The sequence below is a fragment of the Pinus tabuliformis genome, chromosome 8 (assembly GCF_031772625.1).
Source record: "Pinus tabuliformis cultivar Carrire ecotype Pingquan chromosome 8, CPIR1, whole genome shotgun sequence".
Lineage (NCBI taxonomy): Eukaryota > Viridiplantae > Streptophyta > Pinopsida > Pinales > Pinaceae > Pinus > Pinus tabuliformis.
In genome coordinates, this window is record NC_142294.1 from 962,166,538 (window position 1) to 962,238,626 (window position 72,089).

At 37.9% G+C, this 72,089-nt stretch overlaps 1 protein-coding gene and 1 pseudogene across 1 annotated transcript; both read left to right on the top strand.

The window, feature by feature from the left end:
- Positions 1 to 8,120: 8,120 nt before the first annotated feature.
- LOC149238664 (11S globulin seed storage protein 2-like) lies at positions 8,121 to 10,805 on the top strand. Its single transcript, XM_089373138.1, has 5 exons — positions 8,121 to 8,877; positions 9,247 to 9,434; positions 9,541 to 9,867; positions 9,959 to 10,179; positions 10,314 to 10,805. Exons 1-5 carry the CDS (start codon positions 8,670 to 8,672, stop codon positions 10,468 to 10,470), a joined length of 1,101 nt encoding a protein of 366 aa, XP_089229264.1. The 5' UTR covers positions 8,121 to 8,669; the 3' UTR covers positions 10,471 to 10,805.
- A 1,524-nt stretch (positions 10,806 to 12,329) lies between these two features.
- Positions 12,330 to 58,717, top strand: LOC149238665 (protein WEAK CHLOROPLAST MOVEMENT UNDER BLUE LIGHT 1-like; annotated as a pseudogene).
- The last annotated feature ends 13,372 nt before the right edge of the window (positions 58,718 to 72,089 follow it).

Below are 72,089 nucleotides of genomic sequence, written 5' to 3' on the forward strand. Positions count from 1 at the left end.
TCTTACAACATAAGACTTAGGAACTTGAAAAGAACTTAGGTGAGGAAGACTATGTCATTCATAGTAAGATCTCTTACTTCCTCTATTTTGGACTTCTTCTTTTCAGCTTGCTCCACTTCTTTGGTGACATGAGCTTCTTCTCTTCCTCTTTTGTTATTGTCCTTCTTAATCTTAGGACAATTTCTTTTGTAGTGTCCATATTCTTGACACCCATAGCATTGGATCTTAGCCATGTTCCTTTTCTTTTTCCAAGAATCAGACTTCCCAAATTTTCCTTTTATTCATGTCATTGTAGCATAAGCTTGATTTTTCTCACCTGCTCCCACATCAGATTTGGCCTTTAGTCTAAATTCTTCAACCTTGGACAATGACATAGATCCTGGAATGGAGTAGCTTATTTCTTCCCATAAATACTTGAATTAAAGATACCCCACTCCTATGGTAGTGCATTTAATACAACTGTAGTCATTTCTCTATCAGACATGACTTCTCCCAGATATTGTAGTTGATCCTGGATCTCAGATATCCTCATAGAATATGAGGCTATTCAATCTTCCCTTGACATCTTCATCTTGTAGATTTCTTGCCTTAATGATATGACTTCTCCATCAATGCTTATGGAATACAACTCTACCAGTTTGTCATAGATTTCTTTTGGAGTTTCAAGTTTAGATACATATGGGATGAAGGGATCCTTGATGGATTTTATGAGAATCCTTATATCCCTAACTTCCCCTTTCATATACTTGGAAAGAGCTTGAGCATCTTCCTTTCTCGGTTTAGTGATAGAACCTTTGACATGTTCCATAACCACATTTTCAATGAGATTCAGATCTGTCCTTTTCTTCCTTGCAAGATAGTTTGAAAGCCCCAACTAGTTTGTTGTTATCCTTGCAAAAAGACATTTTGACAGATTCATGTGTAAACATAAATATACTTGCTTGATAGGATTCTCCTTCTTGTTTCTTCCTTGATGTTGATGATGATATAGAGGATAGAAAACTTCTCCTTGATGAAGGTAGTTTTCTTCAAGAATGATCCTTGATCCCACAGGGAGTGAGATGACACTACCTTTTGATCTAGCTTCCTTTGGATGAATAGTCTTCAAAGCACTTTAACTTGAGTAGATGTAGGTTTTTGGCCTTCTTTTATTGATGGTGATCTCAATACTTCTTTGTAGACTTCTTTGATCTAGGCTTAAGATGCTTCCTTTGACTTCAACATGATATTTTCTTTGATGCTTTCCTTGAGATTTGATCCTTGAGTGTCCCTTGATAAGATGCCATTCCTTGAATTAGTCACGTTAGCTCTAATAACATGTCGAGAAATCTAGGACATAGAAATTAAGTGATTTCTCTTCTATTAGTAACTTCTTGTGAGAGATTTTTACTTCTTTAGGTTAGGATCTTCTTTTACTTAGGTTATTAGTGTTATTCTTCATCAAACATCTACCATTGCATAAACCATAAAGAGACCAAAGACACAAAATATAGGCTATAAACTAGGGCCAAAACCTCTCACTCTTGAGAGGAAAACCCGAAAAAAATTCTTCTTATAGAGATTCCAATTGATGAATACCAAGATCAAGACCCTCGACCTATTTTCCACTCCAAGACCAAGAAACAAGTTCTCTTGATGAGATCCTTGGACAACCTTATGTTCCTTCCTTCCACTCAGCTCCCCCTCAGCTTTGGATTTCTGCTTCAGAATTTTGGCCTTATTAAATTAGGTATGAAATTGTTGACCCTAATTCATTCACAAGACCTTCCTTTTATGACTTGATTCCCTTCGCTTTAGAGGGAGTTCCTTTCCTTGGTAGTTTGGCTAGAGATACACCCTTGTCTTTTCTGGTTTGACCTTCTTATGGATCTACAATACTTCGGTCTTATCTACAACAGAAAACAATCCCTTTCTCTCTGCACATGTGAGTGAAGGTTATCCTTAAAACAGACCCAAATGGTTAACGCTTTCCCTCCTTCCTTTCATTGGCTATAAGGCTTCTTTCCAAGTGATTCTCACACTTCCTTCCACTTCAGACCTTAACCGAAAACCTCTGAAATTTTGTATTTTGAACTCTGGCTGAGCTACCTATTAATAGTGGTTTCCCCCTCAAATTAGCCGACTTGATGGAGGATGATTCGATGTGACTATTGGAGGAGATAATTAATTCCATCTTGAAGTCGACTTGCTAGGAGATGCTTATGCTTGTCTTGGAGGTCTTTTGACTCTTTTAATGACTTATATAAATGTGTAACATGCCCAATAAGGGTCCTTCATACATGACATAGACTCAAATTGACTTTTATAACTAGATGACAAAACCTAAAGGCCCACAATGGGAGCCATCACTAAAATAAAATTCCTTGCTCATGAAACCCATGAGACAAGCATTACAATAATAATTTTATTTTTCTTCTTTTCATAAATTACACATGTCATTATGAAGACTAGACTTAGTTAAACTTTTCAACACTTAGTAGCCCCAACACAATTTTGGTAGCATTTGTTTCCAAAATCTAAGCCTCTTCAACTTTGAAAATGTTTGTCCTTAAAAATTCCTCACCGCTACAAACTTCCACATAGGATGCATATAGCTTGAATAAGAGCCTTACACAATGAAAGACATACACCTAGGAACAAACTTCCATCCTTATTATTGATTTTTAAGGGTACCCATAATCAATTATCAGTTGTGTTTTCAATCTTAGTAGGATTTAAAGTATGCTTCATATATATTGTTTTTTTATGTTTTCCTTATATGTCACATTTCATCCCTATATTCTTCCATTTTTCCATAAAATTCTTTAAAATTATAGCCTTTACAACTAAACAGAGTATATACATGTGTTTTGAATCAATGATCAATATAAATTTTAATATCATGATGGTGTCTAGCACATTAGATTTGAGGGTTATGTTTACATTACAACCCTAACTAGCAAATCTCATTTGGCATATGAGATCCTCCTTGTTGATGGATACCCACTCTATCCTCTTGGGTTCAACTTCATGACATAGCTCAAACATCCAAAAAGTTATCAATTCACTTATAACAATGGAGAGATAAGGAAGGGGAGAGACACCTACCTCTCTATCTTCGTTGCCAAAATTTTATTAGGGTTTCTTCATTTGCATGGTGAGTTGTGCATGCTAGGTTCTTAGGAATGTACTTCGTTGTTGAAGCATTGAGAGTTGAGTCCAAACACCTTTGCAACATAGCTTAGAAGTGGTTCATTTTAGAATAGTGTATAGAGTGGTTCATTTTATAATAGTTTACAGTCACAAACTTTCTCATAGTTCATAATGGTTTCTAGTTTGGGGCTCCCTATGAAGATTTGATGTTGTAAGAAAGGGACCTTTTCTTGTATTATGACATTGGGGTTGTCTAGAGCTCCAATATGTTGTAGACGATATTGAGAAGCGTTTTCTTGTAGAGGTTGTCTCTATGTTGTTGATCTCATTGTTTTGTAGTTTTTAGGGTACTAAAGGGGATCGAGGGCTTCATGGTTTTAGAAGAGAAGCCATGAGATTTAAGTTGCAACCTTTCTTTAATGACATTAAGGGTTTGGTATTGCTTATTCCTTATGCTTTTGTTGCAAATGGAGTTTGTCATGCTGTTGGTGGGTTCCCGATCTTAGTTGTTGTTCCACATAGTAAGCATTGTAGTGGTGTAGGGTTTGTTGATTTGTTTTAAATGTAGCCTTGAAGGTGCATTTCTTTACGCGCCTTATCAATATTTTATGGGTTTGGTTCCTTGACATTTTTAGCCAAACATATGATACTCCCTCACATAGAATGGAAAGGGATGGTTCATGCTTAGTTGTCCAAAATTCCAATTTAGTGCATAAAGGGGTATGCCTTAGGTTAGGTTCTAGTTTTAAATTAGAGACCTATGTTCCATGTTGTATAATGACGGTTACTGCTCAAACTAGCAGGGGACCTAAAGGGGATCCCTAAAGGGAAAATGCTAGACCAAGGGCAACAAATGGAGAGTTAGCCCACTATCACATCAGCTAAGGCTCCCTACTATTTACATACTTTCATCGATGGGAGGAGACCCGGTGTATTATTGAGTCATCAATGACGAATAAATCAATGAGTGGATATGGAGTGACCCAAATGATCCCTTTCCAAAAGAGTTTGAAGGATAGATATTTCTTGCTTTCTAAGCAAGGTGCAATGTCTTCAAGGAGAGGAATGGGAGGATTTGATGGTTAGGTTTAAGGGATATGATTTGTGAAGGATTTTCCCAATCCCTAAAATCCTTCTTGAAATTGGTATCCCGGGTGGTTCTTGAATAATTGTCTTTTCAAAGGAACAGGACCACACGGAACCAAGTGGACCTAGCCTAGGTTAGGTGGTAAGAGTTTAGCAACCAATGATGTTCTTAACCTAGACAAGGTGGGGGGAAGGATCAAAGAAATAATATTCAGTCAAACGTGTTGAATTGGTCCTATGGGGAACTAGTCTTGGGGATACTAGGCAAAGTTTGATCTCGAAGCTAGGGCTTGCTTTTCTCACAACTCCACCATCGTAATGGCTTCAAAATTGGAGGAGGTATTGAGGAGACACCAACGTGGGAGGGGTTAGGAGATCGAACTTTTTGGAGGGATATCTTGTCGAGAAAATGATGCCCTAGGTGACCCGACTTGGCTAGACCTAGGAAAAAGTGAAAAAGAGTTGATTTTAGGTGATCACCTCTTGGTAGATTAGTGCCTTAGTCTTGGGAGAATGGATTCTATGATAATATGAGTGAGGACCATTGGTTCTTAGTCAAGGAGGCCTCAATACTACTTCGCTAGCCTTCTAGGTCAAAGAGAAGCAATCTTGCAACTTTTATACTTTGATGTGCAAAAGGTGATGGCTTATCAAGATAAATTCGTTGATAGAATTACCCCTAGGAGATTTCATTCACATTACATGGCCTATACATTGAGAGATACTATATAGAGACAAAATTTCACAATTCAAATAGTAATGCATGTAGTAATTAGCCCTAAAAATAGTGAAAATCCTAGTCCAATGTATATGACAAAGTAAAACAATAATAACATTAAAAGCATGTAATTACATGTAATATGACATATCCAACCATCCACAATTTGACAATAGAGAATCTCTAAGATAAAATAGACCAAATCCACACATCAAAATTTATCCATAAAGCTCCAATTCATCCTACAAGAAAAAGTGTGAAATTCTCAAAAGAGAGAAGAGATTCAATCCAATGTGACGATGAGAAAATGAACTCATCTCACTTGTATTTATACACTAATGAGGAGTTTGAATTAGCCTCCTTAGCCTACATGTGCCCCAACAATAAAATGATGTTCTAATAATCTAACTTTTGGTGACAAGCCCACCAAACTAGTTCACAAATGAAAGAATAAGCCTCTCAAGAGGTCAAATAATAATCTATGCATGTCGTAGGGCCCTCTTAGAGGCCCGATGAGGTCCATGGGTGCCATAATGAATAGGAGGACCCTCAAAAGTGATGGACAAGGGGTTGGCCCATTGTTCTCCAAACAATAAACCTATGGTGCTCCCAATGGGTGTGGAGGCACAATAATAACCTTATGGTTCTCCAAATGGGTCGAAGATGCATGCAGATCATCTGCAAGGGCTTTGACTATGGTGTAGGAGATGTCACATCATTCTATGAGTCCTGGGTCAACTGCCAAGTGCATAGTACATCTGTGGGGCCAGTTGGGAAAATGTGAACCATGTGCATCTTCCTTGTTCAATGGGAGTATCTCAAGCATATTTGACCATCCTTGAGGATCCATCTAGTGTTGTCTGCTGCTGTGGAGGCCCATGGCTCTCAACACACACCCTACATGTGCCAATGTATCCCTCTGGAGGAATAGGACCCCGTATAGGGAGGCCAAACCCAAGATGGAGACCATCTGTAATCCTGCATAAGATCCAATGCGTCCCCTAGCCTCCCAATAAAACAAGTCATTAGAGAAATCGAGTAAATGAGCTTACCAACCATGGACCATAGGTGGGGACTTCATAATGGCTTGCTCTTTCATAATGGGCTTCGGGATGTGCCAATGTCTCTTAACTCTAAATGGGGTTAACCAAGTATCCTATTAGGTGGTTGCTACTTCTAAAGGAGATAATATGTTCAAGGTACATCCTTCAAAAGGTGGTGGCATGTGACAAATAGGTGAATGAAGTAGGGGATGAGAAGGGGCAACCTTGGGTCACATGTTGGGGTACAAGGGTAGCTAATAAGAGGGAAGCCCACACTCGGGTTTATAATGTATATGAGAGAGAAATCACGGTACATGAGGTGCCCTGACCTTGATTTTTCTGCCCTTCTTTATATGTCTTTTTCCTTTTTATGATTTGCTTTGACTAATTGCTTGGGGCTCAACGGGTAAGAGCATGATGCATAAGATATAGCAGTGAATACCCCCTTTTAAAGGTAGGGTGGTTCATTGCCCACCAAGGGTTGGGACAATCATGGGTTCCTATGTGATATGGAGGCTCATAGAACCTATAGGAACTAGGGTGATGACCATGATGATGGGGTAGAGTTCATGTATTGGCTTTTTCCCACGTGCTAAATGTGTTTGTCCCAACCATCTTTTGCATTTTGTGGTACATTTTCATGTTGAATGTGGCTAGACATGCTTTTATCTTTTTTTTTTAGTTGCATCAACCTCCGGGGCATCATTCTAGACCTGACCCAAGGTGTGGGCAAGTGAAGGGGTGAGCTAACCCTATGTGGACCCAGGTGGGAGAAATGATGAATGGGGTGAGCTAACCCTATGTGGACCCAAGTGGGAGAAATGATGAATGGGGTGATAATGAGTCGAAAGGGGGTAATATATGTGGACAAGGAAGCGAGACCACACAACCAAAATCAAGGTTTCCCCTGAAATATCGTCCCAAAAGCCAAATTGTCAGTCAAAGAGATCCCACGGGACTAGAATCCAAGGTTAATACTCAAAAGAGGTCTAGGGGATAAGAGCACAGAACTAGCCCATTCTTTCCGCCGAAACCCCCCATTAATCCATGCCAAGAAGTGTCCATGATAAGCAAACTACAATATGCAATTACCAAATAACAAGGCATACCTTTAGGTTCAGGAGGCCCACCTTCAAACATATGATCATGGTAGATGGGTGAGGGACCACATGTCTGGCTCAGGTGGCAGAGAAATGGCATAATGAGCTAGCTAGTGGCTACAAGGGGTTGTTGGCTGTCGGTTGAGGACCATATTAGAGAAAAAAACTTCTCCTAGGGGTATCACTCACAAAATGTTGGGTAACAATGACAACATTAATTTTTAAGGCTCGGTTATATCTTAAATTAGGTTCTAGTTGCAATCAAAAATTTATATTTAGCCCTTGGTCGATATCCTAGATTAACAATATAGGTACTTCAAGAGATATTTTTAGACTAAAATCTCACCTCCAATTAAGGACCCATGTTTAACCCTTAACCCATGTCTATAATGATAACATTGATGCTCAATGGGCTTAACTTTTAAATTAGCATAAATAATTTATATTTAACGCTTAATCCTTGTTAAGGATGAGAAGTTAAAGAAGATAGCTAAGCATTCTATGATTTTGGATTTTTTTAATTTACCATTACTAGAATTTGGTCATAAACTCTTTAGTAAAATCATAATTTTAGATGGTCAAAACTATTACTTTTAATGTAAAAATAGATTGAATGCTCTCAAAAACCTCTATATATATATATATATAATTAAAATAATTCTAATCCGATTTTAAATTAAAAAATGTCATTTTTAAAATGGCATGATAAAAACCAACTATTTTAAGGTTCTATCCATCCCCAGTTATGTACTGCCAAAACCATGATTCCATATTCAGTGTTAGCATCATTATTATTGTCGTCAATCATCCAACCATTGGTTCCGTCTTTGAAGTCGTCAGGGGTCAACTTATGGCGTTGGATAATTACCCCTAAATCCGGAAGGATTTTGACAGCGATATCGAGCAGAGAGGTTTACTAATTTTAGAATATAGTATATTGATTTTCATGAGATTTTCCAATTTTGAAATCATTAAAATTTTGATCGACGAGAATTTTGATTTAGGATGAAATTTGAGTGTTAAATTTGATGCAGGATGAGTCTTCTAAACATCTAAATCGATTTACGATGAAACAAGGTTACCCCATCTTCTGTCACCGGATTCAATCCAATCTATTTCCGACACCATAAGCATATTCCTGTGTTTTCTGGGCCATCAAAGAACCCCGGTGCCAGCGATCACCGCTTTGGTTTGTGATGATTATCGATGGGCAGATGAAGTGGACCTGCTGGAGCTCGTCTATATGGGAACGCGGCGGTGAATGGACATTTTAGGGCGCCACATGAGACCCACGTACTCTATTGGAAAATGTGTTCAGCAGTTTAGCTGGAAACACTCACCTTCTCTGGGTGTTTACTTGTACTTTTATTTTATTTCCATCGGATTAGTGGCAAAAAAACAGCCAACTTCCATTTTTGTATGATCGATGGATAGAGGTACAAACGTCATTCCTATTCATTGGCACAAGATCAGATATCTATATATTGATGCCTTGTTTCTGTATTCTTTCACCAGTTTATGCAGTCTTGCTTTTTTGGTGTCTATTGCTTGTAAATCTGATTTTAAAGATTTACATAAAGAGAGGAGAAAATGGAGGCCCCTCCCAAGAGAGTCTTGACCCCGGCTGAACCCAAGAAGATCCTGAGTTCAGAAGGAGGGTCTTATTATGCATGGGCAAGTTCAGATCTCTGCATGTTAGCAGAAGCCAAAGTTGGAGCAGCCAAGCTGCTTCTCAATCATCGTGGCCTGGCTTTGCCAAAGTATTCAGACTCTTCAAAAGTTGGCTATGTGCTTCAAGGTAAGCAGTTTAGCTTAGTTCCTTTTTGCTCTCTGTTCATGAGGATTTTATTGGTTAAACTTTCTTTTGGCAGGGTAGAGTTTGCTTATTTGTGACTTTAGATGGGTGTGTATGAAACACTAGTTAATAATTCAGGTCGGGTAGAGAGTTTGTTCCTTTCCTCCTGACTAGAATGTGTAGATGGGTGTGTATGAAACACCAGTTGACAATTCTAGCTTGTGTTGTCTATGAATGAAGTGTAGCTTACAATGTTCAAAGCCTTTAAGAAGAACCATTTTCAAGGGATTTGAACCCTGGTTGAAATAATGTCACCGTGGCTTAACCATTGAAGCCCCCTAATAACGTTTGTTCTGCTTCAATATTTTGCAGGATCTGGAGTTGCAGGGATACTTATTCCGGAGGCAGAGTCGGAGCGAGTGGTGAAAATCCGCAAAGGGGATGCCATTGCAGTACCCATGGGAGTGATCAGCTGGTGGTTCAATGACAATCCTTCGGAGGTTTTGGAAATACTCTTCCTCGGAGATACATCTAAGGCCCACCGATCGGGACAGTTCACTGTATGTATCAATATAACCAATATCTTCTGCAAATGGCGATGATTGCAAGTAAACAGATTCGATTGTATTCAATGATTTATTCATTCATTAACTAGTGTATGTACAGGATTTCCACCTGATGGGTGGCTCGAATGGGCTGTTCCATGGGTTTAGCAAGGAATTCGTATCGAGGGCATGGGATCTGGAGGAAGATAAGGTGGAGCACCTACTAAAAAGCCAGTCCGGGACTGGAATTGTTCAGTTGAAGGAAGGAAAAAGTCTACCCACACCAGAGTCCCAAGAAGGAGACAAGCTAAGTTTGGTTTTCAACTGCGAGGAAGCCAAATTGGACGTCGATATAAAAAATGGCGGCCGTGTGGTCGTTCTCACCAGCGATTATCTCCCACTGCTGGAAGAAATTGGGTTGGGAGCAGACCTCGTGAAGCTTGATCCGGTAACCTCTTTAATCCTATAATGACATAATTTTGTGCATAGGAAGAAGCAAGGAATAATGTAATATTATTCTGTTCTGTGTAATCTGTTAGGCGGCCATGTGTTCGCCGGGATTCTCGTCGGACTCAGCCTTTCAAGTAACATACATAACGAGAGGCCATGGGAGAGCTCAGGTGGTGGGGATTGATGGGGTGAGGGTGTTGGAAGCAGAGGTTAAGGCTGGTTTCTTGTTTATCGTTCCCCGTTTCTTCGTAGTCTCCAAGATTGCTGGAGACGAGGGGCTTGAATGGTTTTCCATCATCACCACACCCAAGTATGTATATCTACATGTATTTTCACAAGCTCATGAGGTTTTGGTCAGTTAGATAGATAAACATGATTGGAATGGAATGAATATAATCTATTGGGTTTGAGATTGACTAGTAATATGGATGCATGTATATGCAGGCCCATCTTCTGTCACCTGGCAGGGAGAACCTCCGTGTGGAAGGCTCTCTCGAAGGAGATTCTGACTGCCTCTTTTGATGTGGACGAAAAAATCGAGCAACATTTCCGCTCCAAACGAATGCAGGACGCCATCTTCTTCCCACCTTCCACTAACTGAACTGAGCAGTATGATTATAGATAGGATAGAGAGTTGGTTTTAGTTTTGCCTTTGTTATAATAAATCAGGGGTTTTCTAGTGGCTTATTGGGATAGGGAAGGGAAGGTCTTTTGTAAAGATATCCGTATCTTTTTTATTTGTAAGCTGGTATGACATAAACTGGTGGATGGTGATTTGGTGTTATGCCGATTGAGACAGATATGGATCTTGGAATTTAATAAATTCAAATCCCAAATTCTTGAAGACCTTTGAAACTTAAGTAGATGGTAACACGATAAATATGTGGCAAGTAATGTCAAATTCTATGGTAATTCATAAGAGGCTTGATATGGAAATAGGCACCTGTAATGTGTTGATGGTGTTGAGGATATGCAGCATCTTTTTGGGACTCTGAATCTTGGTTTTAGCGTAATAAAAGAAAGTCCAGTTGGATAACTACCATGTTAGGATCTAAAAGGGATAATAGAATAATATTCGTTTAAGTTACACTCTGTTCTCCCATTTATCTGCATGCAATGGGAATGTAATTGGAATGGTTATTTCATTTGTTGTCTTTATACTTAATTGAAAGTGTCTTTGGCTTTCAGCTAAGACATTGCCTTACCTTTGACCTCCCGTTTGGGAGTGGCCCCTCCTTATCTTCTATCCAACAATTAGTCCTCTCTTTAGAAGTTTTATCAGACATAAATTCATTCATGATATAATGAAAAGCTGAACTCACTCCAAATGGGCTAAATAAGATTGAAATTGAGGGGATCCTTAAATACAACTTGAACAGAAAGGTAAAGATGTGCCCTCCTCCTCCTATGCATAGAAATTTAGACTTATATCTTGTGCTGGATCACTAGAAAGTTGGGAACCACTAGAGTCCATGATTTCTTTATTAGTTAAAGATAAGTTCTTGTCTTTGGGAATGATTTTGACTCTTGATAGCATGTATTGTAGGTTTCTTTCTCCGAAATATTTGGCTGCTATTGCTTCTTAATCATTCCTCATTGGTAATGTAGAGGCCATTAAACATGGATAGATACAGGGGATCCTTTATTCCTAACCTTCCTTTCCTTCAGTATATAAATCATTAAATTGTCGTCCAAGAAACATGTTTGCAGCATCGATGCTATATGTTGACTGTCAATATGCAATATTGACCAGTTTAGGGTCAATTTGGAATTTGTGTACATGCACAGTTATTATAGCCTTTTGACTTGGTTTTATGTGCTCTTTAGTTGACTAGGCACACAGGCTCATTTTGCAATGCTTGACTTGGCCTTTTCCAAATTTAGAGTTGACCTTTATAGTTCAATGTACTTTGTGAGTTGTGAGATATTGTATTTAAACGTGTTTTAGGCAACTACTTCTGTTTATAAACGGCTGCTCACTTTTCCCTGTGCAACCGACAGTTCAATTCAATGCAAAGTGAAGAACCTTGCCGGGGCTTGCTGCTTGAGTATGAAATTACTTTGAAGTTAGATGGAGCTTTTTTCACTGTATCTGTTTTCGTTGTTTGGATGCTTATTTTGTCTTTTTTATTCCTTGCATATGCAGTCTTGCAGTCTTTCCTTGTTATTATTGCTTGGATGAAATGTTGATTATTTTGGCAATACTTCAATGAAATCTTCGTTATTTTGCCAATACCTGGTTCTAATCAGTGTTGCTTATCATATGATGATAGCATGTCTACGAAACAACTTGCTAATTTCGTATAGATTCCTCAGCTTTTGGCAATATTTCTGTAAGTAGCCCCTTTAGGTGTAGATACTCGTATTAATTAAACATTGGTTCCGTTGTCAAATTGGTAAGATTCGTCCGGTTCCTTTTCTTGCTTGGTTCTTTGAGATCTATTTTGTCTGGCTATTACAATGAAAATTCCAACTTATGCAAATGCAAGGTCACTGGAAGCCAGAAGGCTGTTGGGAAAACTTGCATTGCTGCTTTTTGGTCTGGTGCTGTTGTGGGATTTTTTGCGTGCTCCAAATGGACTGTATACTATTCAGATGAATATAATGGTCTTTTTAAGTCATCGCCAGTTATGGTCTTGGAATTTCTTCCGTGAATTTGATTGACAGATTTGGTGATGGTATTTATACCGAAGCAGAAGACGTGGGTGCAGATCTTGTTGGCAGGCTGAGAGGAACATTACTAAAGATGATCCATGTAACCCACTGGTCACTGCTGATAACGTCGGTAACAATGTTGGAGATATTGCTTATATGGGATGAGATCTATACGGTCCCTACGCTAATCTTCCTGTGAAGCTCTAGTTGTTATGCTCATTTTATCTGTTGGAATCGCATGATTTTACTAGTCTCATTGCTTGTTTGTCATTACTCTTACCCTGTTCCTGCATTAGATAGGCAACCCGTGGGCCACAACATATACACTGGTTGAATGTTGTTGCAGCTATACCAATAGAAGTAAACCGTGTGTGTATTCTTACCAGTGAGGTCTCATGTTAATATCTTAGCTTTTGAAGTAAAGATTATTCATTGTTAAAAGTAGCATTTCAGACTAAAATCAGACCTGAAGGTACACAATATTTGATCTTACCACAATTCAATTAGTAGAAAGCATCGCATCATGAACATAACCACCTAAGTACTTTCACACTCTTTTGTAAATAGATCATCTATATTTCTGTGATGTGATCTATATTGCATTTAAAAAAAAACACCATCTAGAAGCAAAATCCTACGGGGTGAAAATTTCCTTGGTGTAATATTTGCTGCAATCAATGTACTAATGAACTATCCTTTTGCATATAAGATCAGCTTCAAGTACTTGGATTCAATTTTCTAAATACAGCGAGCTATAAAATGCTCCCTATTATTTTTGAGTAGAGGAAAAATGTCGAACTTGTTCAAAGCTGATAAATGATAATTGATGCTCAAGGAAGACACCAGATTGGCCTACATAACTCTTCTCATGATTTTACTGTTGTGTGTTGCCTTGCATATCAGTTTGATGTGTCTCATTGCTTGCTTTGTCATTACTCTTATTCTGTTTCTCCATTAGATAGGTAATCCGTGGGCCACAACATATACACTGGTTGAATGTTGTTGCAGCCATACCAATAGAAGTAAACCGTGCGTCTATTCTTGCCGGTGAGGTCTCATGTTAATATCTTAGTTTTTGAAGTAAAGATTATACATTGTTAAAACTAACATTTCAGACTAAAATCAGACCTGAAGGTCTACACGATTTGATCTTAGTACAACTCAATTAGCAGAAAGCATCTCATCATGAACATAAGCACATCAGTACTTTCACACTCTTGTAAATAGATCATCTATATTTCTGTGATGTGATCTATGTTGCATTTTCGTAAAAACATCATATAGAAGCAAAATCCTGAGGGGGAAAATTTCCTTAGTGTAATATTTGCTGCAGTCAATGTACTAATGGACTATCCTCTTGCATATAAGATCAGCTTCAAGTACTTGGATTCAATTTTCTAAACACATCGAACTGTAAAATACAGCATGCTCCCTGTTATTTCAGAGTAGAGGAAAAAATGTTGAACTTGTTCAAAGCTGATAATGGATGCTCAAGGATGACACCATATTGACCTACATAACTCTTCTCCTGTTGCATCACTAGAGGGGACTGAGTACCACTCTAAGGAGAGCGGTCGGATACAGGCCTTACTTCCTCATTTATGTGGTAGGTATCTATTGCATCATTAGAGGGCACTGAGTACCACTGCAAGGAGGGTGTTCTGATACAGGGTGTACTTCCTTATTCATGTGGTAGGTATCGGAGATTTTTCCAAAGATAATGAGATGTACTAATGGGATGTGCATGCACACCTATATATTTTTGTGGGAGGAAAGAGTATGCTTTTTTTGTTCTTCCAGAAAAGTGGAAACAGAAAAACATTTCATTTTAGAATGTGAGACCTTCAAAGACAACAGGGAAAGTTATGCAGATATGTTGGCAGCAAGCGCTTGGGATAATCTATTTAGCGAGGGGTTTGTCAAAAAGCTGGGAGAAATTATTTTGAAGATTCACAAAAAAAGGGCCAAATACATTAAGCAGATGAAGAAGCAATCTGTCCCATAGGTTATCTTTAGCCTCATGGACGTTAAAATAATTTCTTTCTTCTTTCTCTCTTTCTATATCCTTTGTTATCCATGCTAAGCCATTAATACATTGCTTAGTTTGCATCTTTAAGGTAATGACACTTGGGAGTCCCTTTAGGTGGGTGATTTTTAGTTGGTTTGATTTGTCTATGCTAAAATTTAATAGAATTCTCTTACTGAACTAATACCCAGTTTTCATAAGGTAATTTTTCCTGAAGATTTCAGGGATGCATTGTTAATAATTAAAAATATGTGAGAAGAAAAATATTTATAAAGCAACACACATAAACCATGTACGCATGATTTATCTTAGAAAATTTTAATCGGGGAAAAACTAGACAATAATAAATCTATTATCATATGGCTTAAAAGTAGCCAATATTCTTGGCTTTAATGTAGCCACGCTGGCCAAACACCCTGGCCTTGGCCAGGTGAGCCTTTCACTCAACTATGGCACTTCACAATGGAGAATCCCCAAGTCTTTCAAGGAATTTAACTAAATGTAATACCACATGTTTAATACCATTGGCATTATGGGCTTAATACCATAGGCCACCAATACCAAGTACTTAAAACCACAGCGATTGACCTAACAACCTTGATTATTTCACCAGCTAATACGTATAACAAGCCTTTTACAAATTTTGTTTCGTAAACAAAGATATGTTAAGGTTTCAAGGAGATTGGATGTTTTAGGAAAGAATATGAACAAATTAATTGAACTAAAATTCACCTAATTAAAAGATTTAGTGGCCATTATTGTATAAATCTCTGGAGTGCAGTATTAGAGTGGGTGTAACTCATTATCAATTTGCTTTAGTTTAATTGTATAGAATTCTCTTGATTGATTTGGCTTTTAGTGTCAATAATCATTTTGTTCCACTAGATGGTAAAAAGAAAAAGGATTATGAATTTAATATGCATTCCAACAAAAAGACTTAAGAGGTCAACACTGATGGTGCAATATAAAAACTATATTCTAGCAAGTGTTACAAAACATAAATTGATTTGTAGAGTTCGACTAAACATGTATATTGGAAGGGAAGTATCTAAAGCAGTGGCTTTTGTTCACGACATTTCCTATGGTAGCGTGGGCTTAGAAGGTAGAATTTGTGACAACGTGGATGTCTAAGGCTTTGTCTTCGGCAGTGACAATCTCTGAGGCCACCCTTGGTAGAAAATATCCTATAGCGAAACATCCATGAGCCATTAACTGAGGCAACAACCTACCCTTAAGACACCTTATGTGGCAACATGGAGCTTATAAGGCAAATTTTAGGATTGCACAAACTCCTAGGCATTACTTTGAGGTAGTGAGGGTTTGATGCAATCCCCACTATGGATGTGGGCTACCCCTGAAGAATTTGTTATAATAGCTTCCCAACCTTGAGGTCATTGTTGAGGTAAGCAAACTCACTCCTAAGGCTTAATTTGCGGCACCAAGGTCTCTTTGAGGCTTTGTTTGGTCCATTTAAAGTTATGTTTGTATTGTCCTCTTCTAATTAATTTCCCAAGGGAAGACAAATTAGCCTATCAAACCCCGTAGGCTATAGTCAATTATAACAGGGGAAACCCATTATTCAATGTTTTGAGGGTAACATTGGGTTGATTGGAGGAAAACTTGTGGCAGAAGACAAAATTTGGGCTAAGTGGAGGGAAACTTGTTAGCCCCTCAATTAAATTGAGGAACAGAGCCCCAAAGGGAAATCTATAAATAAGAAAGAGGAGAATCATTTTTCCCATTATGGTTTTTGGATATCTTTGTTTTGTGAACTAAGGCTTCAAGGGTTTTAAGACCCTTTTTTCTTTTGATTGGTTTCAGTGGTGAAAGATTCCACCCTAGCCAATCCCTTTCTCTATTCTGTTTGGCATAATCTCCTTACTTTCATCTGGTTTTTGGAAATCAAGGGGAGATTTATGTGGGATTATTTGGCTTGAGAAGAACTTTGTGGCATATTTCAACTACTTTGAGGTTTTTGTGGGTAATATCTAGGGTAGCAAGGTGGCCCGAGGCAATTTTCGGAGCAACGAGTTAATTCCAAGTCTTCTCCTGTGACAAGGGAACCCTCTAGGGCTTGTCTATATTAGCATAGGGCCTTGAAGACAGTAGAACAATTCTATGATAACATGGTTCTTGAGGCCCAATTAGTTCTATGGACCAACCTTAAGGAGCAACATTTCACCTCTTAAGTCCACCATCTATTATAATGGCCCCTTTCCAAGCATTGATATTTGATAGCACAAGGGTTTTGAAGGCAAAATTGGACAACGAGTTACCCCTCTATGGCAATGAGGGTTATGAAGAGTCCAACTGTAGTTGCAAAATATGAGGGAAGTTGCAACCTTCTTCATGAGGCCTTGTTTGGATAGTGTACCAATCCTAAGGCAGTGAAGAAGATTTGGGGTGTAGCATAGGCCCTTGAACTAGGTCTACTGGTGTAATAACACTAGGAGTAGTTGTAAATTTGAAATTTAATGTGAGTTATTGGCAAATTGTGAAATCTACTGCTTGATTACATTGTACATTCTATATAATCTCTATATGGAATTGAAAGAAATACAATGAAACTGGTACAATTTATCTTGTGTCCTTGCAACCCTTAGGGGAAAAATTCTCTAGGGATATTACATTGTTGATGACAGTGGAAGTGTCAATTGTGATAACATCATTTTTTGAGGTGACAATTGTGGTAATGAAATCTTATGAGAGATTACTAGCAACCTGGTATTGAGTCGAGGGTGACAGTAGGTTGGAATTCGCTGCGTGAGTCAACGGATTAGTACAACTAAGGCAACAAGGTAGTGATGGGACCCATTCCTTGTAGCAGCGAAGTGGGAACCCTCGTTTTGAAGTAGCAAAAGAGTATTTAGGGCCACGAAGAAACTAAAAGTCTATATAGATTTCCTATGGCAACAAAGGTCGAAGTGTTGATAATAGAAATAACAAAGGCCATGAGGAATAACATAAATAACAAGATCCTAATCCAAGGTAGCTAAGTGATCAAGGGATTAGGACCACAACTGACTGTAGGGTTAGACCAGTAGCATAGGGACAACAAATACTATTGATACAATTAGTACTAATTTGTGAAATTGAATTACAATGTGTTATTGGAAGGATCATTGAATTGTACACTACTATTGAATTGGTTTTATTTGTATGAGTTGTTGGTGGAATCAAATACTTGTTTACATTTTTTGAGCATTCAATACTATCTCTCTTTGCATAAATTGAAGGAATATTGTGCTACTAGTTAGAATACAAATCTCATTGTGTGCTCTTTCAAACACTGAGGGTAAATTTCCCCTATGGGATACTACTACAATGGTATCAAAGTTGGCTCTCCTACTAGCCTAGAGCGTTTATTTGAAAAATATCGTAGCAGGAATTAGTTTCCCCATTGAGAAAGGATTACGCCCCATTGGGAAAGGAGTACGTAGAGTTTTGGCAAAAATTCGAAGATCATAAGAAGAACTTCACAAAAAGGAAAGAACAGGCTAGAGCATGGGTGAAGGCACACCCAAATTATTTTACATTAATAGCACCTTCTAACAAAGGTTGAATGGGTGCCCACATAATCAAGCAAGGGAGGCCAAAATTGAATAGATAGGTGCCAAAACATCTGAACAACAAGCAATCACATGTGTAGGAATTTACAGGGTAAGTCCTCAGACAGAACACCAAAGGACATCGCTCACACACAGATCACAAATCAATACACCAGTATTTTTGACGTGGTTAAAACCCTCAAAGAGGGAAACAGTCCACGGCCTGAGCCAACGCGGCCACTTCAGGCAATTTATTAATAAAAGAATGAAATTTTACATAAGCTTCTCTCATGGACGGGTTAACCTACAAATGACCCTCCATGCTCTTTAAATAGAGATCATGGACCAATCGGGTGTTAAGCCATGGATCAAGTGTCGGTAATACCGAGGAGAGAATGAACCGTCGGATCACTAGATATCGTGACCGTCGGATTGTAAGTTACAAAATGTACATAGTAAAGAAACACACTTTACCTAACTCTATACTAGACCAAGTTATACTTAACTATTTCCTATGTGTCGGAATATCCTAACATCCCCCCTTAAGAACAACTTGGGATAGGATTGAAGGATTTACAAGTATGACACAATAGGAGAAGGAAGGAGGCACTAGAGCCTATCCCCCCTTAGTGACAACTTCCTGAACTCCAACCATAAATCGAAGTTTAGTGAACTTCGCCTCTGTGAGAGCCTTTGTAAATATGTTTGCAACTTGATCATCTGTTGAACAATATTGCACTTCAAGAACATGGTCGTGGATGAGCTTTCTGATGAAGTGCATGTGCAGTTCAATGTGTTTGCCACGCTGATGTTGGAATGGATCTTTGCATAGTTGAATGGAACTTTGATTATCACACCAAAGTGTAGTCGGATGTTGCTGCTGAAAGCCAAACTCTGACATGATCTGACGAAGCCACAAGGCTTCCTTACTAGCTTCTACAGCACCATGATACTCTGCTTCTGCTGAAGAAAGAGAAATGGCACCTTGTTTCTTGCAAGCCCATGTATAGGTCCTGAACCAAGAGTGAACACATAACCTGCAGTAGACTTTCGATCATTAGGGTCACCAGCCCAATCAGAATCAGTGAAACCAACCAATAGAGGAGATGCTTTGGCACTGTAATGAATCCCAAACTGAACTGTACCTCGAACATAACGAAGTATTCTTTTAGCTGCTTTCCAATGACTTTCATGTGGGTTTTGCATAAACCGAGTAACAAGGCCAACAACAAAGGAAAGGTCAGGTCGAGTATGGGTTAGATACAAAAGTTTTCCTACAAGTTGACGGTATAAGGTAGCATCAACTTCAGGAGAAGTACAAGTGACTAAAAGTTTGACTCCAGACTAAAAGGGAGAAGGGGTTGGCTTACAGTCTTCCATGTGAAAATGGCGTAGAATATCACAGGCATACTTGGACTGGGAAAGGGAAATACCTTCCTTGGATTGCAAGACTTGAAGACCAAGAAAATAATGTAAGTGTTCTAAGTCTGTCATTTCAAACTTCCTTTTAAGGCTAGACTTCACATGGTTTATAAGGTTGGGATCACTACCAGTCAGGATAAGATCATCAACATAAAGAACAAGAATGATAAGAGACTTGCCCACTTTCTTGGTGTAGACAGTATTGTCAGAATGACACCTAGAAAAGCCATTTTCTACATGAAAGTTATCCATTTTGGCATACCAAGCTCGAGGAGCTTGCTTGAGACCATAAAGGGATTTCTTAAGCCGACATACAAGGCTGGAGTCTGTTTGTATAAAGCCAATAGGTTGTTCCATATAGATTTCTTCATGCAAGTCCCCATGCAAGAAGGTAGATTTAACATCCATCTGATGGACTTCCCATTTGAAAGAGGCAGCAAGGGAAAGAACAAGGCGGATAGAGTTCATTTTGGCAACAGGGGAGAAGGTTTCAGTGTAGTCAATGCCTTCAACTTGTGAAAAACCCTTAGCAACAAGACGAGCTTTACGTTTATCAACTTTCCCATCTGGTCCATACTTGGTTCTGTAAACCCATTTGCATCTAACAAGTTTTCGTCCCTTTGGTAGAGGAACAAGATCCCATGTATCATTTGCCAATAATGAATGATATTCTTCATTCATAGCTGCTTCCCAATCTGAATGGCCTGAAGCTTCTGCAAAGGTGTCAGGATCATAATTTACTGAAGCTTGAGCCAGTAAAGAAGAGGCTCTATCAAACTGAGAACGTGTACGTCGTTGATCTGTAGGATCGCCGGCAAGATCACCTGCTGCATCCCGAGTAGCACGGACCCATTTTGGAAGCTGAGGAGCTGAAGGAGGATCCTGAGAAGGTGGGGTAGGATTTTCATCCTCGCTTTCATCATCTGAAGAAGAAATATTTTCAAAAGTAGAAGAGATAGGGAGAGGTGGCACATCCGCCGAACTAGGCTCGTAGGCCGATATATTTTCAGCAAACTTTACATCTCTTCTAATGATAACATTTTTGGACTTAAGTGGAATAAGTCTATATCTTTTGACATCTTCAGAATATCCAACAAAAATACATTTTTCACTCTTAGGTTCTAAAGCTTTATGTTTCTCATCTGGAATATGGGCCCATGCTTCACTTCCAAAAACACAAAAGTGACTTACATCTGGTTTAATTGATCTCCATGCTTCTTCTGGAGTGATATTCTTTAAAACCTTAGTAGGAGTGCGATTTATTATGTAATTTGCACAGTTAATTGCTTCTGCCCAATAATTAAGACTAAGTCCTTTAGATTGAAGCATACAATTAGCCATTTCCTTTAAGGTGCGATTCTTCCTTTCAGCTACACCATTTTGTTGTGGAGTATATAGAACAATATGTTGCATTTGAATTCCATTCTCAGTGCAAAAGTTGATGAATTTGTTGTTAACATATTCTCCGCCATTATCAGATCTTAGCTTAAGGATTTTATGTCCAGATTGTTTTTCAACAAAGGCCTTAAAGGCCAATAACATGTTAAATACTTCACTCTTGAGTTTTAAGAAGTATACCTAAGTGCGTCTGGAGAAATCATCAATGAAAGTTAAGAAATACTTGTAGCCAGAGAATGAAACAACTGGAAGTGGACCACATAAATCACTATGCACAAGCTGTAAAGGCGCTGAGGTGTGCCAAGAGGCACGTTTTTCAAAACTGTTCCGATGATGTTTTCCGAGTACACATCCGGAACAAACACCATCTCTGCAAGATACCATTGGAAGACCTGTCACCATATTTTCTTTACATAAATTCTGAAGAGAGCGATAGTTTAAGTGACCAAATCGCTCATGCCAAAGTTTGCTCACTTCATCATTATGAGCACCAAATACCGAGGGAAGATTTGATGACCCAAAGTTGTGAAACTTATACAACCTTGTAGAATCATCAGTAATGCTAGTAGCTAAAATCTGTCTAGGATCTCTTAAGTCCTTAATTACAACATCATGAGGTGAAAATTCAACGATTTTACCTTCACCTGAATGAGTTATCTGATATACAGATAGAAGGTTGCAGGAAAAGGTTGGAACACATAATACATCATTAAACTGACCATTGTCTATATGAACAGTTCCAGTCCCTACAACACTAAGAGATCTATCATCACCAACATATATATTTTTGGTGTTACAATCATTTAAAGAAGAAAACATGGCTTTGTTTTTGGCCATGTGATAAGAAGCTCCAGAATCAATGAGCCACTCATGAGAATGAGAATAAGAAGATACATTTAGTGCATAGCCAGACCGAGATGCTTGACAACCACATGCAGAAAGTGCCATTCTTGAAGATGAAGTTGAAGTTGAAGAGTGCTCCAAATGGATGTTATGCTTCTTCATTGCTGCTTCCAAGGCTTCCATCTTCTTAAAGCATTTGGATTCTAAGTGGCCATCTCGATTACAAAAGTTGCAATGTCTATCAGTCTTCTTCCCTTTGTTTTTATTTGTCTTATCATTTTGTTGAAATGATTTTTCATTTTGAGGATGAAATTGCTTAGGACCCTTGTTTGGTTTAGGACCATTCCTTTTAGGATACAACTTCTTAGGATTCTTTGGATTGGTTGCTGCTGGGCGGCTAATGCTTTCTTAGAAGAGTTTCCGAGATTAAGAAGACCAAGGTGTAAGAGTTTTTCTTGCTCTCTTATTAAAGAATCACAAAAAGAATCAAAGGAAGGGGACTTGTAGTCTTGTCCTTGAGAAATGAAGGCTTCTCTTGTAGAATGGAAGGTGGAAACAAACACAGAGTAGGCTGGTCCCAACTTAGTAAGAATGGAATAGATAAGGTTACTATCTTCTTTATTAACCTTAACACCTTCCAAGAGAAGTCTAAGGGTCTTGAACTTGGACAAAAAATCTTCAATGCAAGAAAAATTATTGGGGTCCAATGTAAGCAATTCATTTTCAAGTTGATGGGCTCTAAGTTCATTTTTTATTCCAAAAACTTTAGTAATCTGTTTCGATGCTTCATCAGGAGTATTAAGTTCTACAATATGGAATCTAAGATCTGGAGAAATAGACATCCCTATCAACCCACGTGCTTGATCTTGCCTATTTTCCCATTTAGCTGCCTTATCTTCATCTTTCGGTTTGGTTTCTTGGCCTGAGGCTATTCTGTAGAGACCTTTACTTCTATGTAAATCCACAATGTAGGACCACCATTGGAAGTAGTTGGTGCTGTTAAGAATAACTTGGCATGGACTTTCCATTTTAACAGAAACTGAAGCTATATATGCTGAAACTAAGTGTTCCAATGGAAATATCTCGAAAAATTAGGCTGTTTCAAAAAAAACGGTTCTGAAAATGGCTTCCGGATGAAGAAGTTATGGCTTTTTGAAGAAAATTTGATGAATATGCCGACGAAGTGCGGGAATGTGCGGAAATGAAAAATCCGGCCCCACAAAAAGGAGACTTGAACTCAAGACCTCTACGCTCATAAATTAGCTTTGGACCAAGTGAGCTATACAAAAAGTTTGAGAGAGAGAGAGAGGAGGGGGGGTTGAAGCTTTGGGTTGCGTGCTTGCTTTGAGAAAGCTCTTTTTCCCTACAAAACAAAAAACACAAAACCCAACACGGACAAAAAAAAAAAAAAAAAAAAAAAAAAACCTTGCGTCTCGAAGTTAACTTTAGCCGGAAACTAAATATTTTCCTCAATGTTTCTGGTTTTTCGAGATCACACTAAGGCGCAGCGGAAAAGAGCATACGCATGAGAAAAATCCTTCCTTTCTGTTTCTGATTTGCCCAGATCGCACAGAGTCGCGGGGCAAAGAGAATACACAGAAATGAAAGGTATATATCCGGTAATAAAAAAGGCTAAATAAACCGAAACCGAAATAAACAGAGAGAAAATAACCGTAAAGTGCAAATAAACACTGTATACCTCCAGATCTTAAAAATGACGCAGCTAGGGCTACCGAAAACCTTTTCGCATGAAACAAAAGGGGTTCCTCACTGGAACAGATGCTCCCAACACAATAGAGCAGTCCTCTTGGCCCGAAAGTAGTCAGAAACAACAGATCTAGGAAACGACAGTCAGATGCAGTTCTACCGGCTTCAGATTTGGATCACCAACAGACGCAGCCCTCAAATAGCTCTGATACCATGTAGGAATTTACAGGGTAAGTTCCTCAGATAGAACACCAAAGGACACCGCTCACACACAGATCATAGATCAATACACCAGTGTTTTTGACATGGTTAAAACCCTCAAAGAGGGAAACAGTCCATGGCCTGAGCCAACGCGGCCACTTCAGGAAATTTATTAATAAAAGAATGAAAATTTACATAAGCTTCTCTCATGGATGGGTTAACCTACAAATGACCCTCCATGCTCTTTAAATAGAGATCATGGACCAATTAGGTGTTAAGCCACGGATCAAGTGTCGGTAATACCGAGGAGAGAATGAACCGTCGGATCACTACATATCGTGACCGTCGGATTGTAAGTTACAAAATGTACATAGTAAAGAAACACACTTTACCTAACTCTATACTAGACTAAGTTATACTTAACTATTTCCTATGTGTCGGAATATCCTAACAACATGGTTGTCTTCTAGTTTGATCCCAACATATCCCAGTAGCAAGGAGTTGATGCCTATCATTGGCAATCAACTTGGGGGGCCTTCTGTAGAAGAATGTAACCTAATCCAATCTCAACCAAAAGAGTTGCAAACCATTCCAGAGGGTGCTTTGGTAGAATTGGCACAATGCCTATTGGTGGATATCACTGGTGGCTTTGTAATGTTTGAGTAGCAACCCCAACCTATAACATCGCCCAACAAGAAATTAGCGATGGAAGATCAAATTGGAATCAAAGTCAGTTTAATCCTGAGGACAACTAATAATTTAAATGATATTGGTGGTCCTGCTCCTTAAACTAAACACGAAATATCTTCGATAGAAATGGATATGGAAGGGGTTGAGACCACTATACCTTCTTCTTTACCTTATCAAGAAAACACCATGAATGAAGTAGATGTTGGATTGTCATTAGTGCGTGTTGTTTCTTCATAATAGGAAGGGAATACTTTGGAAGTATTAGAAACAAGCTCTATATTTCCATCTAATGCAAGCAAAGAGTTTGAAAATGTGTCTTTGAAGGAGGTAATGATTAGTGGATCTTGAAATATAGATATTGATCCAGGCTCTATCCTTAATCCATTTGATGGTGTTGAAACTATCAACCACAATATTATAGATATGGGTGCCACTAGACAACTTGAAATTGAAGAGATTGTTATTAAGGTCCAAAATTCTCAGCTGATAGTACAAAGAAGCTCATAGACGATTTAATACCAAATTTGGAGAGAGCAAAGACTACAAAACAACAAGCAACACAAGACTTTGAACTTGCAAGGTTGAGAGTTGAGGAGATGGAGAAAGGTGTGACCGATGAAGTGTTGCTTGGAAGACACAACTGGAAGTTGCAAAAGGGAGGCATGTAGCAGTTGTTGCATAATTGCAAGATGTGAAGAATGAATTAGAAAACATGAAAGAAGAATACTTGCATTTGATGAAGGTCATAGGCATTGTGATAAAAAAAGGGAGAGGCCTTATAGTGCATTTGAAGAAACAAAGAAAATGGTTGATGAGCTCACCCTAGTGTTGATTGCAACGAAGGACTCTTTGGATATTGTTGTTTTTTCAAGTGCAATAGATACAAGCACAAATTTATGAAATACCTAAAATTATTTCTAATGATATAGATCTTTTTTTAACAATCCTAGTTTATCATTATGCAATTACACTTTAGAAATTCAACCATAAAGCATAAGAATAGTAAAGATCACAATGCACAAAGAGAACATAAGATTTACCCTAGGAAAACCCACTTGGGGAAAAACCCAACAACCTTTTCCTTAAATTTTTAGTTCAACAAGAGATACATCTAATGCTGCTAGTCAACTATGAGGTCAAACAACCAACAAGCTAATGGTCAAACCTAGAGAAGCAACCCTCTATTCAAGTCAAGTCAAGTCAAACTTTTTCCCTTCAATCTTCTCTCCTATCTACTCCGCCTAGGCTGAATTTTGGCCTTCGAGAATATGCCTAGAAACTCAGCCTACCCAGAATATGCTCCGCATAAACTGCCCAAAAATTCACACGTGCAAGTTCAAGAGAGAAAGATAGATGCTAGAGATGAATTTGTCCTTCTTCGCTTGGATGCTTAGAAATTGTCTTTCTTGTGTGAGGTCGAATGGTGCCTTGTTGAGGAGGTTGAATGCTCTTTATATAGTGTTTTTCCTTCGCAAATGGGTGTGTCTCTTCACTAGGGCCGACTTGACTAGTTTGGAGCCAAAAATTTAAAATTCAAATTTCAAAAATTTCCCTTTTAAATCCAATATGAAGAACATGTCTTATAATAATTCTTTCAAGAACTAATCAATGACAATGAGAAGAAGAACATGTCTTACAAATTCATTATACATTACAAGGGCTAAAATATAAATTACGAATCCCAACCATAGCTACAAAAAATCAACACTCCCTCTTATCTAGTGGGGTATTCATAATGACTATACAAATGTTCTTCATGTTGACAAATTTCTCTAAGGAAAGGTTATAACAAATCATCATAATATCTACCTCATTCAACTAACATAATTCTGGCCAAATAACTTTGACACATGGCAGATCAACAACATCAACAGACTACCATAATTCTAGTTGGTACCTCTGACACATGGTGTGTCCTCACCATAATTCTGGTTAGTACTGACACGCTATACATCATTAGCATCAACTAGTCACCATAATTTTGGTCTATCTGACACATGGTATACAAACTAGTCTTGGTTCACCATCATTCTAGTTAATGTTTGACACATGATGAATCTCCAAAGGCCACACTCTATCTAATTAATTCTGGGCCTTATGCTAAATGATCTTGACGCTGAAAGGTGAAACTCTATTAGAGTAATTCTGGGCATCTAGGACCATTCTTCCTAATTCTGGGAAATATACTCGACACAGGAAGAATAACTATTCTCTACAGGACCATTTTGCCTAATTCTAGTCATATAAGACAAAGGGGAATGTTAATCCACTATGTTATCTCATCAACACTCCCTCTTAATGAGAGAGGCATTCTCAACAAGTCCAAGCTTGTTCGTGAAGTATATAAACTTCACTCTAAACAAAGGCTTTGTAACAATATCAACAATCTTCTAATCAGTGGAGACATACTGGAGCTTCGTTGCACCCCCTTCTGCGCCATGTCACGAATGAAGTGGTACTTGTTCTCGATGTGCTTTCGACCTGTCATGGAAATTTGGATTCTCTGTCAACTTCACATAACTTTGAGTATCACAATATATCACACTCGGTTCTAGCACATGATCAAATAGTCCCACGAGTAACTTTTGAAGCCACATTGCTTCACAACTCACTAAAATAGATATAATATATTCTACCTCGGCAATATTGAGTGCAACAGATGTTTTCTTCCTGCTCATCCACGAAATCATAGCAAAGCCCAAACTGAAGCAACCTCTGGATGTATTGTTTTTGTCTTCAACACTCCCTGGCAATTCTGCATCTATATAACCCTGCAGTTGTATATCATCATTTGAGACATCTCAAACCATAGTCAATTGTACCACACAAATATATCAATATATGCTTTGCTGCAATCCAATGATCGCGTCTCGATTCCACCTGGAACTGGCTCAAAGTGTCCACTGCAAAGAAAATGTCTAGCTTGGTATTAACCAAATGCATCAGTGAGCCAATCTGCTTCCATTACATGGATGGCTCTACTAATTTGACTCAAAGTCTCTCAACTTTTTCAGATTTTTTTCACCATGGGAGTTGCCATCAATTTACAAATCCATCATCCCAAACTTCTGCAACATCTTTATAAAAAACTTTCCTTGACCAAGAAAGATTTCACTAGGCTTCTGCCATAATTCTAACCCCAAATAGTAGTGCATCAACCCAAGATCCTTCATATCAAATTCATAAGCCAACTCCCTCTTACCTCGAATATTGAGATGTTCCACACCTGTCAAAATTAATTTATGAACATATAATAATAGAATCACAGGTTCATTCTTCTCAACCTCGATGCACAGGTTTGGATCAACACCACTTTTGGATAAGCCAATTCTTGTCAGGTAGATGTTAATTTGATAATACTAAGCTTTAGGTGCTTGCTCCATACAAGGCTTTCTTCAATCTACAAACGTGAGACTCTCTTCCATGGAACTCAAAACCTTGAGGTTGTTTTATGTACACTTCTTCCTCAATCACACCATTAAGAAAAGTAACATTTACATCCATTTGATGTAAATTCCAACCCATAGAGGAATCGATAGAAATAATATATCCAATGGTGGTGTACCTGGCAACTAGAGCAAAGGTCTCATCACAGTCTTCTCCCTCTTTCTAGGAGAACCCTCTTGCCACAAATCTTGCCTTGTACTTGTCAATACTGACATCCATTGCATGCTTGATCTCGTATACCCATTTGGAGATTACGATTGATTTTCTTGTAGGTCTCGGTGCAATCTCCCATACATCATTCTTCATAATCTTTTGGTATTCTTCCAACATCACATCCTTCCAAACTTGCTAGCTAGTTGCTTCTTCATACATGGAAGGTTCAAAATCAATAAGATTAGCCATCAATGTTGCATAACCAGAATACCTCTTTAGTCTCTTGCTTTCCCTAAGGGTTTCACATGGTGTTTCATGTCCTTCTACTTCCTACGAAGTGGATCTAAGCTATGCTGGCCTTTTCTTGATTTTAGGAACAACAACTGGGTTGACTAGATCACTAGGCCCTTCTGGCTCTTCTTGTTGATCTACAAGATGTTTTGGAAGACCTGGTCCTTCTTCCTTGGGGGCTTCATGTTGTTCGTCCTAATCAGAGTCCATGGGAACTTCTTTATATTTCCAAAAAGAAAAATTCTCATTAAGGGTCACATCCCTGCTAACTTCAACCTGTTTTTGACATGGAACATAAATTCTATAGGCCTTTGACTCACTATATCCAACAAATATTCCTTTATTTCCTAAAGGCTCTAGCTTCCTTCTCTTATCTTTAGGTACATGGATATAAATAGGACAACCAAATATTATCAAATGACCAACTTGAGGTTTTTGTCCAGTGAATGCTTCTTCAGGAGTCTTGTCTTCCAAAATTCGACGAGGACTTCTATTTTGAATGTAAATAATTGTCATAGATGTTTCACTCCATAGAAACATAGGAAGGTCTTGATCATGCATCATTGCCTTAACATATTCTTCGATGGTTCTATTCTTTCTTTCAACAACTCCATTTTGTTGTGGATTGTAAGGGACTATCAACTCCCTCTTAATCCCATCTTCTTTACAAAAGGAAATGAACTCCTTGGAGGTATATTCTCCTCCATTATCAGATCTTAGGATCTTGATTTTCTTTCCCTTCAAGTTTTCTACTTTAGCCTTAAATTCCTGAAAATTGTCAAAGACTTCATCTTTCGTAATCATGAAATAAATCCACACCTTGTGAGATAAATCATCAATATAGGTTACATAGTACAAAGAGCCTCCAAGATATTTCACTGGCATTGGACCACGTACATTAGAATGGACTAGGTCCAAAATCTCCTTGGCTCTACTTTCGCCGCTTGGAAAAGGCTTCTTGACATTCTTCGCAAGCCCACAACCTTTACATACTCATTCATGCTCTACTTGTAAATTTAGAATGCCTGCAACTATCTGTTTTAAGGTTGGCAAAGCTCTATAGTGAAGGTGAGCATATCTTCTATGCCAAATCTCACGTGGATTAATATCATTATGTACAAGTGTTTGAGCAGGTTATTTCAAAGCTCTATACAACCTTCCTTCACAAACTCCAATCACTCTAGTAGAATCTATGCTAGAGCCTTTGGGCCATATAATAACTTTTCCATCAACAAATACTACTCTATCTCCCTTATATTCCATACATGAAATGGAAGCCAAATTATTTTTCAAACCTAGTACATATAGGATGTTGCTAAGATGAACATTTTCACCTGATTCTAGCTCAATAGAAGTCTTCCCAATGCTTTTTATTGCATAATTGTTGTTGTCTCCAAGTTCTACCTTTTGAGATAATCTCCTTTCCATTAGGCTTGTGAGGTTGTCATGATCTCCCGTCATGTGCCTTGAGGCACCACTATCTACTAGCCACAAATCATTGCTATCTGCAATAGAACCTACAAGAGCAAAAAATAGAAGAAGTTGTCAGTACTTGAATATTCATTCTTAGGTTTCTTTGGAAGTTCATCCATGTTTGTCATGGTAACATGCTATTTTTTTTCCTATCATTAAATCTTTCAGGACAATTTCTTTTATAATGACCGAATTTGTGACAATGAAGCATTTAACCTTTGGAATATTATTCTTCCCTTGAGGAGCAGGTCTTCTACCTTCGTTTATTCTTTGGAACCCAAACTTCTTTCTTCCTCCAACCTTACTGAAATGTGTTGCATAAGCTTGAGAGTCACCTTCATTAGATCTTTGAATCTTTCCTTTTTATATCAGCCTTGATTCTTCTTCAGTACATGCAATCCATAGTTCTTCAAACTTTGGGACTTCCTTTCTAGCACATATACCTGATGCCATTGGGTCCCATGAATCCAGTAGACCATTAATTGTTGTAGTGACTAGTTATTTTTGTTGAATTTTGTAACTATGGTTGGTCATAATAATTATTTGTAAAGCATGTTATTCATGCTTGAGTGAAAAGAAAAATATTGTAAATCATGTTCTTCATGCTCTTTTCAAAAGAAGAAAATTTGTTTAAAAAAAAAAAAAATTGGCTCCAAAAGAAGCCAAGTCAGCCTCCTAGTCAAGTCGACCCCTTTTAGTGATTAAGTTGGCCCCAATGTAAGACGCACCCATTCAGATAGTCAATTTACTATATATATGAGGCATTCAACCTCACCCCAACACAATTCCATTTTGTGCAAGTATTTCGGACTTCTGAGGCAAGGATGAGCTAATATTCTAAGGCATAATCTTCTGTTTGGGCATGCAAAGAAGGCAAGGAAGAAGGAAAAGTTCAAGGTCAAATCTCTAGCTCAAATGCAAACCAAATTTTTGAGATGACACATTATCTATCTCTGTTGTAAAGTGAATTTTGAGGTAAGATTCAAGGGCAAAAAGGTCTAGCTTCTGTGTTTCAAGACTAAATTTTATGGATGAAGGAGGAAGAAATTTTGTCTTAGTTGAGCAAATCAGAGTGAGTTTCTTGGGCTAACTAACTTGACTAGGAGGGTTGGACCAGTTTGACCATGTTTCTTTGATGGTCAGTTTGACCTTGTATATGACTAGGATGTATCCTTGTTGAAATGAAGAATTTATCTATTGAAAAGGTCGTTGGGTTTTTCCCCATGTGGGTTTTCCCGGGGCAAACTCTTGTGTTTATGTGTTCTTGTGTGGTTGTCTCTTTATTATCCTCTAGCTTCATTGTTATTACCATTGAAGTTCTCTATGTAATTATTTTATGATGAATTACAAATGAAAGAAAAGATCTATTTAAGATGAATCATAAGAAACAATTATCAGTTTAGTTGAGCAGATTAGAGTGAGTTTCTTGGGCCAACTAACTTGACTAGGAGAGTTGGACCAGTTTGACCATGTTTCTTTGATGGTCAGTTTGACCTTGTATATGACTAGGATGTATCCTTGTTTTCAATTCAAGCTAACCTTGAGGGCTTGATCTATAAACCATAATTAAATGAATACATGTTGTAGCAGATGCAACACCCTCCAAAATTTTGGCTTGCATCCAAATTTTGGAGCCTTCCTTGGTTTTTCCTTTGATGGTTGCAAACAATCGAGCTCACCCTGTGAGCTATTGTCAAGTCTTTTCACCCTTTTGCTTGTGTGACCAACGATCGTCTTTTGACATATTGATTGCTTTGTCATGCTTGCAATCTTGTTCTAGTTTTTCTGAAAGTTTGTGTTTGTGTGTTTGGGTTGTCTTCGCTATGTCAACATACATCTTACTCACACACAAAATTGTAAGCATTGTCGCGCAAGTGTCGTCATGGACATCTGAAGGTCTATCTCAACTGTCGCACTTGTCGCTCTCAGCTCTAAGACAGTCTCACCGAGGGTCATGCTTTGATATGTTGTCCCGGTGGTTAGTGTCATCATGTGTCAGAGTATGCTAAGTGTGTGATCACAATGTCAAGTCTACACAAGTTCACTTGCCTCCCACACTTAGCCATTTTCCTGAAAATTTGTCCGACCAGACAACCCTCTTCCACCGGACCCCGACTGAGCTGCACTACATAGTCTCAACCCTCAGTGACCCTACTCCACTACCCAGAACTGCACAGTGCTTGAGGTTGTCCTCTAGGTCAGCTGCACTACGCAATCCTAGAGGTGAGCAACCTGTCTTCCTCCCAGAACTGCATAGAAAACTGCCTCCATGTCCAAACTGAACTGCGCATTTCTCAAGCATAGTCATCAAGCCTCCTTTTTTCTACCGAAAGCCTGCACTGCACTGAGACCTAGGTTTTCACTATTCTCCAAAATTACACAGACATGCCCAGCTGGCCCTCTACTTCCTTGCTCTACATTTTTCTCCAAAACTGTGTAGACATACCCAATTGACACTCTGCTACCTTGTCCTGCATTGCTTTCAAAAACTACGCAGACATGCCTAGATGGCCCTCTGTTGCTTGTCCTGCATTGCTCTCAAAAATTGTGCATAACTACCCAACAAGTCCCCTATAGCCCTGTCTTTTCTTCCCTCCAGGAATTGCGCAGAAGTGCCCCCCTCAAGGTCCCACCTTGCAACTGCCACTGGTGTCCTTCACTGCACAACTCTGCCTCCCAGTGGTCACTGCATAGTTTTTTTATGACAATGAAGGTTGTGCTTCCGGAGTTCCTTATCCCAGCCTAAGCTGCACTATCTGAGTGGATTTTCCTCCCTCCCTATCACCTGGAACTGCACATTGAGCAGTGGTTGGGTCCTCTTTCCAGTCTACTATTTTTCCCAGGATTAGAACACGAGAATAATGCATCATGCTAGACTAGGAGGTTTTGGATTTGATGTCATCTCGTCATGAGTGAAGTGTAGGAATAGGTACACTGATAGATCATGGTGAGATGACAAATAGGATCAAGAAGTAGCACACATGCTGGAAGACTTACTTACAACTGGACGGATGTACCAAGCATATTAAGCAACAAGCGAAAGGAACACATGCATTGAACCATCATGCAAGACCAAGACCATCGAAGACCCCACAACACTAAGCAATGCGGAGGAGAAGACAAAGCACACCAAAAGTACATCCATCACTTATCAATGTAACAACTTAATATAGACACCACAGTTAGCCAGTACATGTCATCAATGTCATGTCGAATTGTGTCATGAATTGTCTTGGCCACATCACCACTATGGGCCATATCCATTGTAGCTGAATGTAATATAAAGTGAAATTCCAATGGATGCACACAAGAAGTTGAAGAGTCATGTCAGTTGAAAAGACATGGGAAGTTGAACGGTCATGAAGGTAGTCCAAGGGTCAGAAGGGTCAAGCATTCCCCTTGGCAATATATACCCCTCCCATTGTATGAGCAAGGAATTTTCACCTTAGCTCCTCCCACATAACCTTGATATTCTATAGTCTATTCTTTGAGGAGTGAGGAGTGGCTTCAATGTCCCACTACTGGGACTAGTAATGTATGGTGTACAGATGTGTCTTGGGACTTTTTCTTAATTTAGAAGCCAATTAAGGCCAACATGTTTTCACGCATGTTTTGTATATGTTCGTAAGACCACTCTTAAAACATTTATAATGCATGTTTCCTTAACATGTACTAAGATAGTTGAACTGCTTTGGTTGTTTTAGTACTTACATTGTTGAATATGTGATGTATTTCTTATCACTGTTGTCTTGTCCTTGTGGAATATTCCGATGGACATTAGATAGACATGTCTTGTTTACTAGTTATAGCGATCGTCACATCCGTGTGGACTACTCTTCCGGATGGTGTATGTGTTTTCCCTTGTACCTTGGTTTTGATGACTACTGCATCTATTGTGGACTACTCCACTGGATGATAGACATATCCTTTTTGGTTCACGTGTGTCTCTCCCTAGGTGGTACTATTACCGATCATCTAGAGGCTCACTTTACTTTCTACCTTTACAGTAAGAGAATCTGGACTCAAGTTACATTATGCACTCACCAAGCATACTCACCTCGCTTTTTGAAGATACAAGAATAACACCCTCGTGTGCTGAACAACAAGAGCTAAGGAAAATCTCTAAGATAATGGCAACCGGGCCATCATACTAGATGAGTCTTCTACACCAAATAGTGTGAGGTCTAGTTGGGACTTCATACTGGGGAGATCCCCTGAATATTGGTGGGTCCAGCACCGTCAACAAGACCATTTCATAAAAGGATTTTCTCCTTTTTATTCAGGTCCTAGATCTAAATCCGAAGTTCTAACTATAAAGGAGACTAAACCCTAGTAAAAAATTCTTAGAAGAAAGTCTCACGAGTCAGTTGTAGGGATCTGAAATTCCTCAAAAAGGCTTAATCAACATCAAAGCATAAATTCCATCAAGAAGGTTGGTCTAAATCCTTAAGGAATAGGTTGAGGACTAGTGAAACTTGGTCTAAACCCTCAAGGAATAGATCGAGAACCTGTGAAGGTTAGTCTAAATCCTCAAGGAATAGATAAAGGACATGTGAAGCCTTAAGATGATAGGCCAACAGTCTAGTCAGTGTCAATTATCTGAAATTCTTAAGAGGACCGAAAATATTAGGAACCTCAAGAGGTCTAAAACTCTCATAAGGCCTTAGTCCGATCACAGATAGGTCGAAAAATCTTAAGAGCCAAGTACAGAAGATGAGATATCTCAGAGAATCAGAGATTCCTCAGAAGACCAAAGATCCTCAGAACTTGGCTACAAAAATTAAATTTGTTCTAAAAAATAATATCAGGTCAAAGATCTAACTATGCTAGAAAAGTGGTAGATACTTTGCAGAATGAGACCTTATCAACATTTTGAAGGTCATTTATAATATATAAATTTTTGCTATTGATATTATCATTATGCTACTGGAGTAATCCCTTGACCATGTTGTGCTTTAGAGATCAAAGACTAAAAGCCTCAATGATTTTTGAAAAATATCTATAAAAAAAGTTCATTTTGTCCCTCTTAAGTCCTAAAAAGAAGTGGACCATTGCAAAAGAAAGTTTATTGTTCAACAATTCAAAATCACCTATCAAAAGGATAAAGGACGAGGTATGAAAAGGTCTCTAAACTGCTATAGTAAGGCCTAGGAAAGATACCAAAACCAAAGAATCTCAGAAGAGCAGTCCAAAACTGCATTAGTCAATATCAAAGTCAGCGAAGGTATCTTTCAATGTATTGAAGGTTGCTCACATTACAAGGTTAAGAGTATTTCCTATACATAACCTCGTTTGCTTGCCTTGATCAATAGAATGAAGATCTCATACAGTATTCATTGAAGAATTAAGGACATGTGTGAAAGAAAGATCTTTTTCGAAAGATTGAACAATCTGCCTGAGATATAATATGGTACAAGATTGATAAGCCTAAAAGGAAAAACAAGAAGGATGAACCAATTTCATTTGTGTCGAGAATGTTTTTCTGGAAATATTGAGAGGGGGGCGAATCAATATTTCTTATCAATTTGTATTTTTAATATTTCAAAACATTAATTATCTTTAACCTTTCATCAACATAAATTGTAAACAACACAATTCAACAATGCACAATAATCAAGATAGTAGACAGATATTTTTAGGTGGAAAACCCTCTCCGGGTAAAAACCACCAAACGCTTCTTAATATTTGTCTTAAAAAATAATTACATCAAGTTTTCAACTCAAACTAAAAGAGGCTCTAACCCCTAGATTTACGAGCTCCAACCTGTAGGATGCTCCAACACCTTGTTTACCAACAACAACTAGGAGGAAGCTCCAATGCCCTAGATATCAAGCCCCAACTTGACAGATGCTCCAACACCCTATGTATCGGCTGCAACTAGACGGACATTCCAACGCCCTATGCAGGCTACAACCTGCCCTAGCGCCACCCTAAAGTGTTCTCAGGATCCAACATGAAGGTGAATCCAATCATCGACCTTGCACCACCCTGCCACCCTGAAGTGTTCTCAAGTTCCAACCTAAAGGTGACTCCAATCACCTGCCTTGCACCACCCTGCCACCCTAATCAGGCTGCATACCATGTTTCACAATTTTCAGACTGGATCCCCCTGTGTTATGAATCAATATAAAGAAACTGTAATGAAGGTTCTACTGTTCTAATCGGTATGTATATCACTGTCTAGTCCTGGAAACCTCACCACTCAAGTAAGTTCAAACTGACTACTGTAGATACGTACCTTGAACAATATTCATCGGCAAACATGCCTCTGCTCAATCACAATGACAAACCAAACCACTGTACAACAAACCCTAGAATCTACTTTTGCATCAGTTGTACTACAAAACCATGGTTGCCCCAACAATTGACTGCTGCACAACACTGCTACACTCACATTGTCATTGTTGCTTCTATACTAAACCCAACTCAACCAAGTATATATCCAACATCCACACTGTTATCATCAAGAAGCTATCATGTACAAGAAACATTGTCAAGTACCAAAAGACACTGTCAAATATCAAGTGCACTCTCACTGTCATATCACTATTGTAGTTGCAATTGTCATAAACCCACTATCACAAATCATAGGTTACACAAGTCACTGCCAGTCACAATTCTGTCAAGATCAGATCATCAAGTGTATTGTCATGCCATAGGGTTAAACTGTCATAATCGTTCTACCAACAAGATAACTTGCATTCTGTCAATAAGATCACTGTAGTCAATAAGGTTCCTCAAGATCACTTCATGCATAAATGTCATAGATTTCCAATTCAAATCATTGCAATGTCTAATCATATCACTGTTGTACAACAGAGTTATTATCATTTTCAAGAGTCATATTAGTGTCCTACCATAAATACACATATGGAATGAAGGTCACTACAAGATCACTCATATGAATATTAATACCCTATACATGAGCATCAAGATCTATTGTCATCAAAAACCATTGTATTATCTCACTTTGCAAATCATTAATATTTTGTCATCAAACCATGGTCATTGATCTGTACATGCCTTCAAGACACAAGTATGAGATATTCAAATTTATATTTGTCTTTCGCCACAGGTTCCTTTCCCACTTGCCTTGTGGAATCAAAAACACTTGAATGGTGCCCTACTTAATTAAATGCAAGAAATCATTGTATGATCACAATCTCAAAGTTCACAAGCCTGCAAAGTGCTGTAACTAGAACCTTATGCCCTAATCTCAGATTTAGGATTGTATAATTATCAATGCCAAGATGTTCCAATAGACTTCGATCAACACAACCATATTTGTTGTCTAGACTTCTTCGGAATTGAATCCCTAGATGGACGAGTATTTTTGAGGTCCTATAATTGGTTTCTCCACAAAAACAATTCACAGATTTTAATGTCTTTGGTCTTGAAATGATGCCCTACCTCAAGTCAAGTATACTTCTTCACATTTCAAAGATGAAAAGATCTTGCCAATTTTCATTGTCTTCAATCCGCACGCTGCAAAGAAAGGAGTCAAATCACAGGGTCGACGATAGATTTAGGTCTTCAAACTAGTCTTTAAATGTGTGCCCTACAACATTGCTATAAGTCCACATTATTTTGAGGCTGAAGGTACAATCATAGAGTTTCAACAAAAATGAGACGACTTCTTTATATGCCCTTTCACTTCAGATATTAAGACCGCAATGCTAGTTGGGATTTCCACAGACCTAGACTGGTGCCCAAAATGAGCCCTAACAATTATTATTACAGGTATGTAAGAATATGTGAATGGGCCATGGAGTGTTTTTGAGCTCGGTTTTACAAAAACAATGTAAACTATGAAACGGGAACTATAAACTCAAAACGGGAACTCTGGCCAAAAAACCTCGAAAAAACATCAAAAACAGTGCTAAAAATGAAAAGTGTTGATGCTGGAATAACACCTTTTTTTTTCATAGGTAAATTTTCAACATGTTTTAAAAATGGCGGTGAAAACAAATTTTTTGAGCAAAAAAATCCAAAAAACACCCTCAAAACGAAAAATGTTGATGCTGGGAGAACACTTTTTTTTTTTTTCAACAGTAAAATTTCAATATTTAGAAATAATGGTGTAAAATATTTTATCATGAACCCGAAAAACATTAAATTTTAAAAAATAATGAAAACATAAAAAAAAAAAAAAAAAAAAATCAAAAAACACAAAAAAAAAGTTAAAAAAAAATAACAAAACATAGATTAAAATATATACTAAAAGGAAAATATAAAATAAAAATAAAAAACGAAAAAAAAAGTCAATCATAAAAATGTAAAAAAAACAAAATTAATGATAAGAATTAAAAAACTAAAAAAAAGAAGAAAAAACTATAAACAATTAAATAGTAAAAAAATTATTTAAAAAAATGGAGAGAAAAAAGAAAAAGATTTATCTTGTAAAACATAAAAAAAAATTGCCCAAAAAAAAATGGAAAAGAAAAAAAAAACATTTAAAAAAAACAAAAAAATTAAGTAGGTGAAAATAGAAAAATAAAAAAAAAAAATAAGGAAAAACTAAAAATTAAAATTAAAAACCAACTAGATCTACAAAAATAGAAAATTAACAAAAAAAAGATAAAAATTACTAAAATTAAGATTAAAATGTTGATTACTTAAAAAACAAATATAAAAATATATATAAAAGATAAAAAAATAAAAAATGTTAAAAAATATTATCTCACAAAACATAAAAAAATTTGGAAAACAAAAAAACAAAATTAAAATATATATATATATATATATATATATTAAGTAAGTAAAAATAGAGAAGTTAAAAAAAAAACATTACTAAAACTGGAAAAAAAAAAAAAAAAATTAAAAAAAACTAGTTAAAAAAAAAATTGAAAATTAACGAAAAAAATTGAAAAAATAGTAAAATTAATATTAAAAAAACAAAAATAAATTCAATTTATAAAAAAAAAAAACAAAAAAATACTTAATTTTTATTTAAAAAAAAATAATTATTTTTTATTAAATAAAAAAAGAAATGTAAGGTGATGAGGGAGACGAGTACTAAGGAACTGTTTTATGTTTTATGCATTCTGGTTTCTTAGGTTTTGTGTGGTTTTGGACTTGTTGAGAACAGTGCTTTGCAGTGCAGCCCCTCCCCCCACCGCCGCGCCACCACGGGCGGCCGGTGGGCGGCCCATAAATTTTTTTTTTTTAATAATTAAAAAAAAAGTGAATTTTTAAATTTTTAAAATTTTTATTTATTTTTTAATAATTTTTTTATATTTAAATAAAAAATATATATAATTTTTTTTTTAAATCATTTTTTATTATTATTTATTTTTTTAAATAAAAAACAAAAAATATTAAAAAAAAAAGTTATAATTTTTTTTTTAATTAAAAAAGAATTGTTTAAAAAAGAAAATTAATTTTATTAATTTTTTTTTTAAATAAAAAAAGAAATGTAATTTTTTTTTTTTTAAATTTAGGTTTTATTTATTTATTTATTTTTTTAAATATAAAACGTAGATTTAATAATTTGTATTTTTAAGGAAAAAATAAAAATAAAAACAAAAATTGTTTTAAAAAAATTATAATTTTTTTTTTCAGTAATCAAAAAGGTTGTTTAAAAAAAAAAAAAATTTTAAGATATATATATATATATATATATATATATATATTTTAAATAAAATATGTATGTTTAATAAAAAATAATTACATTTTTTTTTAATAAAAATTACGTATTTTTTTGTTTTTTGTTTTTATAATTTGAATTTATTTTTGTTTTTTTAATATTAATTTTACTATTTTTTCAATTTTTTTTTCGTTAATTTTCTATTTTTTTTTCTAAACTAGTTTTTTTTTAAAATTTTTTAATTTTTTTTTTCCAGTTTTGCTAATGTTTTTTTTTGTGAAATAATTTTTTAACCCTTTTTTTTTAATATTTATTTTATTAGTTTTTTAAATTTATTTTTTGGTTAATTTTCTATTTTTTTTTCTCTGTAAATACTAATTCTATTAATAAAAGTGAAAAAATATGTACAATGAGGTCAAAGCCTCAGAGGAGGCCAAGGCCATTCCTCATCCAAAAACTCAGGGACAATACAGTTTAACCTGTCAACCAGATTTACAATGCAGACCTCAAAGATTTGATTTCGGTCCCTGACATACTGACAAAATTTACCTGGACTACAGTTATCATACCCTTCAGTGACCTCAAAAACACAGTAATGCTTAACATAGCTGACTTTAAAACAAAAATTGACGTCTGTGTTGGCTGAAATTGCTACCTGAAGCATGAGACTAAAACAGACAGGAGAATTTAGCTGCAGAATCGAAAACACAGGATCAAAAAAGCATAGGATATGCACCCAGTGGAATTCAGTCCGCCTGACTTGGAGAAGCTTGCATATCCTCCTTCGCCTGGCTTGGAGAGGCGACCCAAGTAACGAACCCGTCTTCGTCCAGAAGCGACGCTCCACCAGAATCAGTAACCAAATGTAAACAGCCAGTTGGTCTTTGAGATGGCTCGCAAACATTGTCATCTTCCTTAGCGGGATCAGGCTGCTGAGGCACTTCCGGGACAGGGGCGTCCTCATTCATGCGGTCAACATGAAACACCAACCCAGTCATATCCCCAAGTAGAATGCTGTCATCCTGAGAATTTGAGGAGACAGGAGGGGTCGAGCTGAGCTGGTTGCTCTCCTCCTCTGAAACAAAAACTGTAAAATTCACTGTCACCACTGGCCTGTTGAGCCGACTTTGGAATACAAATCTGGAGGTCTGGTAAGAGTTATTCGGGATGAATCGCTCTTGGTCTGACAGCGGAGATGAGGGAGGGACCAAGGCAATTAGGGCAACCTGCTGAGGCGCAGATTGAGAAGGGCAAGCCCTGATACCAGACCGACCCCCCCGACGCGGTATACCTCGACTGCGAGGCATTGTAACAGAATCAAAGGACCTGAGAGATCGATTGAGACAGAGGAAACCCGAAATGGCTGGAGTGCTGCTGATGTCCTGACAATTCTAGAGCCGAACGAATAAGTCGACGGGAAAGACCAGACAAGGAAACTGAAGCGGCATGGCTTCATATAGAGCAGAGTCATTAATTGCAGCAGAGGAATTGAGCCGATCCATGTTGATGAGCCGAATCGAGGACAGAGTAGCCATGCGCTCATTGAAATCTAGCTCGCTTCGAGACTGTACAGGCTTTAATTCACCTGCCTTAAACCTTAAACTACCTCCGATGACGTGTACCCAGTAGATCTCCCGCCTGCCATCCGTCAGGCCAGGTGTCTGCGTGGTATGCTTGATCATTGATTGCAGATGTGAACACCTGCATCTGGGTGCATTTTCTATTTTTTTTTTTTTAAACTAGTTTGTTTTTAAAATTTTATTCCTAGTTTTTGCTAATGTTTTTTTTTTTTTAATTTCTCAATTTTTATCGACTTAATTATATATATATATATATGTAATTTTTTTTTATTTTTTTTCCAAAGTGTTTTATGGTTTATAAGATAAATTTTTTTTAACACTTTTTTATTTTTTATTTTTGTCTTTTTTTTATATATAATTTTATATTTGTTTTTTAGAGACAATTATTTCATTTGGATTGAAAATTTAATTAACGATGTATAAATATGTAAAATATGGAAAATGCAAAATATTGACCTTCTTTTTTAAATATGCAAATCAATAAAAACCTCACTACCAAAAAAAATAAAAATAAAAATAAAAACAAGAAAATATGAAGAAGAAGACCACTTCCAAAATTATTAAATTTACAAAATAATTATTTACATTACATACATTAGAAAAGTTAAAGTCAAAAAATAGGTCTTTTAAAAAAAGGGTCTGATGCAAAATAACCACTTTTTAAAATCAGCATGAAAATCACTACCATTCTAAAACACAATGTACATAAAAAAATTAAAGTGCCAAAAACTATGCTCTAAAAAAAACATGTGTGTTCTGCATCACCCCTTTTCAAAATCGGGTCACTTTTTTGCTATCTCTACAAAACATGTGTATTCTGCATCACCCCTTTTCAAAATCGGGTCACTTTTTTGCTATCTCTACAAAACGGGTAACAGTATCAGTTCCTGTTTCAAAGTTTACATTGTTCAAATATTTAGTGGATAAAACAACCAGAAAATTGCACAGATCTGAGCCTCTCAAGATGTATAATATTATAATCTAACCCTAGAATTTCAAACCAAAATACACAAAAATAAACTTGAACTCCAAGAGGATGACCTTCATTGTTCCTTGTCCAAACAAATCTTTGAAATATGCCAATCCTAACAAACGAATCCCAGATCAACCAAGAACAAAAAAAAATTCAAAACCCAAAGAAACGATCTTCACTATCTTTGAATTGAAGAGGGATGACCAAGTCCCAAACGAATCCCAAATATAAACAAGAAAAAAAATCAACCCTTGGATGTTTTGTTGTTCTGTACAAGGGTCGAAATTTAGAGTAATAACTCTAACAAATTTTTCATTTTTGTTCATATGTTTTGAGGGTAGGATAGGTGTCTTTTTATAGTCTAATTCTTACCTTAGGAGGGGCTTCATAAGGCTACTCATTGGAGAGTTTGATGGAGGGAAATCCTCTTTTTAAATTTGAATTTATTTAAATTGGAATTCAAAGGTGAGGATGTTTATCCTTTAGGAGTTAACTTTTAATGTTTTATAAGGTTCAATATTCAAAATATTAATTGAGGTCCTTTATGAAATAGTTTAACCACACCTATGATGGAGAAACCCTTATTTCTTGAGTTAAATAAGTGCTATCCTATGGTAGGGTGCCATGTCACCATGCATGGGGTTTTAGCCCACAAACAAAGGTCTTCAACTTCAAACGTGAATATCTCTCAATTGGGGAGGCCGCTCAGGGCGTGCCACATACCACTAGAAATATCTTGATGAGGAGAATCTAATGAAAATGATCTTCAAGGCAAAATTAATGATTTTCTATTTCAAAAAGCCTTAACAAGTTCAGGGCATGTCCTTAGTCTAGAGAACCCAAACCTTCGAATTAGGGTAGCCATCGAATAGTGGAGCTTCCATCTTTATGTAATCTAGAAAAATATAAGAGCGTTCATTAATAGTTTGACATCAATGGCTGGTGTTCAGTCAAAGTCAAACCCCAGGGTTGACATCAATGGAAACACCATTCAACATGTTTGGCATCCTAAAGATGAGTTAGATAAAAGTCTTGTATGAAATATATCTCCTTGGTACAAGAATATGTCACCATATCATATAAAGTATGCAAAAATTGTTTTGTTATATAATAGAGTACTTAAATTTGATCTTTGAAGTTCCTTTCTAAGCCAAAGGAAGTTAAGGAAATTGATTGAAGCCATTGGTTGTTAAATCTAAAGAAAATTTCTTGAAGTTTCTTGTTTAAGGTAGAATGCAACCTAGATACATTTAATAACTTGAATTATGCCGAGAAACTTATTTTTGAAGATTCAAGGAGGCATGATAAAAGGGTATTATCTAATAATGAAGAAGAGGCCGAGATCCTCTTTAAGATTAAAGACCAATATCATCTTAAGAAGAATAAGTCATTTGCAGAACTTGATAGGCTCTTGGGATGAAGGGATTGGAATCAATTTATTGCTAGAAATGTTGCAACGGTATCTAATGGGGTTGTCATATGTACCCTTTTATGAAGACATCTCATTGGAAGATCTTTGATCTTGACACAGTATGATATCCTTGATTATTTTTTTGAGAAATTGAGACTCTATGGTATTTCAAAATTTGTATATGAAAAGAAAGTCTTGCAGATGCCAAAGGCTATTGGACTTGCAAGAATATCTTAAAGTAAAAATCTAGGATTTGGAAGGTTGAAAGTCTTGGCTATGGTTCTAGACATTTGGATATCTAAGGTTAGTAAACCCTAGCAAGCAAAAAGGGTTTGGACAAAAAATCCCTAGGATTTATGGACAAAACCCTAGGATTGAAGGTTTATGTTGAAAGTAGAAACCCTAGCTCTTGCAAGAAAGGAATGACATCATGATGATGATGTGGATGAAGTTGATAAAGTTGCAGATGGATGCAAGAAGACCAAAGATCAAGAGGGAGCTGACATTCTTCTCAAAGATAAGTATTTTATATCTCTCTTCTTTGATTACTACTATTATTGTTGTTTTACTATTATTTAGTCTCTTGTCTTTGAATCCTTTGCTTGGTTGTAATTGTTCTTCCATGGCCTCCTAATGAGGATTGCAAGTACATAATGAAGGCTACCAAGGCTTTGGTAGTAGATGGAAGAACAAAGAAAATTTGTGACAATAGTACTCTCCCAGAAATAAGGATTTGTGTTGAGAGATATTGTACTAGATTTGAGCTCAAGAGGCAGCAGTCAGATTAGCGAAATTGGAGTATGTCTTGATCTATGCCAAATAGAAGTCAGTGGTGACTTCCAAGATGAAGTATGCGGTAAATGGAAACTTGAGATAAGTACAAAGCGAAGGATTACCTTAGCAAGAGTGAGAAGACTATGAAGGGACATCTTGTCAGTACACTTATGTTAAAAGTTGATTATTTTTATGATTTTTGTTGAAAATTACATCAGATGGATGTAGAGATTGTCTTCCTCGATGAAAGAAGAAGTGTACATAAAAGCTACCTCAATCTTGTGAGGTACATGAAGGAATTTTTATACTTGTAAGCAAAAAGAAGGCTTTGTACAATCTCCTCGGACTTAATGGATCAAGGTTGATCCTATATGATTTGTTTTCTGATGAAAATTGAAGAACCCATGTGTCAGAGGGAGTAGCATTGACCAAAAAGATTTTCTTTAGAGGGAGCAGTCAAGGCTTCCTTAAGAACCCTTGCTTTAGCTTCAGATGGAGTTGATCTCTAGATTCAAAGTGAAGGATTTTGACTATATAGCCGATGCACTTTAATAGAATCTGTGGCAAAGGGAGAAACCAAGATTTCCATGGCAAGATTTGTTCTAGAAAGATCACCCAGTTAGGGTAACCTGAAAGTAGCCAAGATGATGGATCAAGAGAAGGAAGCAGATCAGTCTATGGTTGAGCCAAGGCATATAGCTCAACATATGTTGAAGTACCAACATGGTACAATTGATCATGGCATAGTGAGTTATGGTTTGAGATATGACTCAAACAATGATGTACAACTATAGGGATATACATATTTTAATTAGGCAGGGAGTGCATATGACAGGAAGAGTACTTCATGAAGGTGCTTTAGTTTGAGATTTTTTATGATTTCTTGGACAAGCAGGAAGTAGAAATCTGTTGCACTTATCACTGCAAAAACAGAGTATATCACAACTCATGAAGTTTGTGTTGAGGCAGTGTGGCTTCAGAAGTTGATTGCAATATTGTTTGATTAGGTGCATAAGACAAGATAATGACAAGTTGAGGCACCTTGAGATCTAGTACCAAGACATGGTACAAGGAGAGAGCAATATGGCTCTATTAGAAAATCATAAAGGTAGAAAGATTTTCTTATGTTGATAATTACTTGTAGTCTTATTAACTTTCTTTAAGTTCTTCTTTTATCTTCATTTCATTAAGCAATCACCAAATCAAAACATGAGGATCAATGAAACTAGATGTAGGCACTCAGTAAGGGGGGAAAACCCAATCAAACTCTTCCACTAGTAAATCAAATTGAGATAGACCAAGACCTTAGACCTGATCAAAAGACGTTCCTCCACCAAGTCAACGCTCAAACTGTCCTTCCAAACTTTAAATACTGCATCAAAGACAAAATTTTGGCCCTATTGCTTCATAATTTTGGCCCAGCTCTAGGTATGCAACCTCGATCATCTTGCAGCTTCATAATTTTGGTACTGCAACTAATTTAGAACTTTCAACCCCCAACTTCAGTCCAGAAACCCTAGTAGACTTCACACATGTGAGAGAGATGCCCAAAAAACTTTGATTTTCCTCTTTCTTTGATTAGGTATTCTTCTCTTGCGCTTCACTCTCCTTTCCGTCGTCTTTCTCTATGAAGATCAAACTTGAGTGAGTGTGTCTCCAAATGAATCGAGCTCCCTCTATTTATACTGCTTCCATGAGGTCAAATTCCCTTGATGAGGCCGACTTGGTGGAGGAGGCCTAAATGACCTAATTATATCAAAATAAATTTCTTCTTTGTTAGGTAAAGCCCAAGAAGGGTCTTTTACATTATGACAAGGACAAGGACTCTTGACATAAACCCTAGAAGCCTACAATGAAGGCTTTGACCTAAAAATCATTTACCCAAGCATGAAACCCATGCTTTAATAAGTCAATTTCTTTTACAATAAAGTTTATTTTTCTTTCTTTTGACAAATACATTACATCATGACTCAAATACAATTATGAATATCAACACTAGTTAAATTTTTCAACGGGCTCCAGTATTATCAAGAATATTGTCCCGATCAAGTTTGGAGTGATTGAGTATGTCTTTCTCAGCAAGAGGGAGTGATGAGACAACAACATAAAAGGAAAACCATTCTTATGAAGAATAGTCCTATACCTTTCAATGAGAGAGAGTGTTGATATGATAGCATCATGGACAATCATTCTCCTCGTGTCAAAGATGTTGACCAGTTGGGAAAAATGGTCCAACAGAGGACAATCATTCTCCTTGTGTCAAAGATGCTAACTAGTTGGGGAGAATGGTCCTATAAGCCTAGGATCATTCAGTTGAGTGCATGGCTTTCAACAATGGGATTAGTCTCTCCAGATTGGATGAAGAGCTCATTTAGCGTCGGGCCTCGTTGCTCATGTAGAGTGTGTCCTTTGGAGTTTCACCACGAGTCAAAAGATATTGATCAAGATGGTGAACCAAGACTAGTCTAGGTCAGGAGTATCGACCAAGATTTTGGGTCAGTGGTATCGACTAGAGTTATGATGACTAGTTGATGCTAAATTTTATGCCACGTGTCAAGAGTACTGACCATGATTATGGGCTAGTGGTACCGACCAGTTGTGGCAACTAATTGATGCTGATGATTTACCTTATGTTAGAGATGATGTAGGTTGATGATGATGTTGATGATTTACCTTATGTCAAAGATGATGACAAGGTGATGTTGATAACCTTTTCATAGAGAAATTTGTCAACATGAGAACTCTAAATAGTCAATATGAATACCTCCCTAGTTAAGATGAAGTGTTGAATTTTGTAACTATGGCCAATCTTCATAATTATTTGTAAAGCATGTTTTTCATGCTTGATTCAAAAGAAAAATATTATAAATCATGTTCTTCAAGCTCTTTTCAAAAGAAGAAAATTTGATTTTTAAAAAATGAATTTTTGGATCTAAAAGAAGCCAAGTCGGCCTCCTACTAGTCAAGTTAGCCCCTTCAAATGATCAATTTGGCCCACGTGTAAGACACACCCATTCCGATAACCAATTTACTCTATATATGAGGCATTTGACCTCACTTCAACACATAATTCAGTTTTGTTCAAGTATCTTAGACTTCTGAGGCAAGGATGGACTAATATTCTGAGGTATAATCGCCTGTTTGGGCATGCGAAGAAGGCAAGGAAGAAGGACGAGTTCAAAGTCAAATATCTAGTTCAAATGCAAAATGAATTTCTGAGATGACACATTATCTATCTCTGTTGAAAAGAGAATTTTTGGGGCAAGATTCTAGGGCAGAAAGGTCGAGCTTCTGAGTTGCAAGACAAAATTTTATGGATGGATGAGGATGAAATTATATCATGGTTGAGTAGATTAGAGCGAGTTTCTTGGGCCATCTGACTTGACTTGGAGGGTTGGACTAGGTTTGACCATGTTTCTTTGATGTTCTGTTTGACCTTCATATGACTAGGATGTATCTCTATTGAAATGAAGAATTTCTCTATTGAAAAGGTTGTTGGGTTTTCCCCCATGTGGATTTTTCTAGGGTAAACCCTTGTGTTCTTATGTGGATGTATCTTTATGATCCTCTAGCATATTTGTTTTTACTGTTGATTTTATTTGTGTAATTGTTTTATGATGAATTACAAATGAAAGAAAAATCTATCTAAGATGAATAATAAGAAACAATTATTAGTTTAGAGGACTATTGAAAAATCAACACTTTTCAAAAATGACTTCATCAATTTCTTGAAGTTGATCTCTTAGTTGAGAAATCCTCATGAAATATGAGGCTATAGTATCATTTTTTGTCATCTTAACATCACGAAGTCCATTATTCAAACTCATTGCTTGGCCAATGTTGTTGATAGTGTATAATCTGGTTAGCTCATCATACATATTCTTTGAAGATTGAAAACTTGAAACATAAGAAATCAAGTGATCTTTGATAGAGTCCACAATGATGCTCATAGTTATGATGTCATCCTTCTCAAATTTCATTTTTCCTTCACTATATGAATGTTTAGTGACCTTTCCCTTCACAATACCCAAGAGATCGTTCTTTGCAAGGATAAGATCAATCGTTGTCTTCCAAGCCCTGAAATTTGTAGCTCCTTCCAATTTGTTCTTAGACTTCATAGAGGAACCCATGATCACAAATAAACAAGTAGATTTTAGATATAGGTCTTCTTCAAGAATGATCTCAATGTCCTTTTCATCACCAAAGATCTGATACCATGTTGATTTTTCAAGTGCAATAGATATAAGCACAAATTTCTGAAATATTGATAATTACTTCTAATTATGTAGATCTTCTTTTAACAATTCCAACTTATCATTAAGCAATTACACTTAAGAAATTCAACCATAAAGCATAAGGACAATAGAGATCACAATGCACAAAGAGAACACAAGATTGACCCTGGGAAAGCCCACTTGGGAGGAAAACCCAACAAACTTTTCCTTAGAGAAATTATTTAGTTCAACAAGAGATACATCTAATGTTGCTAGTTAACTATAAGGTCAAATAGACCAACAAGTTAATGATCAAACTTGGTAAAGTATCCCTATAGTCAAGTCAAGTCAAACTTCTGCCCTTCAATCTTTTCCCCTCTCTTATCTGCCTAGGCAGAATTTTGGCCTCCTAGAATATGCCCAGAAATTCAGCCTGCCCAAAAATTCACACATGCGAGTTCAAGAGATAGAAATAGATGCTAGAGATGAATCTGCCCTTCTTCTTCGCTTGGATGCCCAGAAACTGTCTTTCTTGTGTGAGATCGAATGGAACCTTGTGGAGGAGGTTGAATGCTCTTTATATAGTTTTCTTCCTATGCGAATGGGTGTGTCTCTTTACTGTGGCTGACTTTACTTGAGGGAGGGTTGACTTAACTAGTTTGGAGCCAAAAATTCAAAATTCAAATATCGAAATTTTCTCTTGTAAATCAAACATGAACAACATGTCTTACAATAATTATTTCAAGGGCTAATCAATGAAAATGACATGAATACCATCCATAGCTACAAAAATTCAATAGAGATGGCTCATGCTACACACCAAGAGGAAAAGGAACATCGATTGGTTGCTTCAATGGCCAAAGAGTGAGAGGTTGAGAAAAGAGCTAAGGAAATGAAGATTGCAAAGGAGGTGTTAGAGTCGGTCTGGTCAGTCCTTCGTCAGAGATCAAAACTCTTTATGCATTTCATTTTTAGGAGTCCCGCTCCATTTACCCAGCTGCATTCCGCTAGGAGCATGCCATAATCTGACGGAAAAGGCCATGCTAGTCATTTCCCCTCATGTCTGGCTCCTGCTGGCTTAGGTCTTTTATCAATGATCACCAAAGTCCATCACAGTCAAGGTCTGGTCCTTTAATGGACAAAAGTCATTTTTGATCATTAGGTCTAGGGATTAATCAATTTGGTCTTTAAATATGTCTAGTAAAGCCATGCAGGCCAGAGTGAGGCCCTTACAAAGTAATGATTCAGAGAGTTTCATCGTCATATTGATAAACTTCGACTGTTCTTCAAAACTCTGTTTTGAAGAAAAGTCAAACAGTGTCATTGGTGATAAAATTTTCAAAAAAGTCGTCAATTTATTTCTTTAGATGCAGGCATGGTTTCCGTGGCCAAATGTCCTATCATGCAATCCCTGCAAAGGGTGCCGAAAATTTCATCATTTGAGCTAAAATTTCAAAGGGAAAGCGAAAATCAGTGTTGCTTTAAATCAGTGAAAAAGTTTCAAAACATAACATTAGAAAAATGGGTTTTTGGAGAAGCAAAAATTTAACCCATGTCTTCCAAGTCTTTATATACAAGTTTCCACCAAAATCAAAGTCATTGTGCAAATCAAGTGCATAGGGAAACATTGCAAAGTGTTTGAGTGTGCATCGTGCGTGTTTGGAGCAAGGTTGGAGGCAGTTTTCAGGGCGCGACGCATATACACAGGGGCGCGGCGCACACAGAGCCACCCCTCAGTGTAATTTTTCAACGGGCGCGACGCACACCCACAAAGGGCCAGAACCGTGCCAAATTTCCTCAAACTTCTTGTGAAGCCCCTCAAATCGACAGGTAGGCTCTAAATCTCGATGGCTCATGTATTTTTGTGAAGGTTATGGTGGTCCATGGCTAGTTATAGTGGCAAATAAAATTCATAAAACCAACCACTAGAAGACACCAAAGCCATTGTTGCTAGGGTTGCATAGTTGTGGTATTGAGGCCAAGGTTCCATTTTCACCCACCATTTTTCCCTCACCTACCATCTTTCCTTATCCTCCCTGTCTCATTTTTCCTATTATCCCTACCCTAAAACACTAGCCGTTGGAGTCTCTGCACACTCTATTTAATCAAGCTTAGCCTGATCAGTTCTTCAACTTGTCCTGACGATGAACCACACTGGTTGGTTCGAAACGCGTCGACAAAAGATTGATTATGTGATTTTGCCGAAGATATCTAGACAAACCCTATTCTCTTTCCCCTCCTCTTATTTGTCAACATAACACCCCAAAACCCTACCCTATCAAACACCCAAACCCCCTACATATCCCTAAACAAACTTCTCCCCATAACCCCTATTCCCATCACATTACTCCCCTCCTAATACTCCCTTTTGTTTCATTGTTCCCCTTGGTGGCAGATATCACAAAAGCACCCAGCTTCACACCATCATCAAAGGGCAGCCTAAATACAGTACACACAACAATCATGGCATCACAACATTCGTCAAAATATGAGATGGAGACACAAAGTGACTCATCCTCGGAAGAGTAGGCTCCCAGGAGACATCACAAGAGTGGCAAACATGTTAGGGATGAGCCCACTACCCTCACAGAATTACAGGCATGTCCTCTTGCTATGTCATGTTTCCAGCACCTAGCATGTTTTAAATTTTGTCAAAGGGTGGCTAATGTTAGAGTTCATCATGAGTTGGCCCGTCCTTTTGTGCTTCACCTACATGGAGATCACTCTATCTTGGCTGGGGTCACCTTCACATTGACACCTGAAACTATCTCAGTGGAAACAGGCATACCAAATGTTGGAGAACAGTGGCATAAAAAGAAGAAGGTGGATAGGCAACACTATGAGACTTACATTAAGGCCAGTTTTTTGAGGCACCTCACAAGAGTCTTTCCATTCAGATATTTGAAAGATGAATATGCTCCACTCATGAAGTTGATCATGAAGTACTTCAGCAGTGAGGGGAGGTTCTCTTGTCTATATGCCTATCACATCAGATTGCTCATGCAATTTACTAGGGTACGGGTGATGAACATCCCATTTTTCATTTGCAAGAACATAGAGAGGATGAACACCTTCATGCAGCACAAGACCCCTCAGTAGAAACTTAACAATGTTTATCAATTTGCTCTTATTAGGATTTTGGTGGATCATCAGCTAGGATTGCAGGGCATTGCTTGGCATGACTTCATCTCCCGTGACCTCTTCAACACTTCACAGGTAGAGTCAAAGGTTGAAAATGAGATAGGTGGTCCTTCTCATCAATATGAGCACCATGAGACCACTACTATGCCAGTATTCATCACATATCAGAGGGGTGCTAGACATTTGTTTGCAGCAGCAAAGCGAGTGTTATCTCCACCCGGGTGGAAGGGGCCTCGCTTCCGACATCAACACTACATGTACAGGACAGAGGTAAGGAGCCAATGCATGATTAGGGGCCTTCAGGTGAGCCATCAGGTGAACGAGAGACCAAATTCGTTCTCCTTCATGATGATGATGCAGATACAGAACTGACCAGTGCACAGCTCAAAGAGATCATCCAGGAGCAGCAATCAGAGATCAAAGACTTGTCCCTTGATTTGGAGAGGGCTAAGTGGAACATGAAATATCTAGAGTAGAGGAACAAATATCTGGAGGATCAGCAAGCGATCATGGAGCTACAAAACATTCGTGAGCATCGCCAAGCTGCACAAAGGAGAAGAGTTGAGCTCACGTCATTGGAGCAAGAGATTAATGAGGATCGGGAGGCCAACCTCGAGAGAGTTAACATGCACTTGGAGAGGCTGCTGGACAAGGCTGACAAGGACCATGCACTACTGAGACACATGGCTTTCCACTACATGGCGCGAAACAAAGTATGCAAGGCCTGAATCAGGAATTTGAAGGCTAAATTGAGGAAAGCAATCAAGAAGAAAAAGAGGCAAAGGGAGCTTGATCGACTTTAGATATTGGCTGAAGCCTCTTTGGCCCAGCATAGCACTTCATAGAGAACCTCCAGCCCAAATTTCAAGAAATTTGGGGCAATTTTGGTCACATGGTAAATTTTTGGTCACAACACAGGTTTTTTCTCCCTGTGCGCCGCACCACTGGCGCGGCGCTTAGGGTTGGGAGCTCCAAATCACAAATGGTTTGAATTTTTGGATTCAGCATGCAAAATCACAACTATTGGTGCTTGGAAAAGAAATTTGGAGATGATTCGAGTCTCCAGGAGGTCAAAAACACTCAAAAAATGACCTCTCTGCCCCTATTTTGACACACAAGAAGCAGTCTTGGGAGAATGAAGATTTGGAGGGGAAACTGAACACCAAATTTAGAAATTCCAATTGGGTTGGAAAGTAGACAGGCCGAGCTTTCCAACAAGAACACTTGGGCACATTTTGGACTCCTACAAGTGCCTCAAAACAGGCTCCAAAGTGGCGTGGCGCATAGAGAGAAAAAGGCCAAAATCGCGCCCGTTTTGCGAAATTTCGATTCGGGACTTTCTCCAAGTGGGCCCGCTCATCTACATTTCAATTTTTGGGCACCTAAGGTGGAATTTAAAGTATTTTCACCCCAGATTGGCTTCTATCCAAGTGGCAAAGGAAGGCAAACAGTCACCCAAGCCATTTGTCATGTTTGTAACGCTGCACCTGTAGCTAATGGTTGGCTTTCCACCTCCATTTTGTAATGATTCGAGTAACTCTCCAACCCTTGGGCGTCCTATCTCTTCATGGCACATTCTATATATTGTATGCAAACTATTTGCAAAGGGTTGGTTGGCTTGTAATTTCTGGGAGACTGTGGGAGAGAAACTCAGTTCTTCATTGTATATTTTGACAGAGAATTAATGAAAGGAAGCGGCTCTGTTTCATGAGATTCATGTGGTTGTGAGTGTAGTAAATGTGTCTCTTATGTTTCATATGTATTTCGTAATGTTTCACAGTTCATTTCATATTCATTTCCAGTGAAATTTTCTAAGTTAGATAAGGTAGAATTCATTTTTATTGCTCTGCCTGTGGGAAAATTTCATGTTCAGTGTTCTTCTTCTGTTGAAAAGGGTTCATGTACTTATGCCCTTTTCACCCTCCTAAATCAATTCCTCCATTTCGCGTTATTTCAAACTAAATTGCTAGACTTTCCGCCTATCTTGCCTCATGAAATAATCTGTGCCTTTGTATTAAATTCTCTACTCATTGCCGTCCGTTGGTCCCATACCATCCCAAAAACTCAGTCATTCATAAAAAATTGCTTCGTGTATCCATATTTACTTACTAGCCTAAGTTCAATATTTCACTTTTAGTCATCTCAGACCATTCCGTTTACTTATTCGCTGAGCGTGACTCGGAGAGAGCCCTCTCCTATTCTGGTAGGGCTAGCTACCGGACTGAGCGTGGTTTGTGGTTACCATGAATTTTTCCTTCCTTCAGCCTAAGGCAGATTTAGGCTCTAACAGGAGGAACTTGAGAGGCTACAACAACATGTTAAATTTCCACGGAACTCTGCAACTATTTTGATGAATAACTAAAAATTGAATTAGTTTACTTTCACCAAAATACAAAGTTTCTTAATAATTCATATGAAGCAGAATAAAAAAAATTCACACAAATATTGACACACTTGTATTCTCAGGAAACCAAACAGGGAAAACATTCTTTCTTGATGTGGCTATTTATTGATTGTCTTGGAGAAATTGAATATATTACAAAGAAATCTATCTCTTTGAGAAAGTGTTTTGCATGTCTCAGAAATCTCAGAAAATACAATTGATCTTGACCTCTTGATCACTACTTGATCTCAGCTCCTACACACAATTGATCCTCTATTGCCTCCTTGAATTTCTTAGCAAATCCCACCGTCTTGCTTCAATTATGCTCCTTAGTCCTTGCGCACTTGGCCTCCTTATTGCTTGTGTTGATCTCATGTTTCCTAGCACAATTCTGGACCTATTTATTAGCACAATTGAGCTCCTATTTTTTAGGACCCAAGCTCCATACAACGTGTACACAACCACTTCTCCTAAATTCTAGAGCACTTGTTCCTCCTATTTCTTAGGAAACAAGTTCTCTGCACTCTCCACAAACAAGACTCTTCTCACAAACTCGTGAATTGCTATGTCTCACAACCTTGTGCATAAAACAACGAATAATCCTTGTGCCTTTGTCCTTATTTTATAGGCAAACTTCAATCCATGCAAGGATGCCCTACTTAATTTAAAAAGATCTAATGGAAAGTTAACTAAGAGTGTTACTCACTCTCCTTCCAATCATCACTAAAGTTGTTAACCCATGCTATCTCAATTCAACAGTGGAGATCCAACTTTCTCTTCCTTCAATCAATACTGAAGACTAACTCACTCTAACTAAACTGTTAATTGCCACCTTGTTCTGTAGTCAAACTAATGAAGGCTCCTATATAACTAAATCTTCAACTCTACGCATGTTAAATTGATGATTATTCCAATAAACTGGAAATAACACATCCTAATTGAAATCTAACTCATGAGGACAACTCGAGGTCTTCACTGGCTAAGGTACAAGCCATAAGACCTTGCTCGATACATTTCAACACTCTTAGCAAGGAAGGCACTTCTAGAAGAACCTCTTCCACCTAGATTTCTCTTCAATACTACCACATTCTTCATTGTTGCAACTTCTCCCTCTGAACTAGAAGAATAACTTTCCTCCTGTTGCAGAATCTTATCAGAAGACATGTTCTTTCCAACCATGCTCTGTGATTCTATCACCTCAGTCATAAGTACCATGTAACCCATGTATCTTTATGGTTTCTTACTTTGGCTGAAGGTGGTAATGGGAGGTCCAACTCTAATCTGACCCCCACCCAAAAAACTCTTCAACCCACTTGGCTCAAACTCTCCCTATATTAGGAGTCATTGATTGAGTGGTTGCCTCCACTCACCCTGGGCTGTGCTCCTCATCATCCTGCTAGTCAACCCAACTGCCAAATAGCTGAGGCTCAAACTGAGATACTGGTTGAGGCTCCATCTTGAGTAGCTTCTTCTTAGGTACTCTAACTTTCTCTTGCTCTAAGGACTCCCTCAGATCTCTGCTCTCCTCAACCATCACTTCTCTACTCTACACACTTCCTCCCTTGCTGCTCAAGGTTATTCCTATCTCTACTTGTAACTTATATATATTCTTCATCCTAACACCTATATGCTTCACACTTCCAAAAGCTAAGTGCATGAGGTAAGCCTTACCTCTGCTAAAGATGATATCATAACCCTTGTCCTCTAGAGTCTAGGGTTGCCACTGAAACAAGGTTCTTCTTCAGGCCTGGAACATAGAGAAAATATTTGAGATGGAAAAGATTACTTGACTCCCTCTGAAAACTGGTAGTACCAAATCCTCTAGTCGCATACATGCCATCATCTCCTAGCTCAATCCGAAACTACATGTCCTTCTCCTTCAAGTGGTTGAAATACTTCTTATTCTCGGTCATTTGGAAGGATGCTCTTGAATCAATATACCATATATTGTTGTCTGTTGAGCTTGCTATGCATGCTATCAATTGAGAAATATTTTTTGAACCTGGCAGAAAATGCATCTACCTCTACTGATGCAGCTACATGATCCTTACTAGATTCCTTCTTTCGATTAGGGAACTTAGTGGCATGGTGCCAAAACTCAAAGTAATGGAAGAACTTGATCTTGCTTAGATCCTTCTTCTTCTTCTCACTCTTATGACTGGACTTAGCCTCTCCTTAGCCCTTCTTGCCCTTGGCTTTTCTACCTTTCCTGCCAATCCAAAGTTCTCCTCATCCTCTATTGGAGCTTCTCTACTAGCTCTCGTTCCTCTACGGATTTCTTGAAGAACTCCATAGTCTTTCCCAACTGGGAATATTCTCTCTACCACTTATTGCATCCTAGAAACTATACCAAGACTTATGGAGTCCTAGAAGCGCAAGTATCATAAGGTATTTTTATGCTACCGTCTCACCCACACCACCTAGCTCATCCTGAACTTGAGTGAACTTTGAAAGATATGTGATGATGGGATCTCCTTTCCTCATCGAAATATTTCTTAGCTTCTCTTTGAGAGAAAGATTTCTAGCATAACTGGAACCCTAATACAGATCTAGCTGTAACATCTCATATGTTGTCTTCTTCTCATGGAGATGAGGGATAGTATGGTCTCTAATCCCCTCAAGAATGATCATCCCCACCTTGGTGTCATTCTTGTTATGTTGGGCCAACTATTGGGCATGCGTATGTGGCATTATTTGATTTTTCACAAATTCCAGCCACCCACTATCTTCCAACACCAAAGGTATCTTCTCCTTCCATGCACAGAAATTCGAGGCTCCCTCTAAACTGTGATCTGACCTTAGTCCTTGGAACACCATACTACTATCGAAAGAACTGCTCTGATCTTCAAAAATCTAGTGCAAACCTTCTACTTAATCTGCATTGTCTACTAACTGGTCAATTTGGTGTTGGTCTTTATGTCGATCTCTGCTATGATACCATGTTAAATTTATATGAAACTTTGAAAATACTTAGATGAATAAATGAAAATTGAAACTAATTTACTTTCACCAAGATACATAGTTTCTTAACAATTCATATGTAGCGGAATAAAAACATAGAGATAAAAACACATCACACAAATATTGACACACTTGTATTCTCACGAAACCCAACAGGGAAAACTTGCTTGCTTGATGTGGCTATTTTATTGATTTTCTTGGAGCAATTGAATCTATTAAAAAGAAATATGTCTCTTTGAGAAAGCATTATGCTTGTCTCACAAATCTCAACTAATACAATTAACCTTGGCCTACCTTGATCACTACTTGATCTCGATTCCTACACACAATTGATCCTCTACTTCCTCCTTGACTTGCTCTGCAAACCCTGTTGTGTTGCTTCAATTTTTCTCCTCCTTATTTGCACACTTGGACTCCTTATTGATTGCATTGATCTCCTATTTCCTAGCACACTTCTAGCCCTATTTCTTAGCACACTTGAGCTCCTATTTTTTAGGACCCCAACTCCACACAACTTGCGCACAACCAATTCTCCTAAATCCTAACACACTTGTTCCTCTTTCTTAGGAAACAAGTTCTCTGCACTCTCCACAAACAAGACTCTTCTCACAAACTCGTGAGTTTCTTTATCTCACAACCTTGTGCACAAAACAATGAATAATCCTTGTGCCTTCGTCATTCTTTTATAGGCAAACTTTGATCCATGCAAGGAGGCCCAACTTAATTTAGAACTCGAGCTTTGATAGCAAGTTAACTAAGAGTGTTACTCGCTCTCCTTCCAATCATCCTTGGAGTTTTTAACTCATTCTCTTCCAATCAACAATGGAGATCCAACTCTCTCTTCCTTCAATTAATATTGAAGACTAACTCACTCTAGCTAACCTACTAATTACCACCTTGTTCTGTAGTCAAACTGATAAATGCTCCTATATAACTGAAGCTTCAACTCTACGCATGTTAACTTGATGATTATTCCAATAAACTAGAAATAAATCATCCTAATTGAAGTCTAACTCATGAGGAAAACTGAAGGTCTTCAGTGACTAAGGCACAAACCAGAAGACCTTGCTCACTACATTTTCAACACAACACTTTTATTTTGCCAAAAGCCTGAAATCAAAGCCTCAAACTGTAGAGTCTTTGTTGCAACGCCTAAAAGTGGAACTTGCTTCTCATGAGGAAGGTGAATCAAAATTAGCAACAAAATTGGTTGAAATAGAGGGAAAAGCATTTGCAACTCTGGATCCAGTTGAAGCAGAACTGGAGGAGATGAAGGAAAGTCTAAAGAAATCCATGGAAGATGTATCTCAATTGAAATTTTTTGTTGAATCTCTAAGAGAAGCATTGGAAACAACGTGACAAAGGGAAGGGATGACATCTATAACTGTTGCAACTTTGAAAGTTGGATTGAAGAAAGAAAATGAAGAACTGAAATTAGTACAAGTTGGAGAAATGTAGGCCAAGGAAACCATCACAAATCTTCCAAAGGCTTTACAATGTTATTCTGTTGAGGCAGAGGAAGCCAAGATTGCAGCTAAAACAGCTAGAGAGAATATGCACAAATGTAGGGAGGAAACAGAACAAGCTAGGGCTATTGTGAGCACTGCTGAGAGTAGGTTGCAAGCAGCTATAAAGGAGACAGGAGTTGCTTGGGCTTCCGAAAAAATAATTCTTAAAGCAATCAAAGCTTTAAATGAAAGCGAGTCAGCAGGAGGATCTTCTGAGTTAAAGAATCCATCCGAAGTGACACTTACTTTAGAAGAGTACTATGCCTTAAGCAAAAAGGCACATGAAGCTGAGGAACTTGCTAACTGCCAAGTGGCAACCGTTATGGCCCAAGTAGATGCTGCAAAGGAAAATCAAGGGAAGGTTATGAAGAACTTGGAGGATGCAAACAAAGAAATAAATGCAAGGAAGGATGCATTGCAGGATGCCTTAAAAAATGCAAGTGAAGCATGTTCGAAAATGTAACTAGGTTTGGTCTTCATTAATGTATTTGAGTCATTGTTATGTACTTGTCAAAAGAATAAAGAAAAGAATTTTTATTATTATTACTATGACTTATTAAAGCATGGGTTTCATGCTTGGGTCATCATGTTTTAGGTCAAAGTCCCCATTGAGGACTTCTAGGATTTCTTCTAAGTTAATAAAGTCATTGTACTTTTAAAGAGACCCTTCTTGGGATTTTGAATCATGTAAAAAGATTTAGTATCGAGTCAAAAATGAATTATGTTACCTCCACACCAAGTCAGCCTCAAGGAGGGCTATTCGACCTCACCTAAAGGCTATAAAAGAATTATTTCAAATTCATTTGGAGGAGATCATCTCAAGTAAGTTCGATATCTCTCTGGAAGGTGAAAAAAGTGCTAAGTAAAGGAAGAGGGCTAAAGAAGTGCGAGTTTGATCAAGGTGAAAGAAGAAAGAAAAATCAAAATTTTGGCACATCTCTCTCTCTCCCTCGTGCCCTAGATTGGAAGATCGAAGTTCTCTTGTTGATGTTGCTACCAGTTGCTGCATGTTGCTTCTGCTAGAACAAGCATAGGTCGAAGTTGTTGTTCTTGGGTGTTGCTTCCTCAAGAAGTTGTATTGAGCCAATATCGAAGTTCCTAAGTCAAGATCAAAGTCTTCTAGCCAAGATCGAAGTTTCATAAGAAAGTTCGAAGTTACTGGGACCAAGAAAGTGTTGCATAATGTTGCTACTACTACTACTGCTGCCTGGTCAAATAGGATCATCTGCAAAGGAAGAGGAAAGCTGACTTGTTGTGGAGGAACGTTCGTGTCAAGATCTAGAGTCTTGGTTTATCTTAGGAAAACTATTGAAGGAAGAATTATTGACTGGGTTTTCCCTCAGAGAGAGGTTTTTCCCTGGTTGTGTGCCTATATCTGGTGTCCATTGATTTATGTGTTATTGCTTTGGTAATTTCTTGATGAACTAAAAGAAAAGAAGATATAAAGGAAATATAATAAGAAATCAAGAACATCACAAGTAATTATCAAATATAAGAAAATATTTCTACCTTTCTGATTTTCGAACACGGTATCAGAGCTTTGGTGAAAAAAGAAGAAAAAGGCAGTCTCAAGCACTTGATCGAGGAATCATTCAAAAGGATTATTCAAGCGAAGAAGTCTACTATCTTCAAGGACAATGTCTAACACAATTTGTTGAAAAGTGTAACTAGGTTCAGTCTTCATAATGACATGTAATTGTGATTTCTGTCAGAGACATAAAGAAGAAAAATAAAATTATTGTAATGCTTGCATCATGGGTTTCATGAGCAAGAGATTTTATTTTTAGTATAGGCTCCCATTTGTTGATTTCTGGTAGCAACGGATGTGATCTAAGTCTCGAAATTTGTAGGGAGGCTTAGACACATGCATTCTCCAATAGCTAGAAATTATTTTGGGAAATTCCACTCAGAGAGAGTTTTATTAAAATAATTAATTATTTTTAATGGGACCTTAAGTCGAAACTTAGGAAATTAAAATAATTAATGATTATTAATCTAAACTATGGGTGTGACTTATAGAAGAAGACGAGGATCAAGCCAAAATTATCTAAGCCATTGATTAGAAGTTAATCTGGGTTGTTGTTTTTCCAATAGAAAGATATAAGAAGAGGCTTGAGGGGCACTTGGAGAACACACAGAGGGGAGATGAGAAGTTCGATTTTCTGAAGTAGAGCAGCTGCCAAAGAGATTTTAGATAGTGATATTTTGCAGTGAGGGGCAGGGATAGTATCCGAAGGGAAATATTTCTGGGTCGGAGAATACTCAACAAAGAAGGAAGAGAGAGATCCAGTGGAGGCAACGCAAAGCCAAAGAGGATGACGCAGATCCATGCAGAGGCAGTGCAAAAGCCTAGAGGGAATCTGAAAATTTGCTAAAGGAATCGATTACAGAAGCTAGAAGCCGGGGTGTGATAGTGGGAGGTGAAAATCAAAATTCCTGGGCCGCAAATCAATCAGCTGAAGGGGTGTCGTTGTCCCTAGAGGTTGTGACGCTTGGCTGACACAATGACTGTGCAGAGGTAGTGTAGAGGCAGCCAGGGGCAGTTCATTCAGTGGCTGGATCAACTAGGATTTCCAATGATCGTGTGAGGTAACCTCACTTATCTCTCTGTTAGTGATATTCTATGTAACTGGATTGTCAGGAAGGCATCCAGAGATTGTATTCAGAAATTACTACTGCTTAATAATAAAATCCTCAGTTGGTGCATCGTTTTTCCTGCATTGGGTTTTTCTGGGGACATTTGTCCAAAAACAAATGTGTAGATGTGTTGGGTATTTCTTTCTTATTTAGTTTCTAGTTTCCGCATATTATTTTAAATAGTGAAGGATGCAATTGTATTTACTTCGATATTTACCGTAAAACACAATAAATAAATTGCATGGATTAACAAGTAGGAGAAGTAAGATCAGTTTGTTGCAGTAAGGATTCCAGGTTTAGGAATTTTCACATGGTATCGACACTGCAGGTGAAACAAGAGAGCAGTGCCGGAAGAGCCTAGCACTGAAGGAGGAAGGGAGTTCTAAATTCTTGCAGAGGCAGCAAATTGAATTTCTAGAGGGATTGTGCAGTTTAGGCAAGGAGGGCAAGATTTTCCTAGTAAATCTCTCTCTTAGTGAGTCGAAAAAGAGGTAGGATTTCCAAATTGAGATTTGTTAGTGACAGAGGGAGCAATGCATCAAAAGCTTCAACAAAGAGGGGTTTTTGGTGTGATGCAATTTTCTGCAGACAGTTGCTGGGTAGAAATACGTCAGAGGGAAGAAGACACAATTGAGGGAATTTCTTCATCAGAGAATTCCTAGCAAGGGAATTTGAATTTTCATTTGCTGAGCAACAACAGGAGAGAGGAGGTCATTCGACTTTTTCGATTGGCAAAGATGACAACCAGTGGATTGAGAGATCAGGATATATTGGATGGTTCATCCAACTATGTGATTTGGAAGGCAAGGATGTTGTGCATTCTGGATGAGAATTTTCTCAAGATCTACGTCAACAACATGGTAGCTAAGCCCATAGATCCAGATCCACTCAAGAAGTACAAGGGAGAAATGGAAAATACCAAGAGAATGATCCTCGACAGAGTGAAGGATCATATATTCTGTCACATTGCTGGTAGAGATGTGGGATGCTTTGTCAACGCTATATCAGGGATCTTCTGAGCAGCAGAAGATGTACTTGGAGCAAAAGATGATATATATGCAGATGTAGAAGGGGGAACACATTGATCCATTCCTTACTAAGCTTCAAGAGACTCGAGATAAGCTAGCGAATTTGGGGTCAACACCTCAAGGTTCCAAGATGGTAATACTGACCCTAAATTCAGTATCTAAGGATGGAAAGTTTTTGTCTAGAGCATCCTGGGCAGGGCAACTTTTCCAGACTGAGATGGAATGTGGGCAATTCTTAAGCAAGAGGATCTGAGGAGAGACTTTATCAAGTGTAAACTTAATAAAAGTAGCAGTAGTGGGTCGAAGCCCAAGGAGGAGGAAGGGAATCCAACCCTCGCATCCAAGGGGCAACAGGAGCAGCAAAGGTGGAAGAAGGACTTCTCAAAGATTAAATGCTTTAGGTGTGGTGAATTTGGTCTATTAACCACTATGTGTCAACGACTCGTAGCAGTACACCCCTTTTTTTCGCAAAAGGGATAGCAGTTGATCGACATTGCCATGCCGTCCAGCTATCATCATCAGCCTGGCTTCCAAGATGTTATGTAAACCCTTTCTGCATGTGTATAATGTAAATAATGTCAGCAGATCCATGAAATGTATGTAATGACCTAGGTAAACCTACTTTTCTAGTGACAATCTCCATTTTGGGAGGTTTCTTGTCTCACTGATCCATTCTCGGATGGTCGACAGAGTTTCCCTCCAGTCTTACCCCAAAGTTGCAATGGATTTTGTCGCTAGGATATTAGGCGAGTCCTAGTGTTCTAGATCGAGTCTATGTAAAAGTAATTTGGGAATAATCCTAACTATTTGGTTAGGTTATTTTATTAAAAATTTCTTGGTTTGTTGGATTATGTTTGTGTCACAGAAATTGGTAGTCTGTGAGGGTCTATTACTAACGGGTTTTCCCCCTTATGATGTAAAATATATGCAAATCATGATGTAAAGTGTCTTGAGGGTTCGAAAAATAATTTATCCCCTCATAGGTTAATTAGTTAAATTTTTCTAGCCAAAATTTAATTAAAATCCTAAGCCAAAAATTTAATTAATTCTAGGTCCTATATAAATTTAAGTTCTCCAAAGGCAAAATACGTCGGTCCTTAAAAAATAAATTTTAAAAGATCCCAAGACTAAAGTAAATTAATTATTTTGCCAAATTTAAACCTTTGATCCCTGGGGGTTAATTCAAAGTCAAATTTTTGGGGAAATTAACTCATTTTTTTTGAGTTAATTAAAATGAATTTAATGAAAAATTTCAAATTTCCCCAAATATTTAAATATTTCGATGAATGAGATTAAAAGAAATTGTAATCTTCATCAATGATCGAGATTTCTTTTACGAGGATCACTCGAACTAGCCACTGGAGGATTCATTTTTAAATAAGAAGTCATTTGTCAGTCGATCTATCCGACCTTTGAGTCATCTGCTTAGCAAGAAGCTCTTGTGTAATATTTTTTCTGGATAATAAAGAAAGACTTTGGGGTTAAGCTTTGCCGGTGTTACTCTTCATGGGAATACTGTAAGATGTGTTGTTTTCATGCATAATTTTTTCTAAAGCCATTGATGGTAGCTTCGAAAGAGTGATTTGAGTAGAGGTATCTTGCTTAGTTGCTGGGGTTTGAATAATAATCTAAGTTTTGAACGTAATTGTTGGTATCTCTATTTTTCTGAGTTTTATTGTTATTTTCTCACTCTATTTTTAATGGCTGGATCGAGTTTTGCAGGGAAAACTTGATTTTAGATCCTCGGGCGTTAGGGGAAGTTTTTAGTTGGACCAACCAACTCCCAATCCATATTTCTGAGGAGCCCAGTGAAATTAATCTTGGGCTTATCATAAGAATTTTTGTTGGTTATGCACGAAGGGTTTTGAGTTAACACCTACTTTATTTTTATTTTTATTTTGTGTGGAAAATTTATATATATGGTCGTTGAGAGCGTTAGATTATCGGATCTGGGAGCGGAGTTGGACTCATACTCCTCAGATCTAATAGATCTACCATTTTTTTACATAGATATGTAATTTTTCTTAGTTTTTGACTTGGGTTTCTGAAGTCTTATTTATTTTTGTATATATGGGTTATGGGTGTTTTTCATTTCCATTTTTGTAGGTACAAGTTGCAAATCTGAAAAAGAAGCTTGATTTGAAACCAGATCTAGGCCCTAGAGGGTAATATCTAGCTTCAATACATTTTACAGGGATATTCTTCAAAATATTTTACAACCTAAAAGGTTTCAAATTTTTTGAGGAATTCATAAGTTTTGTAAAAGGAAAATTTAAGTAGAAGAATATATCATTTTATTCAGAAATTACTGGGAATTGTTTTAAGGGTTTATTAGGCTACCATTTTATTTTCTATCTGCTGCATTTTTTCCCTCTAAAAGATTTTGAAATCGTTTTTCAGTTCCTCTTTCTTCTGCTCAAAATTTCAAATTCATCTGCTGCCAGGCATTTCTCCTCATTCGTGCGTTTTTCCTTTCCATTCTTCCTACCCAAGTTTCCCTTATTTTCTCTGTGTCCAAGCTACTCCATTCTCTCTACATTGTCATCTCTTCGCTCCCAGTAAAACATTGCTCGAGATCCTTGTAGAGCCTCCAAAATGTATTCAAAATATCATCCACTTTCACCTTTATCGCCACCATTTCACTCACATGTCACAGATCCATGACCATATAACCTTTCATTAGCCTCCATTTTCATAATTATATGGGTTCCATTTGTGTTTTCCAAAAGCTAATGATTTCTAGTATTTTAAGTGAATTTATGGTGAAAACTTAGAAAAATGAAATATACTTGCTAATACTTAAAAGTGGCTTGAGTTTCATGACATGTGTAGGTCATTTGGAAGCTTCCAAGGCACCCTTATGGGGTCTCCAATGCTCAAATTCGAATTCCCTTCAAGATATGGAAGGAGATTTGGATAAAGGTCAAAGAGGATATGTGTCTCATCATTACCTATTTGAATTGTAACTCTATGAGATTTTCTAGGGATCTGGGGAGAGAATAGTGGACCTCCATTAATGAGGTAGCTTCCTATGTTTTTGTATAAATAGGAGAGCCTCCTCCTTTCAAAGGCATGTGTAAAGTTGGAGATACTCAGGTGGAAAGTTAAGATTACTCATGTTTTGAATGGAATTTAGATATAGCACCATGCTCATGAGTAATGTTCACCTTGATTGGTAATGCTTGCACTGGGAGCCTCTCAACTTGCCATCTCTCATGCTTTTGGATTGGCCACCTATAATGTGTGAGATTTATTGTTTTTTCATAGATTAAGATTTATTGTTTTTCATAGATTAAGATTTATTTCTTTCATAGATTAAGGTTTATTTCTTTCATATATTTTCCTGTGTGAGAGGTTAAGAGTTATTTTTTTATTTGCCTTCGTATCTTTTCCTGTGTGAGAGGTTAAGATTGATTGTTTTTTCTTTCATTTAATTTCACGTGCTTTTGATTATTCATTTCATAGGATCCTGATTTGATAATGCACATATGATTCCTTTCATGCAATTTCATTTAAGAAAGAGTGGTGTGCTTTTTAATTCCTGCAAGTGTGGTAGGTTAAGATTTCAATTCCGCGCACTGTACTATAATTTCTTTTGAATTGATTGTTGAATTAGAATAGGTGAATTTGGTTTGTCGTTATTTGGTTTTGTAGTTAGATTGATCTAAATTTGAAGTTAATTTCTAGCATATACAGTGTGTTATCACTCAGGTTGTCCTTCTGGTCAGCTCAAAAGGATACGGCCGAGGTAACCACAGACCAATCTTTGGACTGTAGGTTCTAGCCCACCTGCAATCAGAGAGGGCTCTCTCTTTCTGATTTAGCTTTGTTGATAAGGTTTTTAGGCTAGTTATTGAGTTCAAGGGGTTTTGTTTTTATTTTTTGGTGGGAAGGATGATGCTTTCAAGTAAAGAGGCAGGGATAGCATGAAAGTTTTAGAACCATTGGGCGTGGAGTCAAGGAGTAGGACTACTGGTGCGTTTTCTTGGTCACAAGAGGGAATTATGGAGCAAGACAGCTGCATATGAAACAATCAGTCAAGGTAAAAGAGATGGATTAAAGGCTAAGGAATGAGGGGTAATTAAGAATCTCTCATTCAGGTTAGCAGAAGGAAGATAAATGAGCCCTATCTAGGAGCAGCTAAGAATTCGTAGATAACAGTCATTCATATGTGAAATAGATCAAACATGAGCCATAACAGAATTCATATTTATGCCTAAATCAAGAGGAAAACATTAAGAAGCCACAGAAACTGAGCATAGAGTGTAGCTAAGCAAATTCTAAACCAATCCTTTGTTCTGTGACTTGAGCATATGTGAAATTGAAATAACAGAGGTAGGGAACACTTATTGATTCATATTGCAGCACAAGAATTCCACATTCAATTCTTCAATCCATTAGACACAGAGTAGACAATCATTTCTCCAAATCTTTTCAGCAATCTTTGATTAGGTAAAACATCTCAGATCTCCAGTGCGAGTCTCTAATGAAGATTATCAACCAACCAACCCTTTTTACAGTGAATTAGGGTTGTTTATATAAGCAAAATATCTACCCTAATCAGATCTCAGACAGATTTTCTGTAATAAATGTCCTAAACCTAACACATGTCTGAAATAAGTGCAGGAAAATATCCTCGAGCTGCGCTGGGTGCAGCTGTAACAAAAAGGAATTAATGTATTGCCTTTATGGCTCTGTGCTGATCACTTAGCCATAACTGTGCTTTGGGTTTTGATCCATGCTCTTGAGTGGTTCTGAGGTGCATTAACTGTGATGGGAGAGCCTTGATTAGAGCTCCACTGTTTTCTTTGACTTTGTTGGAGGTCATTTAATGTTCACCTGCATCGGGAATAAAAGTTTTCATTAAAAACATTCGACTACTCTTTGCCACTTCCTTTCGTACACATTGGCGCTGAACCTAGCCTCTTTAACGTCTTCTGGGTGCTTTAGATTGTCTCATCGACTTTAATGGCTGTTGTTCGGCCCTCTGTTGCTTTAAAAACTCTGTTTACCCCTTTCTGAATGCTTCGCGAAGAAATTCTGGTCATTTTGCGCCTTTCGGGCTTGCTGGAGGCCGAGTCACGAAGGGGCTTACCATTTTGGCCTATTTCCCGTAGCCATGCGCGATTAGCATTAGGCACTAATCGCGCATGAAAAACTACCTCAGATTTTGATTCTGGGCTTCCTAGGCTGCGATTTGTGCCTCTCGCACTTTTTGACGATGACGTCAGCATGACGTCAGCAGGCGGGTCCCAGTACGGTGGTGACATGGCAGGATGACGTCAGCAGTACGGTGGATGACGTGGCAGGATGACATCAGCAGGGTGATGTCAGCAGTACGGTAGATGACGTGGCAGTGACACGGTGGCAGGGACGTGGCAGGATGGTTTGGCAGTACGGTGGCAGGAGGCTGACGCAGTTTGATGACGTGGCAGGATGACGTCACTCGGCGGAGGCGGTATCCGGTTTCATGGTGCACCGCCTTTCTGCATAGGTGGTATTAGAGGAGGGGGCTCCGCCACAGCCGAAAGGGTTACGCGTGGCGGGAGTATGACGGGAAAATCACCGATCTCCCGAGCGTTAACCCTCGGCGGCTTCGGAGATGACAAGACCCGCCCATCGTTGATCTGCGGCGCGCCAGATCTGACGGTCGACGGCACAGATGAGGTGGCAGAGGGATAAAGGACGGGGCCCGCGGTGCATTTGAATAATTTATTAAATGGCGGGGGGGGGGGGGGGGGTTTAAACATTAGAAGAGTGGGTTTACAGGGTTATAAGCGGGCGGGGTAGATATTTACATGTAAAACCTTAGGATAAGGGCGGAATATGGGTGCTGTAGGGTTGGGGTTAAGGGGGAATGGTTGTTAGCATGACTAGGTGTCAGACTAACTCCAGTTAGGACACAGATGGGTTAGTAGGAGCCCCAGATGGACCACTGCCTCTCGGACTTAGAAAAATATGGCTATAGTGCCAAGGGGGGGATTATTTAATATTTTTGGGATTTTATATATTTTTGCATAGTAGGGGATAGGAAAATGATTTAGGGAGCTAAATAATAGAGTTAGTAGTTAATATGGAGATGACAAAAAGTGCTAAGTATGTGGATCTTAGTCTATCAAGGGGGAGAAGTGACTCATAGAGGAAGAATGGAAATCCTTGAGTGAAGCAGATCTTCACCTAGGCAAATGATATGGAAAATAATGAAACTAAGAGGAATCAAGCAGATCTTGACCTCTTTAGGAAATTAGTGAGTGATTTGGGGAATAAGAAGAAAGGGGAGTTAGCCATGCCTTGCTTGAGTTCTTCCAAATGAAAACTGCCTTGTACCTGTGATCTAAAGTACAATATCACTTTGAAACGCAAAATTGACCACAATTCAATATTCTGCAACCTCAAAACTACCTACCCAGCCTACTTACCTAACATTTTTTCTTCTTTTTGGTTTGGGTGCACTTAGACTTGCAGACCCTGCTTTACAATTTTTCTTTTGAGTGCCCTCCTATCTAAATCTATCCTTATTTCTGCCAAGGGCCCGACTTAAGTAGTTGGGCTCCTTTGTTTCTCTACCTATCTACAAATCTGCCAAGATTAAGCTGTTTGGACAGATATTCATTCTCTATATTCTAAAACAAGAAATTGAAACCTAGGGAAACCAAGATTAGGCTGTTTGGAGTTCCCTTAATAGAACATTCTTCAAAAATGGTTAATTCATCAAAATTGGAATACAACAGTGGCATTTAGACTGGCACACTTTCATGGCCCCTTCTTTGGCCTCTTTAGGAAATATGGAGCATTGCAACATGCAAAGTATGACATATTTGGCATGTAAAAATGTCAATCATGAAAGATGAACACCTGTTGCAACAAGAGGCTAACAGTGGCTCCACTTGGGGATGGCTTTTCCTTGTGAAAAGCCAAGAACAGAAGGTCAGACTGCCTTGATTTTCTATTGTTACTGTGGATTGAAAAAACTTCTTTACGCTGGCTGCTAAAGTGTGAAAATTGGAAATATAAACAACCCTCTACTCAACTGCATTGTCATAAAAAGTGAAGCATTGCCTGCTTTCTTCTACGTGCTTGATATTATATACAATGTTGCTTGAGCATTGCCTTTGCAATAGATCCAAAACATGGATCAAAACTGATGCATTTCCTTAGCCTCTGATCTAGAAACAGTTGCTGATGTGAAACCTAAAAATGCTCCTCTCTTATTGATACTGTTTGACTGAAGACTGCAAGCTGCAAACAGTTTCTTTTTACCATGAATTTCTGTGATATGATAGTGCTATTCTTGCTGTTTTGCTGAGATTAATGCCGAGACAGAGCTTTTAAAAAATGGAATACTGGCATTGGTTGTGTCTTCACAAACTTTGCTGCTGCTCCTCTAACACTCAGACTGCCTATACAAAAAATAAAAACAAAGTGCTGATATATACAAATATTGATGTACAAAGAGATATATACAGAGCTGCATTGTATCCCTTAAAAAGGATCATGGTAATGTTTTAACATTCGGCCATTTACAGGGCCTTCTTCAGCAGTGCTGCCCTCTACAGATTTGAGAAAATATGTGTTATTTCCCTGAACAGTAGAAATAACGAATGGCCCTTTCCATAAAAAATCAAATTTTGCATGTTTTCCCTTGTCTTCTCTTCGTGAATCCCACCTTAGAACTTTGTTGCCAACACAGAAATCTTCCGCCTTAGCTCTTTTATCAAACATCTTTTTGAGCTTCTCTTGCAAAATCTGAGCTCTGTCATAAACTTGCTCTCTGGTTTGCTGAAGATGAATGGTCTGATTGATTCTTCGTTGAATGCCATTTGGTTCAGCCTGAATCTCCTGTAACAGTTTGATAGTAGGGATGCCCAAGGATAAAGGAAATCTGGCCTCCATGCCATATACTATCTCATAAGGGCTCATCCGAATGGATTTCTTTGTTGAAAGTCTATCTGCCCATACGGCATTTGTGAGTTTTCTATGCTAGTTCTTCTTGTTTTCTTCTAGCGCTTTCTTTATGATATTAATCAGGCTCTTATTAGATGACCCAGCCAAGCCATTACCTTGGGGGTAATAGGTTGTGGAATGCCCCAAGGTGATGTGATATTTATGGCAAAAATTGATCATTTTTTTGGATTTAAAAGCAGCAACGTTGCCAGTAATGATCTTCTCAGGGCAGCCAAATCTAGAAAGGATATTGCACTCAAGGAACTGGATAATGATGGAGTCATTTGCCTGTCTGCATGGGATGGCTTCAACCCACTTGGTGAAATAGTTGGTGGCTGTTAAATCCACTTGTGCTGGCCTAAGGAGGAGGGATGGATTTCTCCAATGAAGTCAAGACCCCATTGTTGAAAAGGCTTTTCAGTTGAGATGGGTTTAAGGGGCAGGGGAAACAACTTTCTTTTGCCCTCAAAGATTTGGCATTTATGACATGAAATGGCAAATTTCCTTACATCTGCAAAAAGAGAGGGCCAATAGAAACCAACCCTTAAAATTTTATCAGCAGTGGACTTCCAATATAGATGTCCTCCACAGTCACCTGCATGGAATTCTTTCATGACATTGTTAGTTTCATTCATGGTTAAACAATTAAGCAATATACCTTCACAATTTTTCCAAAATAATGCACCATCTATGACACAAAACTTTGAAGCCTTCATTCTTAAAAATCTTTTCTTAGTTCTGGACAATCTTGGGGGAGCAAACAGGTTTAACAATACAAAGCATATATCAACATACCATGGGGATTGCAAAAAGGTTTCACTGATCTGTGGAGTCACCAGCTCCTATTCATTGTCCAATTGGTTAATGTCTAAGGCTTGAAAGTTCGTTTCGGACATCAGTTTGGCTAAACCTTGTCCCTTTATCAGCTTGGTTGGTTTTATTTCTATGTCATACTCAAGGATGTCTGTAATCCATTTGCCTCTTTTTCCCTCTAATCCCTCTTGGGTTAATATGTCTTTTACAACAACGTTTGGTACATAAGCAATCACATGTGAATATAAAATGTAGACTCGGAAATCTTTGATTGCTTTGACCAAGGCATAGGCTTGCTTCTCCATGATTGGGTACTTCAGAGGGGCATATCTTAAGGCTCAGCTAAAAAATGCAATTGGCTTTTCAGCTCCCTGGTCATCCTTTTTCAAAAGGACAGCGGCTATGGAGTGCTCCGATGAAAATGAAAATATGATGAAATCTTTGTCAAATTGTGGACTGGTGAGGACAGGGGCTTGGGTTAAGGCAGTTTTGATACTCTCAAAGGCTTGCTTGGTCTCAAGAGACCATTTTACCTTAGCATCCTTTTTTAACATGTTACTCAAAAATCTTATTAGCTCGGCTAGATTTGTAATAAATCTCCTCAAGAAGTTGATTTTTCCAAGGAATGCTTGCAACTCTTTTATGTTTCTTGGATATGGGACTTGGAGGATGGCTTGGATTCTTTCAGGATCAATTCTAATCCCATCCTTTGATATGATATGGCCAAGAAGTTTGCCTTCTTCAAGGCCGAAGAGGGATTTATTGGGGTTCAAGGAAATGCCATATTTCCTACATGTCATGCATATTTGCCTCAAATGTTTCAGGTGCTCTTGATCAGATTTAGAGAAAGCGGTTAAGTCATCAAGGTAGACAACTAGGAAATCATGTATTTCTTTGGCAAATGCAATGTCCATTTCTCTTTGAAAGGTAGCACCAGCGTTTTTAAGTCCGAATGGCATCTTCACATACTTAAATGTTCCCCATGGTGTGGTAAAGGCTGTCTTGTCTTGGTCATCTGGGTGAACCAGTATTTGATTGAAACCTGAAAAGCCATCTAGCAAAGAAATTCTAGATGACCCCACTACTCTCTGCAGAATATGATCCATTTTGGGCAATGGGTAGTGGTCTTTTAGGGAGACTTGGTTTAAATTTCTTAGGTCTACACATAGCCTAATCTCACTTGTCTTTTTTCTTGTGGGAACAAGATTGGATACACATTTAGAAAATATAATGGGTGCTATGATACCTGCTTCAAACATTCTTTTCACTTCTTTTTCAATCAAAGGGAGAAGCATAGGATTGATTCTCCTCAGTTTTTGTTTGAAGGGCTTTTGGTTTGGTTTTAAGGGAATGGTGTGTTGGATTACTGAGGTGTCGTAGGACTTCAAGTCCTCATAACTCCAAGCAAATACA

Bases quoted from the DNA above. Each gene is read 5' to 3' on its own strand.
- LOC149238664 (XM_089373138.1), top strand. From the start codon at position 8,670: ATGGAGGCCCCTCCCAAGAGAGTCTTGACCCCGGCTGAACCCAAGAAG. The intron at 8,878-9,246 runs GTAAGCAGTTTA...AATATTTTGCAG, and splicing joins AGTTGGCTATGTGCTTCAAG to GATCTGGAGTTGCAGGGATA. The intron at 9,868-9,958 runs GTAACCTCTTTA...GTAATCTGTTAG, and splicing joins ACCTCGTGAAGCTTGATCCG to GCGGCCATGTGTTCGCCGGG.